Source organism: Neltuma alba, unplaced genomic scaffold (genome assembly GCF_004799145.2).
Source record: "Neltuma alba isolate B1F8T4 unplaced genomic scaffold, ASM479914v2 tig00004466_pilon, whole genome shotgun sequence".
NCBI classification, from domain to species: Eukaryota; Viridiplantae; Streptophyta; class Magnoliopsida; order Fabales; family Fabaceae; genus Neltuma; species Neltuma alba.
In genome coordinates, this window is record NW_021633719.1 from 2,751 (window position 1) to 53,307 (window position 50,557).

Genomic DNA, 50,557 nt, shown 5'->3' on the forward strand with positions numbered 1-50,557 from the left:
CAGATAAGGCGCCTCCGGCTTCCTTAAGCTCCCTATTAAGTTCTGCATTGCCCTTAGGTGATGCCTTATGGGAGTGTTAGGACCCAGCTTGAAATTATCAAGTTTGACGGTGAGTCTCCTAAGCCTCGCAGCAGAGGTACCGTCAAATTCGGATTTCAGTGCTACCCACATGGCAGAGGCTGAAGGGTGTGTTTCGAATTGCACCAACACATCGTCAGTCATGGCACTTAGCATGGTTATTCTGGCGATAGTGTCCCTTCTTTTCCAGGCCGCGTAGCCGTCCTGGTCCCTTCGCGATGCATTTGCCTCAGGCTCTGGAAGAAAAGTAGTCAACACATCAGTGACTTCTTGTTCTTCAAGGACATACGATATCTTACGACGCCACATGCTGTAATTGTCTCCGTTCAGCTTGTCACCTCCTACGAGGTCAGCTATAATGGACTTGATTCCTCTTTGAGACATCGTGCTATCACATAGACAACAATGCATTTTAGTATGGTATGCAATATATACACTTTGTTCAAGTAGGTCATAGGTCGCCTGGGTAAGAGTCTCACCATTTTCATGATCAGGAGACAACTAGGTTGGCTCCCATCCCATTACTCCTGGTTAGTCTCTTACCTTTCTTACCTTTGACTTTCCTTGAACATATCCCCAATTTGGAGTTTTCCTCATGAAACTCCCACTCAAATAAAAGCATTTGAAAATAAAAAAAACTTTATTTATTGAAGCATGAATGTTTACAAAAGAATTGGATAATTCCAAAAATGAAGTCTCAAGAGTAAACATTAAATGAAAAGAAATACAAATGTGAACAAAACTCATTCGTTCATGATATATTTTATCATTGGTTCTCTCAAACTCTCTTTAACACCTTTCCAGCATCTACAGAGACATTGTTTAAAAAATGCTTCACTAAATATGTGTCCCCTCCTTGCCAGTTCCTCTCTGTACTGGATTGCAATATTTGAGAAAAAGAGTGCGTCTTGCTCATTGACAATTTGTTTAGCATAATAATTCAATTTTGAAAATAGGCACTTTTGATGCTTGTATTCATCAGCATGCTTTTCTACTATCTTTTGTATTAAATTTATGTCCTTGGGTCTGCAGACTTCTTCCTCTTGTTGGTCAGGAACACATTTCCTTTTACCACTGCTCCCCTCAGGTACATTAGAGTTTACTTGTGATTGAGGCGCTTTTCTTTTATTTGTACTTTCGGCAGCATAATTATTTGAAGATTTCGGAGCATCAGAAAGTGGAGAATAAGTTGGATATTTTCCAAAAGAGGAGTTAGAATTTGAGTTTGAGTTGGCCATTTCCTAAACCCAAAAAGAACAAGTTAAGAAAAATATAAAAATAAATATTCAAAACATTTATTTGCTATTTTTCATACCCAAAAAGTCACAAAAAAACAGCACATAATGTATTAATTCATAGCTCATGATTTTAGAAATGTTTCAGGTCAAACAGGGCTCAAAAATAGTCCCTCACGCGCCCTCACGCGCCCCAACAAGCAAAAAAATTTTTTTTTTTTTTTTAAAGAGCTAGGATCGCCCACTCTCGGGACCGGCGCGTGTCATACACGCGCCGCCTTTCCGGCCTCTCACCGTCACGTGACCTGTCCTATTTGATTCCTCACGTCTCAAGGAGTCTATATATGTGCTTTTTATGACCAAAGGGTCCCTAGGTGGACCCCACGCGTCCACATGGCGCGTCCAAAAAAATTTCAGAAAAAAATATTTTTTTTTTTTTAAAAGGTCGGTCGGGTCGGTCTACCGACCCGACTTCCAGGGAGATCCGGGTCCACGGACCCGAAACGCAGCGTTTCACTTAAAGTGAAACGCTGCGTCCTGGCCAGCCCAAAACGACGCCGTTTTGGGCTGGTCAGGTCGTCCCTGACCTCCAGCCGGGTCGCCCCAGATCCGGCTGGAGCTCCGGCGGGTCCGTCGCGACCCGCCATTTTCGAACCGCCGTATCTTCCTCCTCCGAGCTCCGTTTTATGCATTTTAGGTGTCTATGGACTCGTATTTTCGTGCTCTACAACTCTATGGGTTTATTTTCTTTAAAAAACATCAATTTTAAAGACCCAAAAAAAATGTTCGAACGGCCGACGTTGGAAGCTTCAGAAAATAGACTTCGATCACGTTTTTAAATCTTACGGAGTAACAAGTAATGTTTTCGAACTTCACTTATATAAACGGAGTGTGTATTTGAGTTTAAAACACAAGCATATTCAGTTCGAATGGCATACGGCATATTCACGGTGCAGCGGAAAAAATGAGCGTGTAATATATATATGCACACATATATTGAGAGCCTCAAGAACATCTCGGCTCTGATGCCAATGTAAGAAAAATGGAGAATGGATCGAAAACATACCGGGTCGGATCTCGGGTCGGGTCGGTCGGATCTCCTTAGCTCACGCTTAAGCTAGACTATAAAAGTCTGAGCTTTTAAGTGCACAGCAGAGCACCACTTTTGCAAGAAAGAAAATTAAGAGAGAGAGAGATAGTAGGAAAGCTCTACTACTGGAGTGATTTAAACTGATGGGGGGAAGCCTCTATTTATAGCTTTTGTCAGGGATATTTTGGGTAGCATAAAAATATCCACTGAGCCCATCAGATAAAATCTGAGATAAGATATAATATATCCTTATCTCATAATATCATGATATTTTGAATTCAAATCCAGAATCAATCTTAATTAATTCTAAATATATATACTTAATATATATTTAATCTATACAATATAAATTAATTAGATTTATATCGTAACCGATTGGATATGATTCAGAATGTTTGACCAAGTCAAACATATCATGATATCGCTTGGATATTTGACTGATATATTCTCTTTATACCGGGTCAAATAATCCGGCCCATCAAGGGCGGATCCAAGCCCAAAAATCTAACATTGTCGATAGAGGCTGGCTTTATTTTTATAATTTTATTAGTTGATTATTAAGCCCTTTTGTTAGTACAATGATAATATTATTATAAATTATCATAAATATTTTGATATTCGTTTCAGGTTGAGAAGCTGCTTGTTTCTTGCACAGATAGCCAAGGAGAAATAGTTTTGTAATGCATGATGCAATTTTCTTGGCTTCTTCTTGGTCATTTCAATCCAATTAATTTAAAGTTATTAGTTACGCTAATGAAACTATCATCCCTGATAAAAGAAAGTTTAAATATTCTGAGATTGCGTCATAGTTGAAATTATGACTTATAATAAATCAATGCAATTTGGTAAATTAAAAAAATGAGTCGTGATTATCTCAACTGGTTAAATAAGATTAATCTTAAAATTTAAACTAATCAAAATAATCGTCAAACCTGAGAATTTGTGGTGCCTGGCTAGAAGCTACTAGTTTGTTCTTTAATTTATAGGAGAATGTTTGATAATAGGAGGGGCGATTGGAAGGAACAATTTAAAAATGAAAACAATTAATATTAATTGATAAATCATGAGAGCCTTCCAAACCTAACGATTGATGAGGATTAGAGATTTGGAATTCAATTTTTGGTTTTATACATCAAACTGAAAAAGAAAGAGGTTTGACTAAAATTTCGTGGACAATCTTATGCTACTTGGCACACAGGAAATAATCAAATGGCGTGCGCACCCACATATATATACTACTTTTCTGGTCCTAAATATAAAACCTTTATGTTAGTGTGTATAAGGATTTTATATTTTGAATCAGAGGAGTATTTTATTGATTGATGTGAGGTGATTTGTATTTATTCAATAACTATACTTAAATTTTACGACATCGATCCCCAAGAAATTTTTATTTACCTTGATTGGATCTATATATATCTTCTTTGTCAATATATGAATATAGTTATACAAATTATATGAGCCGGAAATTCATTTTAAATTTTGCGTAAATACACAAAATTAACTCTAACTACAGGAAAATAACAACTCAAGACCGTAAAAAAAAAGGAGCCGCCAACATAAAATGTATCACTTCGCATCTCTCTCTCTCTTCTTTCAACTTGGAAACTTCTCTCTTCTTAACATGTGTCTTTTTTGAGATTTAAACTTGTATTATCATCCTTATAATGGTAAGACTGCTTATCATCTCAATCAATAATTTATTGATAAAATACTATGACATATTTTTGGGTATCATCCTCCGTATGAATGCACACATAGTTACAAATTTAATTATTGTAAACTTTTAAAAGAAGAAGAAGAAGGCATGCCTGCCTCCAATTCGGGTCGAACCGGATTAATTGACACAAGGTAACACAAGTGGAAACTTATCTCCATTCCAGGGTGTACCATAACAGTGACGAACTCTGGATGCTCATCATTCTGCTTAGCAATGAAACTCATTACACAACATACATGATTTTAAAGTTAAAAATTAAAGTTCTCTAAATAAATATGTTTTCTAAAATTCGAATTTGTATTTTTATCTTTATGATAATAATACTGCTTACCATCCCAACTAACAACTTACTAGTAAAATACTATCACGTTTTTTTGGGCTATCATCCTCCATATGAATGCATAGATAGTTACAAATTTAATTGTTATGAACTAAAAAAAAATCAAAAAGAAGAAGAAGAAGGCATGCCTGCGTCCAATTTGGGTCGAACTCGACTTGAATCCAGATTAATTGACACTAGAGCTGGTAATGCAGGCTAATCTGCCGGTTACAAGCTAGCTCGTGATGACGAGTCAGTCTTTTTAGGACAGACTTCTGGCAGGCTGGAATTTCTCCAACCCAACCTGTCAAGGTGAGTTGGCAGGTTAGGCCCGTCCACCTGCCAATTTTTCAAAATTTTTTTAACTTTTTTTCTTTTAATAAAATCTACTTAAATTCCTAAATACTTAAAATGAAACATACAAATAAAAATTATTATAAATAAAACATGGAATCCAAAGTTTCAAATATCTCAAAATATTAAACATGCGATTATATGAGACATCTTAAATGATTTAACAAACATCCCAAATTAAAACATAAATTCAAATCAACAACATCACAAAGTCACAAACATAATGTGTCACTACACAAATCACTATCAAATACTCAATCATAAGTCATTACTCAATATTGATAGGGTTCAGATCAAAAAAAATATTGATAGGGTTGGAGGCATGATCTGAAGATATAAAATTATTTGGTTGAGCTAAAAAAAATTAAAATTTTTTTTTTAAAAAAGTAAAATGGACTGGCCCGTCAATCTTGCGGGTTAACCAACCGCTGGTTCGGTCTTAATAGTTACAGGCCCAAAAAATCCATTTTAAAACAGTTTCAATTTTTATCAACATAATCCGTCACTTCTTAACGGGTTGAGCCCTCCACCAGTTCTAATTGACACAAGGTAACACAAACGAGAGTGAGAGATGGCCCGGTTATCTAGACAGCGTGTTTGGCGGCCGAAAGATGGTGGTGGCTGAGCTTGCAGCACATGACAGGACAGACCTCTTCGGCTTGGGTGGTCCCTTCTCTTTTTTTTTTTTGACCAGAAGTGGTCCCTTCTCAATTCTTCATGTCTCCCTATTGCTTATTATTCATATAAACGCATCATATCACTGTTCCATCATTCCCTTCACCTCAACATTTCCACTTCCTTATATTATTGTTTCCCATTTCATATGTGTGTGCACTTGAATGTTCTTTATTCCGTATCCCGCACAAGTATTATATTGAACAAACGGCTCGGCTGTAAATTTATTTCGAAAATTTTTCCTTAGCCGAAAAGTATTCTTAGATTCAATATGGTTCCAAAAATTTCAAAATGTAGCAATGTTGTTTCATATCCCCTTAAAAAAAACTAACGTTGAAAGTTAAAATATCAATATTATAGTTAAAAGTTTTAACGGTAAAATGACGGCGTTGCTCCATTTTAGTATTTTCAGAATAATTTTGAACCCAAAAATTTTTTAAGACAACATTAATCTTGAGTGAAAACTTTTAAAGTAAATTTACCCATTAACCCTTAAACACAGACTCATCACAAACCAATATAAGAGTAGTAGGGATGCACGTGGAGAGGATTCTATTTCGGTTTGCATCCATCTGAGTTTTGGTTGGCTTCCGCCAGGTTTGATTTACCTGTGATTCTTTCTACCCATCATAATTGCACCATTCATATTCTATCTTATTTTACGTTTTTTTTAATTTAATAGGTTCAGAATATAAAATAAAGATACATTTAATTTGAACTGCCCGCTTAATTCTAGGCAATTAGATTGTCATACAGGTCAAATATTCATTCATTAACTATGTTGTTGAACAAAATATAATACTATCACCGGTCCTTTGCACTACAAATTAGCTCTTATATTAAGAACATGAGATAGTACTGATAGTTAACTACATCTTATCAGACTTAGGTCATGGGACACGTATTTGTTATTAATTAGTTAATTATGAATGTCGCTTTACTTAAATCACTTTTTTTTATTTCCGTACGCAATTAATTGGAACTGAAGGCTCTTCTTCGCCCACGTCTATTTGTTATTGGTATTGATTGGTAGCGATTTATATATAACAACAGAGTGGTACATTTCGATAATATAGTTAATTAATGATCTATTATAGTTAATTAATTCACATTCATACGTATGACTGATTGTTAATTTATGCAAATTATGGTCAATTATGTGATGATCCCTCTACGGACAACTTTGGATGTTACCATTAATTTATCCATTTTCTCTTTCAACGTCCCATTTGTCCACAACATTATCTTGTTTCCCCCCACTTGTCAATTCCATATTCTTAACATATTCCAGTGTGAAAGGAAAATTGGGTTCTAATCAATTCATCCATCATATAATATCCAATAGCCAACAAAGAGCTGTCAATCAAAACCATTTTTTAATATGCATTTAATTCATTTGATTATTTGGGTTTGAGTCGTCATCTCATTCACAAGCAAGGTAGACTAAAAAAATTTATCTTTGAAATTAAACAAGACATGTTGAGGGAAGAATTAATATTCAATTATTGCCAATAATTTTATAGCCTAATGGTATGAAAGCTTTTTTAAAAGTAAGAGATTATGAGTTTAATTCCACTTGTAATTTTAAGTCGTTAGCATTTATTTTTTCCATTAAAAATATTTAATTAGTGGATGAATTATGTGCTTTCGTTTCTTCATGAAAATTTTAACCTCTTCCCATTTAAATGAAATTATAAGGAACTGATCACATGTGAATGTTGGGATTAGAGATGTTGATTTGGATTAGAAAATTCTGAGTTATAGTTGATTATTTAGGAGGAAAAGTTAGACGCGCTCCACTCTTGTCCTCAGAGCATAACTTAAACTTATAAATGTCACTAATACGATAATTAAGTGAAAATAAATGATGCCACGAGATCACAAGTTGTTGTTTAGACCTTTTTTTTTTATTTAAAGGAAGGCCTAAATCTTAACAATGGCAATATGAGAGCTAAGATTTGGTTAGTTATAGTCATGTTGAGGTGGGCTTTATGGATTCTCATGCGTAAGCCCTTTTTTTAAAACACCAACTTGCTTAAAGCTAGGTAAGCAAATGACGCAATGTTTAGGTGTGGAGCCAGATATGTTAGGTAGACCCAAGTGCATCAAATGGCTTAGTGGTTAACCATGCATTTTTTATGTAAAAAATGGAATTAACTGGGCTCGTATGAGGAAATTATCATGCATATAATTAAAGAAAAGAATGAAATAAAGAAAATAAAACGTGTATGTATTTATATGACCAACTTTGTACTAAATAATATTTTGTTTAGGCAACTAGAATTATTTTTTTATGGGCAATAGTCAATTAACAAAATTGAGTAATGATGATAGTTCATTCTTTATTATACTTGAAATATATATATATATATATATATTAAATTGAACTTATTAGACATATAGAATTGTAATCTGAACTGGTAAACAAAATGTCAGGCTTATTCTACCATAAATTTTTTTAACATAACATTATAGGTATAAGAAGCACTACAATATACTTGATAGAAAGGCATGCATTTCCTTTTGGGCTTTGGAAAAGGTGCATTCAGCTGGTCCAAATTTGTGGGTCCTCCTCTAATATATATAATTGACGATGGACAAAATTAAAGAGTTATATATAAATTTCAATAAAAGTGAAATAAAGTGTGATAATATGAAAAGGACGTCCACAGGAATAGACTGCGCGGATAGATTATAGTATAGTAGTCGATGTAGAATGGAATTCAAGCATGTCTTCCACTATAAAAAGGTTCGTGACTTGTGAGGAGATGTATCTTCATCCAAAATCAACCTAAGATTGCATTATTAATTTATTATCATCATTACATATTAGAATATCTTTACAAAATCATTATCATACATAGAATATTTTCAAACAGAAAGAAAAAGGAAAGAAGTCAGAAATTTTTGGATGATGATTCCATGGGGTTGCAAGGAAATTTGAAGGTGATTGATTGTATTTTGCCCACTCTTTTCTGTCTCCCTCAGCCTTCTTTTTCTGCCTATCATCTTTCAACCTTGGAAGATTCTTAATTATATCTACATATATATGTGGACTTTATTAATAAATAAATAATTGATGTTTATTGGTATAGAAATGGGACTAGAAAGGAATGAATGTGGATGTGGAATGAGATATGATTTTTGAGGAAAGTGCAGAGCACATAACATCCACTTTTCTTTTTCCTGGTTCTGCCTGTCTTTATCAGTCAGATATTCCACTGGTTCGTTCTCTACGTCCTAATCTGATTGTTCATTCAATTCAACTTTAAGCATTCAATTCAATTATGCCGGAGTTAAAAAAACCAATGAGGATCATCTCTTTATCTTCAAACTCAACCAACCATTTAAGATTGTACACATGCTGGCTGCTTGTTTGAGTTTTATTCTAATTGAATTGTACTGCCCCTTCTGATTTTTGTTGTTGTTATTCTTAGCTTTTGTTATAATCTTCTTGTTTTCGCTCCTGAGTTGTTGGTTGTGCTCTTGGTTTGGGTTGTTTTAGTTGTTTTTTTTAATTGTCTTTTGGAAACACTCTCTTTCCATGGTACTACCTCCGGTCCTAAATATAAGAACTAATTGACTAATTTGTGTAGATTAAGAAAATAAGTTAAGTTAATTCATTATTTGTAATAAATAAGTGTTGTCTTTCCTAAAATATCCTTACTAATCAAGTTTATTATCTAAAACTACCATTATCAGAAGGACTATCTTAAAAAAAAAGATAAATATGAGAAACAAAGTAGATTGGGGTCTTATATTTATGCCCAAAATAAAAATTAAACAAAATCTTATACTAAAAACCGGAGGTAGCAGCATTTTTCCTGCGACAAAAAAGGAATAGAGTCATCATGTGCAAATGCATGTCATTAAAGAATCTTGATTCATATATATATATATATATATATCTTTTCATTTAATTATGCAGTTGAGAAATGTTATAAGATAAATGAATGTGAAGTAGGAATTAGAAAGAAGATGCCTTTTCATTCATAAATCATAATGAAGTTATTGACCGTTACAACGTAAGACTGCTCCATATAGGATTGGAGATTACCTTTAATGTCATGTTTGGATTGGAAATAAGTGGTTTTGGAGAGAAGATTTTCTTAAAAGCTGATCAATTCAGTTTTCCCTCAAACCATGGTTTTTATCCCTCCAAACTATAGTTTCTAGTTCATTAATCATTTTTTTAACATTTTTGAAATCACAGAAACCTTGGCTTTGCTTGAAAAAATGATTTTGGAGTGGTTAGCCAAACGTGTGTTAAACAATTAAAGTATTGATGGGGATTTATCTGCAATCTTGTTTTGGGCCTGAGGAAATTAAACTGCACTCTTTGATCATTAGGGTTTAGCTGAGTTCTCGAGGTCTGAGCTCTATACCATAATTTTGCAAATCAAATATGAATTGTCGAGACTCTCATGTTCTCACGAGGAAATTTGACAGCAGCAGCTAGTGAATGGACTAAGTTAAGAGGCTCTGAAAGAGAATAAATATGCTTAATACAATTACAAGTAACATTTTGAATAGTTATTTTTTAAAAAAAAAAATCTTGACACAAGGAAGTGAGGAACAATACGAAACACTTGTTATAGTTACTAATAATTTCACTAATAATGGATATAAAGCTATGTCATTATTATGAGTCAGACAGTTATGATTCACTAATGATAGGATAAAATTAATTGACTTCATGGTTCTTAAATGAATAGTAGTTGACATCCTTAAACATATAGAAAAAATATGCAATTTTTCAATTTTATCCTCCTCTAAAATTAATAATAAAAATATCCAGGAATCATTCTTGTAATTAAAGAGAGTTATTTGAGAGAAAAAAACAACTACTATAGTTTTTTGTCTATATTTAGGACTAATTATAACTTTAAAACTTTAGACTACAATAAGAACAGGAGCAAGTATCTCAATGTATAACAATAATAGAATCTTTTCACTGTTCTATTAGTCCCTTTGATTCTTATTATAAGATCTTTTTAGAAAAATATTTTTGACCCTTTTTATGAGACTCTATGATAGTTTTAATGAGTATTAAATATTTTGTTTCTTATATGCCCATATTAATAAGGTAATGAGAGAGTAGAAATTCATATGATTTAGAAATTCAGTGTAGTTAATGAGAATAATATCGAAAATCACTTAATTTTATGACAAATTTAATGCTTTGAACTGTTTTTATTAGTATGAGTAAATTATTTATTAGTCTCTCCTAATAAAAACCCGGGGGGGAGGGAGTATTAGATAAGCATGAGCATAACTAAAACACGCTCGCATCAATTAATTAAACTTCAAAACGGCAACCTCCGTTCAATTTATAGATCTTACATTCGTTGAAATTCTCAAAAAATTTGGGGGGGGCGTCTGTATATGAATTCAAGAAAATAATAGCCAACATCACTTATAATTCCTCATTTTCATTTCTCCTAATTCCATCCACATCATTTTCTTCACATTTAATCCCGAACACCAGCAAAAAATGAAACCAAAAAGGAAAGGGTATTTAATGCATATACATTTTGCAGAGTGAAATCCTTACATCACTGACAGAAAAGAGCTTTTCACTTAATCAGATGAGGTAATAGCACAAACCTTAGAATGTTCAATCTTGGGGTTTCATGGATGGGAAGAGGAGAACCTCCTGTTTATCGCAAAACATTTAAACACTGTAAGCAATCAGTGATTTCAAAGACAAAAGGGTTTGGGGGGGGGGGGGGAGAGAGAGACAAGAACCTTGATATTCTGTGAATCAGTCAGCAACATGATCAGCCTATCAATGCCCATACCCCAGCCACCAGTTGGAGGCAAACCGTACTCTAAAGCAGTACAAAATGTTTCATCCAAGCCCATTGCTTCATCATCACCTGATTGCCGATCCTGAAATCCAAAAGCATTCTAATAAACACACAATACTGATACAAACACATCAGTATATCACATATCATATGTCAAATACCTTGAGTTGTTCAGCAAATCACTGGCGTTGTACTACTGGGTCGTTCAATTCAGTGTATGCATCGCATATCTGAAAAGTAAGAGTCATGTGAAGCTTTAATTGTATTGCCGCCAACATGTTCGATTCAAAATTATTATCCAAAAGTTCAGAGACTAACTTCATGTTTATTAACAAACAATTCAAAACGTTCAGTCAGGCCAGGTTTTGATCTGTGCCACTTCGCCAAAGGACTCATTATCTCGGGACTGTTTATGATGAATGCAGGATTCACACACGTTTCCTCCACGAAATGACCCACAAGCTTCAATATGATAAACATAGCATCACATTAGAATTAAGACACAGTTCGATATTGATTAAGAATTCCAGAACAATATGTACAGGTAAAAAACATAAATAAGCAATAATAGAGTATACCTGTACAGTTTCCAATCTCACATGGTCCCATTGATGTCACAATTCTGACCTATGCCTATTGAGATGGTGGGGTTTAATAATTGAGAAACTGTGCAATAAAAGTGTTATACTTTGTCATGGCAACAACCACTTGTTTCCCGAACTAAAAAGTAAAAAGCACAAAGAGACTTTTTACCCCCTTATTGGTGGCAGGAAAGAATGTATTAACTACTTTTGGGAAAATATCTAGCCTATATCATCTTCGGATCCAAAATACAGTAGAAGGAATGTTCTTCCCACTATTTGAATTCTTATCATGTTCTTTAATTGTGGATTCAACAGCATCAAGACATAAATTATCCCCTGGCTAGGCACATGTAAAACACAACTGATATGCTTAATGTCAGTTTAAAAATTTCGCCGGAAAAGGGAATCGTGAAATCAAAATTCATGCAACAATGACAAGGTCATAAGGAGAGTACTTTATCCAATAAACGAGCCGTTGTTTCAGGTGGAGGGCATTTGATGTCAAACTTCAAACATGCATCCTTCAGATACTTATTAGCTTCCTCACTGGATAAGTCCTTGGGAATACTTAGGCCTGCCATCTTCTCCAACTCCTCTATCTTGTCGATCCTTCTGCAGACATCAGAACATCCAAATGAATCAATTAATGAAAATTACAGTTTATTGCCACAATTTCTTGACCATCAATATACAAGACTTACCTGAAAGGTGGAGTAAAATCAATCTCAATTGGATCCTTGTCTATCCCATTTGCATGGTATTTAATTTTATAGCTTCCCTTCGTCAGTTCCTTAACCATACCTATTTGAAGGTTTCACGTCAGGAGATCAACCAGGTGACTTGAAGAGAATGTGCCAGATAGACATGAACAAAATCTTACCGCTCAACATTTGCTCGGTAACCTCCATTAAGTCATTATAGTCTGCGTAAGCCATATAGAACTCACATGTAGTGAACTCAGGGTTATGCGTCAAATCTATGCCCTCATTTCTAAACTGCTTTCCAATTTCATAAACACGGTCCAAGCCACCAACAACTAGCTCCTTAAGATAGAGTTCGGGTGCAATTCGCATAAACAATCTCATGTTAAGTTCATTGTGATGTGTTACAAATGGACGGGCTGCTGCTCCACCAGCAATCATGTTCATCATTGGTGTTTCAACCTTGAAGAGGAAGGCAAAGTTGGTAAATGAAAGGGGGAAAACAGCAAAAAGGAAGTTGGTCTAAGCACACTAAGAGCGAGAACAAACCTCCAAGAAATCAAGGTCATTGAGGAACCTCCTAACGTAAGAAACAATTTTGCTCCTGGTCTTAAATATTTCTCGAACCTCATTATTCAGCATCAAATCCAAATGGCGGAGTCGATATCTTGTTTCCTACAGAAGAGATATATGAAATGTATTCAAGTTATATGCACCCACCTATACACACACAGAGACAAGGATGATTTCCTGACCACGAGTATGGTATATAAAAGGAGATGACAGAACAAATCAAGAGCTTCCAAAAGGGAAAAAAAAAAAAAAAACAATACCTGATCCTTTAAAATGTAGGCTTCAGGATTCCTGGGATTTCCAGGTGTCCACACATGTTTCTGCATATCATTAAAGAAATAACGATGTTAAAATATATGAACCTCAGCAGCATTAAAGATTTGAGGAGATTATATTCACCTTCAAATTTGCATTATCAGATTTTTGCCTTGGCATCATATGGAGACAAGGGGACAACGATATAAAAGTCTTGGGGAAAATACTAAGTTCGCCCTTCCTACTTTTCCCTAGAATACAGAAAAGGAAAAAATGAGAAGTTATCCAGAGTGCAATCAGATTACGTGAATTGTAATTTAAAAAAAACACAGACACACACAAAAATAAGGGCACTTTACCAAAATATTATGAACAGTAAAATAGTACTAGAATCCCATATGGTGAAAGGAATTTACCCAAATACTATATTTAAAATTATTCTCTGTGGGAACAAGTTTAAAATTGTGAAAAACTTGTTCTTGGTTAGAACGAATTTACTTCATCTTTCACTCTCACTTCACTCCCAGTCACATCATCCGATTAAATCTGACATTATTTTTTGCAATAAAAAAGTGACATCGTTCACAGCTTGCTTCAAGCATCCATTCCTCTTCGTTAAACACAAGTACAGATACCATGCCATTCCTTGCTTGCCAAATGGGAATTACTTTCAGAGAAATTGTTGCGCTTGACATGATTTTGAAGATGTCTTAACAGTAAGGCTCAAGCATAACTTTCTTATTCTCTGATTGATAAGATTTGCTTTAAACGCTATTTAACATGTAACTATGCAGATATCAAGGAATGTCAGGGATTACAAGGCATGGAATGAAACAAAACCATCTCATGTTAATGAAGAAAGAAAATTAATAGCAAATCATCCTCAGAATATTCCTTTGCTCTGTGTTTTGTTGCTCTGTGACGTACGTACTAAGACATTTTCAATAACAGCAAAAGCTTCTCTCCTCAGAGAAACTACATCTGCTGGTGGAGTGCAAACTATAAGGAGTAAGAGATAATTTTATGAGGAGGGAAAAAAAACCCACATTGACCCGGGGTTTTGGGGGGGGGGTGATGCAATGCACTGAATTTATACATCAAAATTAAGGAAAAACCAATAACCCAAAAAGAAAAACAAATTAGTCCCCCACCCCGACCCCAAAACGAAACGAGAAATAGTGGACCAAACTGAAAGACGTTGCCTCCCGAACCTGGAAAGCCAGTGACACCAACAATATCACCACGCTTCACATTGGAATGGAACTTGAAAAATTCAGCCTCACCCATTTCAGAGTTCCTGCACCACAGTAATATGGGCAGTTTTAGTCCTGTTAAGATACTAAAAAAGAATGGAGAGAATCATATAGAAAAAACATAATCCACACATAAGAAAATTGCCCACCAAACGAATTAAAAATGGAAACTCCGTCAACTAAAGATCATGCAGCAGCAGCAGCATGGAGAAGAAAATTGCAGGGGAATACAATTCTAACGTAGTTAAATTGTTAATAATGAATTAACATGTGCAGTGGTAGTAAAGAAGCTAGCTTGCTTGGGACAACAACATATCAAGGTCAAGAAACTGAAAAATTCCACATCAATGTTAAATAATTTTTCCTTTAGCTATAGGAAAAACATGAAGAACGCTTCAATTTTTATCTGTTGACGGCTCCGTTCAGTACGTTGCTCTCCCTTCATCCCAAGATGAGTCATTAACATGAGTTCAGAAATCAAGGAAAGGATGGCTCCCAAGATTCACTATCCTATAACATTTTCACGTCTCAAAATATTTGATCTTAAGTAAAGAGCAAAACGTTACATGCCTTGCATCAGCCATAACCTGGACCTTTGAACCCCCACCATGCAGATCATAAAAGACAAGCTTTGCACCTGAAGACCGTTTCTGCATGATTCGTCCTGGAAATGCAGAACATGTAGAATCAAACACATCATTACATAAAGCATTAAAGACGCATAAGAAAATAACAGAAAATAAAAATGTCATTACCAGCCAAAGACACAGATGTGTCCTCAATATGCTCTCCATTGCCCATCCCCCCATAGGTATCAATGTACTCACTAATACACATAGAGACAGCAAATCTGTGTGGATAAGGGTTTTTTCCTTCATCCTTCTCAGCTGCAAGATACTTCAGCCGATTCTCACGGTATTGCTGCCGGGAAAACAAATGAAGGTTTCATATGATAGTACATTCACAAATAGTAGTAACAAGAGGAGAACTTTACCGTTGGGTCTATATCTTCATCATCAGCAGATGCAGCTTTATTAGATTGGGCACTTTGCATTTCAGCTGACTGAAAACACAAACATAAATTTTATTTATGTTAAGATGTCCTAACTAGCTGATCCACTATCAAAAGGCAGAGGTATAATCACATAATATTCTGGCATGTCTGAGAGAGAAATAAAGCGCTTATATTAATCCCCACCAGGTAAAGGAAAAAGGATTATATGGCGTCAAATCACAAAGAAAACGGAAAATCCATATCTATTAGCGCTAATCAAAATCAAAATCAGTAGCATCTCGGTGAAGCAGCAGTCGAAGTTTATCATCCGGAAGCAGAGAAATGATTACAGCTTTTTCTGGCGTTCCACAAAATTGAGTAACTTCTTGGCCTCCTCCTCCTTGCGCTTTCTTTCCTCTTCCCTCTTGCTTGTTCTTGAGTTCCCGATTCAACTCATCACTGTAACGATGAAGTTGCCATAGTCAACGAGGAAGGAGAGAATATATTAACTGCAGAAGCAACTGCCTTCAACTGTTAAAGAATTAGGCACCTAACGCATTGCTAAAACAATTGTGAGCGCTAATAATAATGAATCAAATATAAATTGAATGCAAAACATGCGGAAAAACTTTTGAAGCTGTAACTCAGATACATGCAAAATAACAACTTTCGAAGTAATGTGGTTTACAAAATACACTCAGTTCTACATTGATATGTTTTAATGCAAATCATGGTCAATTATGTGGTGACTGCCATAGTCATAGTTAACCACAGGTTGCCCTGATGGTAGCGTTACCTATCACCCTTGGATGAAGTCTCAAACGCGAGCATGACATTAATACGAGTTTATGCGCGAGTGTGTTTGATTGTATGCAATTTAAAAAAAAAAAAAAAAGTGACAACTTTGCATTTTATTAATGTATCCATTTTTTCTTTCAACGACCCATTTTCCCACCACATCATCTTTTTCCCACTTGCTAATTCTATTCATAATATATTCCAATATCCATTATAGACCTACTACGTTTAATAATGTGAAAGGCAAATGAGGTTCTAATTTATTAATCCATATAATATGCATTAGCAAACAAGGTGATGCTGCCAATCAAAACCAATTTTTTTATATGTATTTGATAGATTATTTGGCTTTGACACGTCATTATCATTTCCAAGCAAGGTAGACTAAACAAAATATATAGAGAAAAATATTCAATTATTGGATGAATTATGAGAGTTTATTTCTTCATGAAACTTTCAAACTCTTACCATCTAAAATGAATTTAGGGACGAATTTGTTATCTCACTTGTGAATATTGGGAATTATAGATGTTAATTTAGATTAGGAAATTCTGAGGTATCACTCTTGTGTCCAATATATACCTTAGATTTCTAAAATACTAATATGACAATCAAATGAAAATAAATGATGCCACTAGATCATTAAGCCATATTTTTATACTCTATTTCATATATGAGTTAAATATTAGTGAAAATTTGAAGGGGAAAAAAAGTCTCGTGTAGGATAAAATTGGACAAGAGAAAATGCTGAGTTTGAAACTGAAATTTATTATTTTTCATCTAGATGTGTTGAATCAATAAATGACATCAAGTTTGCAAAGACCTAATGAACCATCTTGGCAACTAAGACTTCTTAATCCTAACAAAAATATCATAGGCTCATAGCTGAGGTTTAATTAATTTTTTTTTATAGCATAGGTTTAATTAATTATATCAATCATGTTGAGGCAGGCCTTATGGTTTCTCGTGGTTCAACCCTTTTTTTAAAAAAAAAAAATTATGACCAACATGCTCAAAGCTACTAAAATGAATATCAAGTTAGTCAAATTAAATGACTTAGGGATTAACCATGTTTATATCGAAAATGAAATTGGCTCCTATGAGGGCATTATCATATAAAGAAAAGAGTGAAATGAAAAAAAAAAAATTGTCTGTATTTGTGTGAGCAAGTTTATGTTAAATAATATTTTGTTTAGTGAACTAGAATAATTATTTTTCGGGGGCAACGGTCAATTAACATAGTAGAATAATATTAGATAGATGTAGAATTATCAAATAGAACTTATTAGACTATAGAATTAGAACATGAACTGGTAAATCAAATGTCAGCTTTGTTTTTCTTTAATTTTTTTAATGTAAAACATTATAGGTGTAAGATAACACTAACGTATAATATATATATACTCCTCCGGTCCTAATTATAAGACCCAATTGACTTATTTGAGGAGATTAAAGAAGTAAGTTAAGTTGGTTATTTATAATAAATAAGTGTTGTCATTCCTAAAATATCCTTACTAATTAAGTATATTGGCTAAAACTATCATTATTAGAAGGATTATCTTGGAAAAAAATGCATAAATATAAGAGACAAAATGGATTGGATTTTATAATTAGGACCAAATAAAAAGTCAAATTGGGTCTTATAATAAGGACCGGAGGAGTATATATATATATATTTACCAGACACTAACGTATAATATATGAAACAAAATAGAATGCATTTTCTTTTGGGCTTTGGACAAGGCTGAGCTGGTCCAAATTTGTGAGCGGTCCTCATATATTTGAAATTGGACAACATTAAAGAATTATATAAATTTCAATGAAAGCTGAATAAAGTCTGATGAATTTTTATGTTTCAATCAAAATACAAGTTTAATAACCAATAATGATTTGTAAGTATTTTTATAAGCAGTCCTTAAGCTCGGAGGTATATCTTGATTCTAGTGAGCCTTAAGAATCCAATTCACCTAAACTTTTTATAGCAAAAAACAAAAAAATTACAATAGCAATTTCTCACTACACGAAAACTCCTTGAAAGTAAGAAAGTATCGCGAAAGATTAGAATAGAAACGTGATCAAAACACTCTAGATATGAATAGATGTCATAAAAATGATAGTAGTTGATATTCTTAAACATAAAAAAATAATACTTCTGATCTTAATTATAAAACCTCATTTAAAAAAACATGATCAAAACACTCTAGATATGAACAAATGTCATAAAAATGAATAGTTGTTGATATTCTTAAACATAAAAAAAAAATACTTTTAGTTTTAATTATAAAACCTTGTTTTTATAAACGAAATCTTATAATTAGAAGCGTCGTATGAAAAAAGTTTTGGCCGTTCTCACACGATTTTAAATTTGAATTCTTGTAAATATAACAAATAATAATTTTTCAGTACCAAATTTTTTTCCAATTTTATCCTTCCCTAAGACTGATAATCACTTCAGTCCAAAAAAAACAAAAAAGATTGATAATCGCATTATCCAGGAATTCTTTCCTCCCCCCCCGGGGCAACAACATCCAGGAATTCATGGTTCGTCAACTACTGGCAGTTACCAGTAGTCTTAAAATTTAATACTTCCCCGATCCTTAATATAAGACCTATTTAACTAATTTGATTAGATTAAGAAATTTAATTAAGTTAGTTAATTATAAGAAAAGTGACACATTTTTTCTAAAACATCATAATCATCTTTCTTAATACCCCTCTCCCTCTTCTATTTAATTATAGTTGAAGGAGTATTCATAGGGGTAATTTAGAGAAAATTGATAAATATGAGAAATGAATCTTATATTTAAAACCAAAACCAACTCAACAATTGGTTCCTATATTAAAGACCGGAGGAGTAGCATGAAAACTTCTCTATAAGTGACATTAAATGGTCACTGGTTTTGGAGGTTAATAGCATAAGAACTCTACTTAAGTAGGATGTTGAATATTTAATCCTTTTAATTAAAAAATACTACCTCCAATCCTTAATTAATATAAAAATTAGTTAACTAATTTAAATAGATTAAAAAAAACTAATTAAGTTAGTTGTTTATAATAAATAGATATTATCTTTATTAAAATATCCTTACTCATCAAATGTATTTGTTAGAACCAATATTATTACAAAGACTATCTTTAAAAAAAGAATAAATATAAAAAAATAGATTAAAATCTTATATACAGGACCACGATAAAAATCAAACAGCCTCTGACATTAAAAAAAACCAGAAGTAATATCAAATTAAAAAAAATACCACACTTTGCCCCGTATTGGGATCTCTAAATATAGCTTTAAAACTTTATCATAGAAAAAGAACCAGAGCATCTCATTGCATAACAGAATTTTTCTCACTATCATATTAATAGACAAGTGTCGGCCAGCCTTGAAAGCTGGCTGCCATTACTTTCAGAACAACGTTTTTTCTGGCCCCTAAGAAAATGTGTGTGTCTGTGTGTAGCGAGCTTCGTAAAGATGGAAGTAAAACCATGCAAAATCTCGGGCGAAAAAAGGAAACCCACGCAATATATTCTACTCAAATATGACATCCATCCGCCGGAGGACTAAATTATAACGTTGACAAGCACAAGCATGACTTAAACACGCTTGTATCAATAAATTAAACTAAAAAGATACAAATTAAACTTCAAAATGGCAACGTCAAGTCATTTTACAGATCTTACACTCGTTGAAATTCTCAAACTGTGGATGGCCTGTGTCTGAATTTAAATAAATAATAGCCAGCATCACTTTTAATTTCTCATTTTCATTTCTCTCAATTCCGTCCCCATCATTTTCTTCACCTTCAAACACCAGCGAAAACTGAAACCAAAAAGAAAAAGGTATTCAGTTGATACACATTATGCAGCGTAAAATCCTTACTTCACTGGCAGAAAAAGCTCCAAATGCGGTAAAAACACATACTTCGCAGCCTGATTCTAGAAGCACGATACTTCTATAAAAGGGTTTTTCACTCAGATGAGATGAGAGAACAAACCTTAGAATGTTCAATCTTGAGGTTTCATGGCAGGAAAGAGGAGAACCTCCTGTATGCCCCAAAAACATTAAACATTGTCAGAAATAAGTGATTGCAAAGACAAAAGGGGGAAGAGAGGTAGGCCAAGAACCTTAATATTCTGTGAATCAGTCAGCAGCATGGTCAGCCGATCAATACCTAAACCCCAACCACCAGTTGGGGGCAAACCGTACTCCAAAGCCGTACAAAATGTTTCATCCAAGGCCATTGCTTCATCATCACCGGATTGCCGATCCTGAAATTCAAAGCACATATTTTGAAAATGTTTTTCAGTAGAATTCGGAAAAAAAAATTGCCATTCATTCTAAACAAACAATTCTGCACAACACATTACTATATCATATCTCAATACCTTGAGCTGTTCAGCGAATCGCTGGCGTTGTACTACTGGGTCATTCAATTCAGTGTATGCATTGCATAGCTGAAAAGAATCACGAGGCATCAGTTGTATTGCCGTTAACATGTTCAGTTCAAAATTATTCACCAAAAGTTAAGAGACTAACTTCATGTTTATTAACAAACAATTCGAAACGCTCGGTCAAGCCAGGTTTTGATCTGTGCCACTTTGCCAAAGGACTCATTATCTCTGGATGGTTTATGATGAATGCAGGATTCACACACGTTTCCTCCAAGAAGTGGCCCACAAGCTACAACATGATAGATATAGCATCACATAAAAAACTTGTACAGTCCAATATGCATTAAGGTACCCGGAACAATATGTGCATGTATAAAACACAAGCAAGCAATAATAGAGTAGACATGGAGCTTCCAATCTCACATGAACTCATTGGTGTCACAGTTCTAAACTACTGAGATGCTAGAGCTTAATAATTGAAAGAATATGTAATAAAATTATCACGTTGTATCATGGCAGCAACCACTTGTTCCACAGGCTAAAAAGTAAAATGCAGACATACACTTTTATCCCACTATTTTTTTTCCATTTCTTTTTCATGGTGGAAGGAAAGAATGTTAATGAGTATGAACTACTTATTGGGCAAATATCTAGCCTATATCATTTTCAGATCCAAAATACATTAGAAGAAATATTCTTTCCACTATTTGAATTCTTATCAAGTTCTTTTAATTGTCGATTCATCAGCATCAAGACTTAAAACCATCCCTAGGACACATTTAAAATGCAACCGATGCTTAGTGTCAGTATAAAAATTTTGCCAGAAAATCGTGGAATCATAATTCATGCAACAATGACAAGGTCACAAGCAGATTACTTTATCCAACAAACGAGCTGTTGTTTCAGGTGGAGGGCATTTGATGTCAAACTTCAAACATGCATCCTTCAGATATTTATTAGCTTCTTCACTGGATAAGTCCTTGGGAATACTTAGGCCTGCCATTTTCTCCAACTCCTCTATCATGTCGATCCTTCTGTTAAAAACAAAATATCCAAATGAATCGATTAACAAAAAAAATTAATTGCCAAAATTGTTGACCATCAATATACAAGATTTACCTGAAAGGTGGAGTAAAGTCAATCTCAATTGGATCCTTGTCTATCCCATTTGCATGGTATTTAATTTTATAGCTTCCCTTCGTCAGTTCCTTAACCATACCTATTTGAAGGTTTCACGTCAGGAGATCAACCAGGTGACTTGAAGAGAATGTGCCAAGATAGAGATGAACAAAATCTTACCGCTCAACATTTGCTCGGTAACCTCCATTAAGTCATTATAGTCTGCGTAAGCCATATAGAACTCACATGTAGTGAACTCAGGGTTATGCGTCAAATCTATGCCCTCATTTCTAAACTGCTTTCCAATTTCATAAACACGGTCCAAGCCACCAACAACTAGCTCCTTGAGATAGAGTTCGGGTGCAATTCGCATAAACAATCTCATGTTAAGTTCATTGTGATGTGTTACAAATGGACGGGCTGCTGCTCCGCCAGCAATCATGTTCATCATTGGTGTTTCAACCTTGAAGAGGAAGGCAAAGTTGGTAAATGAACGGGGGGTAAACAGCAAAAAGGAAGTTGGCCTAAGCACACTAAGAGTGAGAACAAACCTCCAAGAAATCAAGGTCATCGAGGAACCTCCTAATGTAAGAGATAACTTTGCTCCTGGTCTTAAATATTTCTCGAACCTCATTATTCAGCATCAAATCCAAATGGCGTAGTCGATATCTTGTTTCCTACAAGATAGATATATAAAAATATATCAAATTACTATACAGCCACCTATATACACTTTGGATTTTTGATATTTCTTTGGGGGACCACACACAGAGAGACAAGGATGATTTCCTGACCACAGGTATGACACATGAAGGAGATAAAAGAACAAAGCAAGAGCTTAAAACAGAAATACCTGATCCTTCAAAATGTAGGCCTCGGGATTCCTGGAACTTCCAGGTGTCCATACATGTTTCTGCATATCATTAAAGAAATAATGACGTTAACATATATGAACCTCAGCACTCAGCAGCATCAAGGATCTAAGGAAATTATATTCACCTTCAAATTTGCATTATCAGCAGCAGCTGCAGATTTTTGCCTTGGCATCATATGGAGACAATGGGACAACAATATAAAAGTCTTGGGGAAAATACTGAGTTCTCCCTTCTTACTTTTCCCTGGAATACGAAAATGGAAATAACGAGGTTTATTCAGAGTGCAATCATATAACGAGAATTGCAATTTATTGAGAGAGAGAGAGAGAGAAGAAGCCTTGCTTGAAGCATCTATTCCTCTTTGTTAAGCACAAGTACAGATATCTTGCCATTCCATGTTTGCTAAATAGGAAATACTTTCAGAGAAAATGTTGCAATCGACAGATTTAGAAGAATTAAGGCTCAAGCATAACTTTCCTTATCCTTTGATTGACACCATTTACCTCGTTTTAAAAAAAAAAATGCTATTTAATATGCAATTATGCATATTGCTGAGAAGAAATGTTCAAGGACCTACACGACATGAAATGAAACAAAACCATCTCATGTTAATGAAGAAAGGAAACTAATAGGAAACCACCCTCAATATTCCTTCGCTATACCTATGTGACGCACTAGGACATTTTCAGTGACAGCAAAAGCTTCTCTACTTAAGCAAGTATATTTGCTAGGGGAGGATAAAGAGTGAGAGAATTTTATGAGAAAACAAAAAACCACTACTTAAAAAAGAAAAAAAAGGAAATTCACTGAATTTATACCTAAAAATTAAGGAAATCAATAGCCCCACCCCAGCCCCAACTCAAAACGAGAAATACTGGAGCAAATTGAAAGACGTTGTATCTCGAACCTGGAAAGCCAGTGATACCAACAATATCACCACGCTTCACATTGGAATGGAACTTGGAAAATTCAGCCTCATCCATGTCAGAGTTCCTGCACCACAGTAATATGGACTGTTTTAGTCCTGTGAAGACATAAAAAGAGAATAAAACAGTAACGTAATTAAATAGGCAATTTTTTTCTAAATTTAGAAAAATAGTTACCATTATTAGACAGCACCATACTGCCACCAAGTTGCTTTATTGATCTATTGTCTATTGTCTAATTTAGCAGAGAAACAAATGCTAAGAACAATCACATTGAAGTGAAAAATATAGCATGAAATTAAAGTATGATAGTCCTAGTTGGTCCTAGTTGAAACACTACTACTCAAACTAACAAGAGGCTTCATGCAATTTACGTCCTAATGATTGAGAAACATACGACCGAACTTCCATGACATATGATCTTATATTTTCCCCCCAATATATCATTTAACATGTGAGTAGAGAATCCAGCTCGTATGGCATGGTCCAACAACATATCAAGCAACTGAAAATTACACATCAATATTAAATAGTTTTTCTTTCAGTGATGGGCAAGGCAAATGAAGGACGCTTCAATTTGTTACTGGTGCCAGGCATGCTCTGTTGACTATATTATTCTCCCTTCATCCCAAGATAAGTCAGCAACATATGCGTTCAGAGATCAAGGATGCCTATCAAGATTTCACTATCTTACGCCCTTTTAACTTCTCAAAATATTTGATCTTAAGTACAGGGGAAAACGTGACATGCCTTGCATCAGCCATAACCTGGACCTTTGAACCACCACCATGCAGATCATAAAAGACTAGCTTTGCACCAGAAGATCGTTTCTGCATGATTCGTCCTGAAAATGCAGAACATGTTGAATCAATACATCAATAAATAAAGCATAAAAGATCCATAAGAAAATGACAATGAAAATAAAAATGTCATTACCAGCCAAAGATACAGAGATGTCCTCAAGATGCTCCCCATTGCCCATCCCCCCATATTTATCAATGTACTCGCTAATACACATAGAGACAGCAAATTTGTGTGGATAAGGATTTTTTCCTTCAGCCTTCTCAGCTGCAAGATACTTCAGTCGATTCTCAAGGTATTGCTGCCGGGAAAACAAATGAAGGTTTCATATGATAGTACATTTGGAAATACCGTAGTGCCAAGAGCAGAACTTTACCGTTGGGTCCATATCCTCGTCATCAGCAGAAGCAGCTTTATTAGATTGGGCACTTTGCATTTCAGCTGCCTGAAAATACAATATAAATTTTATTCATGTTAAGATGTCCTAATTAGCTCATCCACTATTAAAATGCAGAGGCATAATCACAAAAATATTCTGGCATGTCTAAGAGAAAAAAGCCTTTTTAATCAATACCCACCCCGTAAAGGAAAAACTTTTTAAAAGGGAAAGGGGTTACATAGCGTTAAATCACAAAGAAAACGGAGAATCCATATCTAATGCAAGAAGTCAAAGAATACAGTCGGAGAAACTATCCAACAAAGCATCTACTGAGACTCGTGCTATAGGCCCATCTCGCAGAAGCAGTAATCAAAATTATCCAGAAGCACAGAAATAATTACAGATTCCTGGAGTTTCAGAGAAATGAGTACCTTCTTGGCCTTCTCCTCCTCCTTGCGCTTTCTTTCCTCTTCCCTCTGTTTGTTCTTGAGTTCCCGCTTCAATGCACTGTAAGGAAAACCACGAAACCACATCAAGCAAGACGATAAACCCAAATTACGAGCGGACCGAGTTCAGTAGCACTCACTTTTTGCTGATGGTTTCACCGGAGGTGGGAACCGGCTGCTCCGATGAAGTTGCCATAGTCGAGTCCGAGGCGGCGAAACGATTCTGTGACCACGAGGAACAAGGGAGCGTTGCGCAGCAATATCAGCTTACCCGTTACAACTAACAAATAAGGGTTTAAGTTGAAACTGGCTTCACCAGTTCATTGTCAGGCTCATATATAAACGAGGCCCCTACTGTTTTTAAAATTAAGGTTAATTCCTATTGCTGATACTCTAACTGACTGGACGGATATGTTTCTACTCTGTGTGTATATGTATTTTTTTTTTAAAAAATCAAAACGTAATTTCTTTAAATTAAAAATATCTTTTTTTGGTAAGTATAAGTATCTTCTTATTGAAAACAATCATATTGGAGATATTTCCGGCACTTAATGTGAGCACCTCTCCCAGCAATAATTCAAATTTTGGTTCACCACGAGGGCACTAGCCGCTTTCACTAAACCTAACCCCGTTGGTAAAAATATTCTTTTGACATAACTCTTCGAATTACATCCTTGTATTTTAAAAAATGTGTAAATGTGCAATTTTATCTTTAATCTTATTTTTCATTCGCATCTAGGGAAAAAAAAAATTATACCGAACTGGTTGGTTCAACCGAAAAATTGGTGAATCGGGAGGTAGGAGTTAAACTAATATTAAACCGGTCTAATCGAGAGAAGACCAATGAAAACCCATAAAAACCAGTGTGAACTGATGATAAATTGGTTTGAATGATTATACTACTATTAGTCTTATTTTTACTCTTTCAATTCTTAATATCTTAATCACTATAGATTTGAAATAATTTTAATTATCTTTTCGGTATCAATGATTATTAATTTCAGTAATTAGTGAATGATAAAGATTAAAATTCTAAATATTGTTGTACTTTGTTATTGTTATACTCAAACTATTGTTATATTTCCTTGTAATATTTTGTTATTAGTGATTATTAATGTTATTATATTATGTTATTTTTAATTAAATTAAATTATTTTAATATGACCAATTTGATTCTAAATTGATCGTGATCCAACCAATTGACTATTTAATGTCCAATGCGATTTTTTATTCCTTGAATGCACCCAACAAACCAATTTTTTTAGTTATGCAATTTAAGCAAGGGTAAGATTACACAAAAAATCATAAATAAAATTACACTACTAAAAAAAGCAGATATTGAGTATACCGTAAAAATAAGATAGGATAAAATTGCATTTGTACCCTTAAAAATTTCTTTTAAAATTCATTTAGTGTTAGTTGGATTGCAAAGTCCGCTAATTAGAAAGCATTTAAACTTTTGATGCGCGTTTGATATTTTTAAAATCAAAATCAATCCCTATAGCCCGTGCTAGGAGATTTTTTATTATAAATTAAAATAATTTTAAATATGTATTTCATTTACTTAACAATAAGTATTATATTATATTGGGTTAATTAATCCGCAAGTCCTTATAGTTTCAACGAATTTTGAATCAGGTCCCTATAGTTTTTTTTCTTTTTATTAGATCCTTATACTTTTACCTTTTTTTAATTAGGTCCTTGTATTTATTTTTCTTTTAATTAAATCCTTATAATTTCATTAAATTTTTAATCAGGTCCATGTAGTTTTAATTTTTATTTATTAATTAAATATAAGCTTAATTAAATAGATTAATAATGAAATATAAAATATTAATAAGTAAATTAAATTAATAATTATGTAATAAAAAGTAATTCAGGAAAAATTTTTAGAACAATTAATTTTTTTGCTGAAAAAATTAAAATCATTATAATAATTCAATATCGTTAGAATATTATTGTTTATAAACTAATATTAAATAATATATACTATTTTATGTTTATATAATAGTACTATTAGAATTCATAAAATAAAGAATAAAAAATTCAGGGACTTAATTAAAAATAAAATGAACTTATAAGGACTTGATAAAAAGAAAAATAAATATAAGAACCTAATTAAAAACAAGTGAAAGTATAAGGATCTGATAAAAAGAAAAAAACTATAAGGACCTAATTCAAATTCGTTGAAACTATAAGGACTTGCGGATTAATTATCCCTATTATATTTTACTACCTCCGGTTCTAATTATAAGACCTCGCTTATAATTTACAAACGAGATCTTATAATTAGGATCAGATGCAGTATTACATTTATCATCAATCTTCTTATATATTTCTTGGGAAAAAAATTCTTATACATGTGATGTTCTTTTTGAGTCAGATTTAGCCACATTATACATTAGCCTAAAAGAAATGGGCTGATAATTTATTGGATGAAGAATTTTAAAAATTTTGTTAAATGTCAGTATATCAATATTGTTAGTAAAGAATATTGATTTAAGAATAATAGTAAATCAAAATATGTGGAAAAATTCTTGAAGTCGCATCCAAAATACACACAAGATAACTACCCTTAAAATACTCAAAACCATGGTTTATACTTTATAAATTATACTTTTATTGCTACGTTTGTTTATAGGAATTGTGTATTACTACGTTGAGGGTGTGATAAATGGCTCTTTGAAGTCGAAAGGAAATCACTGACCAACCTAATTTACCTGATGACCAAGTAACCAAAACTTGATGGCTGCACTTCCTTTTTTCTTGTGATATGGCTAAAAAGTACTACTTGGGGCCAAGGTAAATTAATACTGTATTGATGATGTGAGGAAAAGGAATGGGTTTTTGAAATCAAAAAATAACAATCATAATGGTCAGCACAATTTACTTGATGACCAAGGCTAAAAGCACCTGGGCACGTGAAGCAAAAAAAATTTTTATGCATCTTTTTACTTGTGTTTGAAAAATATTGCCCTTTTATTTTTAAAAAAAGTGATGATTTTTGAATCAAAGGAGTACCAACGCATATTTTTAATTAGAAAAAATTAATTTTTAAAATTAATTTTTAATACGTATGCAACATTTAAAGATTAATTCCCATAGCCTATACTTTGGAGGGTTCTTATTATAAATTAAAATATATGAAAATGTGTATTACACTTTATTATCAGCGAATATTATATTACTATTTATTATATTTGTCAATATTTACTTATTTTTTTAATCTTATTCAATATTTACTTATGAATAAAACAAACAAGCTAAATCCTGAAAGAGCAATAGACTTGATTTACGTTCATATCAATTTGTAACTTCTGGGTTAATAAGGTAAACAAATGCCAATAATAAAGAAATACTCCTCTGATCCTAAATATAAAACCTTTATACTAATGTGTATAAAGTTCTTATATTTAGAACCGGAAGAGTATTAAAATATGGGACATTGGAGGGATTCATGGGATGATATTTATACTATTGGAGGGATTCATGTGACTTGATTTACATTCCATGTTCATTTCTCAAAAATATTTTTCAATCATAAGCTTCATCTTTTTAAATTTTGCTTTTGTGATCCGGCTTTATTTTCTCTCCACCTAGGCCTTTCAGTGAGGAAGAACAAATAATAGCCAAGCATGAATTAAGAAAATCTAGATCTCATCATCGGGTCAGTTGTATTAGCCTTTTGATTTCAAATTGTGATGCCTGGCCTCTTCCTTGCCATTGCAGGGTTTGTTCAAAAAGGCATAACTATGCAAATTTCCCACATTCTACATCTACAATTATGCATCTTAACCAACACAATCAATACTGGTCAGTGACAATCACAAATGGCAGACCCTACTTTAACTAATCCTTTAATCAATAATGTTGCTGGGTTCTCATCTAACCAGAGGAATGAGAATGTATTCTGCATAAAATAACTGCAACAATAAAAACAGCATTAGAAAGGGTACTTCACACAAAAACACACACACACACACACTCTCTCTCTCTAAGGACCAGAGCAAAATTCTGAATAATAGCTTTGCAGCTAATGAATAATTTTCTCTTTCAATGTAGAGCGTCCTATATTGAGCAGAAAATTTAATAATTGGAGCAGATTCTTGTGATTCACAAATGAGGGTTGTAACATCACCCCATCCAATAATGGGGTGCGATCCCAAGAACTGAATTTTCTGAAATTGCTTGCCCCCAAAGTTCTGTGAAGTCTTTCACGTGCAGTGATTTGTCTTTTTAAAAAAATTATTGTAAAAAGAAATGCTAAAGCCTTAACAGAACTTCAGAGACAAAAACTTCAGACCATCTAGATTGATGGTCCCTACACCCCACCCATTTCAAGAGGTATCGCTCAGCCATCAGAATTGGTGGTCAGTACAGGATTGAATTGATTCCTACTAGCTCTATAACAAACAATAAGCTATGATCGCAACTACAAATATGATCTAATTAAATATCACTAGATTCACTACTTCAGTTAATGAGTTCTACTTTGGCAAAATGTACCTTTTGTTTTGTTTGGCATACATAAATTTAAAATTCAGAAAATTATATAATAGTTAATTCTTAAAAAAATCATTTTATAGTATAAAGTGGAAAATTGCGATTACCTGTAATACCAAACAAATATTCAAAAGAAACATGTATCAGGGGATTCTCAAACAAAAGGCAAATTTTACCTTCCAGATAAACATATAGAACGACGTTATGGCAGCTTTGCTCTTAAGATCTGAGGATTTGGCCTGATACCAGAGGATTGAAGCTAGAATGGCATGCCCGAGACCCTAACCCGTTGAAAGTGAATTTCAGGCTTCAGTGAAATGTTCAATCCAGTCCACTTTCACTTCAAAGTTATTAATTGGTATAAAGACGTAAAAGACAATTTGTAAATTTATTGAGCATCCTAAGCTTTCTCCGATCTCCAGAATTAATGCCTCCTAGCCTAGGAAGACTCATTTTGCATTTGATAAAATTAATATTGTAAAACGGTAAAGTGTGAGGTTGAGATTTTATGAAACAGAATTGCTTTCTTATGGAGATGTTTCCAGACTTCTATATAAATCTTCCACAATAAAAGTTTCCTAAGACGACATAAATCTGGTGTCTCTGTCATCAGTGAAACTTTTGATTAGTCCACATAGGTGCTGGGATGTTTTATTAAAAAAAGTTAGTAACAGAAGGTTTTATCAAGGGGAAAATAAGAGAATTAAAAATATGGGGGGGCTGACATAAAAATTAGAGAGAAAAATTATAAAAATATAAAGCTCAAAACGAAAAAGCCAGTGCAAGCATAATAAATTCTAAAAGGCAGGAGATAAACATTATAAGATCGAATTCCTTGCAAATAGATTTTCCAAGGCGTGTTTATCAAAATCCTACTTCCAATTCCCGAGACATAAATATCACGACTGCTTTACCGTAATAATTTTGCTCCAGAGACAAGGAGATGCAGCTCCCACCAAGAGGGCAACTCCATAAGCCATTTCAAGAAGAGAAACACAAATCCAGAACACCTGGGAAATATTAAATGGAGCACATCATGGAATACACGAGCTGAAACAAGCATGTCTGATGAGCTGTTGAAGTTTAGGCACATACCCGCTTCTGACCCAAACGTACCGAAAAAGATCGGATGCCAAATACTCTATCTCCTTCAATGTCTGGTATGTCCTATAGAACTCAGCGCAAGGTTAAACATCAGATGCACATCTCCAATCATAAATTCAATGAGAAGGAACAATTAGTTAGGAGGTAAAGAGCTTTTACCTTGAATAACGCTATAACAACAGAGAAGAAGCTCATGAAGCCGGTAGCAAAAATCAGTGGTCTTGAAAATAGAGCTGGCCTCTTGAACACATGAGTCTAGACATTCTTAAACGTATTAGTTAATCTTAAAAATTATTTTGATTCAAAAACTTGACTTGTTAGGGGAAAACCAGAATAACTTTGTTACAATATTTTAGTAGACAATGTTAATAATAATGCTACTACTGAGAACTTTGGAAACCCTTGCTTATTTCTTTCCAGTTCATATGGGATTATGAGTATAATTAAGCACGCTCCCAAGAGCTTGGGATTTTCTTTTAAATGATTTGGGGAGTATGGTTTTTTGTTCCTGTTGAAAAAGCAAAGGCATTCGCATCCACAATTTGACTTTGAAGTGCAGAATTAATTAGGTAGGACAAAACCTGTATGTGGAGAAAAAATGCAAGTTGAACAATTACTGCCCGAACAGCCAGGATGCACATTGCCGCTATCACTGCAAATCTCTTCCATCTCAACAAGGGCAACTGAAATTTTCCAAGAGCTATGAAGTTATAAAACCAATGCAATCAACACCATCTGATAATTTGGCCAAAAACAAAACACCATCCAGCATCACAAAAATCGAGTGTTTTCAAATGCAAATAATTCATTTGTTTGCCCACAGATTTTAAAATGAGTTGACTTAAAGCAATAGAACTACTTGCCATCTGTTGAGTCCCCGTCCTCTATCATAAAATAGAGCCATCACATAATTCTAACCCTCACATTTCACCCAAAACTCTCGTAGATTTTATCTCAAAAGGGGGGGAAAAAAGGAAAAATGATTAGTTACAAAAGCCATGAACTTTGGAGGAAAAAGCAATGGATTCAACTCTGATCAAATGCACAGAAATTAAGAGCATTCTGACATGATTGGTCCCCCAGTTACCACAGAAAATAAATTAAACAAAAAAAAAAAATCAAACAATCTGAGTGAACTCACATTGATTGAATAAGCAGTCCCTAGAACAAAACTGATAGAAAGAGCCCAGAACAAAGGCCATGAGCCTACAACCCACCCTAGCCAGAAACTCTGCAAATAATGAATTACAAGCCACTTAACAGTCAGTCAGTAGAGCATATTCAGAACAATATATTCAGGAAAAGGCAAAAAGAACAAGCAATTAAGGAAAAAGAAGAAGAAGATATGGAATAAAATACTGAACTTCTGTTTTATCAAAGACTGAATTGTCTAATCCTAGCTAGCTAGTGCTTTATATAGGGCCCAAAGGTCTACAATTGATGTTAATAATGGGGAATTTAAATATAAGATGACAATGAAATCCTCACAAATGCAAGATTTCACAGAAATCATATCAAATAATCAAAAAAAAGAATTTCTACATAAGAGAACAAAAAAGTGGCTAAAGAGCAAGGCCATAAACAGGAGGATAAAGACATACAAATCCAAGAGCTGATTAAACAAAGAGAACAGATCAAAAATTATCTCTAATACGCAGGACATTGGGCATGAGACATGTTAAGCAACAGGTCATATTTATCAGGTAGGAAATTTGTTTCCATTTTTCCAAACAAGAACAAAACTTAATTCAGATACCAAAAAAATATGCAATATATATACTTATGTCCGAGTTTAAAAATATAGTTGACATGGAACGAAGATAAGTGTTCATTAACCCTATGAGATATAGAGAGAAAATCCCACGGCTGACCAAACATATATGCCAGATATTAGGCATGATTAAAAAAAAAAAAGCAATAGGTTACATTAACCATGAAGGGAATTTGTTTTAATTTTCAATCCAGAACATATTAAGGATAGGTACCAGAAAAATATGTAAACAAAATGTGTTTTAAAAAGTAATTACATGACCAGGAGCAAAGATAATTGTTCATTAACCCTAAAATTAGTTTCTATGAATAAGGAGGAAGATAAAGCGGGACAAATAAAATGCATCCAAGTAACAATAAAGAACTATTCTATATCTGGTACCAGAACTGAAAAAGATGCAACAATCGCAACACCAGTTGTGAAGGAATACTCCCCAGATGCCAATGGAAGATATGGCTTGTTAATCTACAACAAACATATAAAAGTCAATAAACTTGAACTTCCCAAACGAAAATTTCCATTATCCAAATTATTTCTATTTGTAACCTTTCATACCTTGTCTATTTCAATATCAGATAACTGATTTAAACCAACAATGTAAATATTCATAAAGAGGGCAGCCACCACAGCCTGGCACGTAAAAACTAATGTATTAATTGACTCATGTAAAATAGCAATTCATCATTTTAAATCAATAAACTCATTAGTTTCCTTGCCTGCAATACTCCAGTGAAAAATAATGGAGATAAATCTGATACCTTCTCCACTGCAAGGAGGGATACAGAGAGTATGCTCAATGCCTGTTAAAACACAGAATGTGATCACCTCTAAACATTCAGCAGAGCAACTTTGCCATTAATTACGGAATAGGCTCATACAATTCAATTGGATTAATCACGTATTTAAGTATATATGTTTCAAAGATTATATTAAAAAAGTTTCAACTTAACTGTTCCAATAACTGTGTGTGGCCTGGAAAACCGGTAAAAAGCATCTAAGACTCCAGTGACAGAGTGCCAAATGTTTTTTTGATCATAAGCTCCGGGTTCAGATTCAAAAGATTGTTCAGAGGCTGCATTCGCAACATATTTTCTGTCACTTTCTGGACATGTATATCCTCCTCCCATGCCTTTGTTATTATTATGATGGAACCTTGTGATCTGATTATCATCTTGGATCTTCCAAGCCTTTTGCCATGAAGTTATTCTAACATAAGAACCTAGAATACCAGCTATTATTAGTTAGAACACAGAAGTAGTGTCCTTCGAAGGACTAAATATAGAAATTTTTCTCAATTTAAAGTGACGTCCAAGCTTTTGGTAAGGTCACAATTTTGCGATTCCACAAATGCATGTAATTCTCAATATGACCATAAGAGAATCAATTAGTGCAGTTGGTAGAGTAAGTTCCTAAAATTCCTTGCCAAGTTCTATATAAAGTCTCACACACACACACAAGAAAAAGGAAAAGAAAGAAAGAATGACAAGCCACAAGTTAATTATAAACTCTCCTGCCACAGTTCAGGTCCTTCTCAATTTCTTGTTATTGCAATGATTGGGGTGGGCCCCCCCGAGGACAGTTTTTATTCCCATGCTTATGGGTGAAATGTAATCTGAGCACCGTAAAAGGGAAGCTTTATTATCACAAATGTGGCCTCCCTAACATCCATTATGCAAAATGACAAGGAATTGCTTTGACAGCAACGCTTAATATTCAAAACTTCAAGTATATCAGTTTAATTTTTGGAAGTGACAGACCACCATCTTCCATATAACTTAGACAAATTTCACTTTTAGTGATCCCACTGGAGAACTGGCGTCCCTCCCCTGCCAATGTACAGTAACACAACAACCATGTTTCTAGTGATGAGGAGTTTTCAACATTTCTAATTGTTCCTACTTCTGTTCCTTTTATTTTACTACAATCTCAAACTTCTTACATGGGTAATTAATTCCCGATGCTTTGTATGGCTAAGCATCTATTATTTCGCCAACGTAGGAAGAAATTTCCTTTTGACTAAGCGTGAAATGGTACCATTAATTACAATGTAGGAGGGATGAGAAATACAAGTAGAAAACTTTAAGAATGCAAATTAACGGGAATGGAGAAATGGGAGGACAGGGATTGAAATGAGAAAGAGATAGACATACAGGTTTTTATGCAAATGTGTATTCTCTTAAACCTCCCCCCCCCCCCCCCAAAAAAACCACCACTAACACTACACGTCAAACGGATACAAATGAGAAATACTCTCCCACATATCGAACATAATGCAGCAAAAAAGACGAACGATGTATAAGCATACTTGCATAGCAGCTCTTCGTGTAACCTTTACTCCTCCAGCCACTTCCACCTATCAAGAGTTGCCTTGAGTTAGTAAGTAGGTGCCCAAAAAAACAAAAACAAGAGCAAGCAGAATAATCGAAAATTTAAATTAATAATAATCTTCCTCTCCCAAACGGGGATTTAAGAAATAGGCCGAACGAAAACCAGGAAATGATAAATCAGTACTCTTTCGTTAACAAATTCGGATGTCCTAGAAGTTCCAGAGGGCCATCGTTCCAATTCAATATATCCAGATGGGTTTCCCCCTTGAAACAAGCCTTAGTCAATGAAAAGCAGACATACCAGAGCTAATCGCACAAGCTTTAGGAAAAGACCCAAGGAGCAACGAATCCATCAAGTTGATTTTTATTCTTCAGCCAGCGAAGCTATTATTATGTTATAGCATGCAACGCATTGGGATTTGAACTTCACATCCGTTTTGGCATTTGAATGGAGACAGCAAGAGGCAGTTCTCTAATTGAAATCATTACGGCACTATTCGCACACTGGGGACAAACGTTGGAGAAGGGTCCTCTGTCGATTGCGTGCGTGTGTACTCGCTCACTTCAAACTGACCCGCCCTCAAGCGCCTGTGGGCCACGTGCCGACCTGTGAAGTGTGTAGAGTGCGGACTTTTCGTCCAGAAGAAAAATGTGACCCCAGGAGTCCTGCTCCTGCCTAACATCCTATATTTTCTTAGTTATATTTAATACCTAATTTTTAAGATTTTAAATACATTAAAAATAAGATTTAAAAAAATCTGCTCAAAACATGAAAAATTGGGAACGCTGATGTGCCTTCGCCCAAAAGACATACTCCTTCCTCCATTCTTTAATATAATAATTAATTTGATTTTTAATTTAATTTTAAATATAAAATATTAATTTATTTTATCTCTTATATTTATTTATTTATTTAAGCAATTTATATAGTAGTTGTGTAATATACATGATTAGCAATTACTCCTTCAATCTTAAATATAAGACCTTTATACACACTAGTATAAGGGTATTATATTTAGGATCAGAAGAATAATTTATTTATTATAAATAATTAATTTAACAAATTTTTTTGAATTTATCTTAACTAATGATCAGTCTGGAAGCGTCCAACTCTGAAGTCCCGTCAGACGCATTGCCATCATCCATCACACGCACTTAAAAGGCTAGCGGCATTTTTCCCTCGTTGTTCAAATGTATTTTTATCCGATTGTTAAGCAACTAAGGAGGTGTTTGGGTTTCTTTAAAAGTGCTTTGAAAAAATAGTTTTCTGTAAATCGAGATAAATTTTTTTATAAATTTACTTCGTATACTGTAAAATTATTTTTAAAATTATAGTTTAGTTTCCATCTAAACACTCCCAAATTAGTTGATTCGATGGTTTTGACATTTCTACATGATTTTGAAAATTCTATATGCTACCTCAGATCTATAATACTCTATAATTTATATTTGGATTATGGTACATTCAGTATCCTAAGTATTTTTTTATATATATTTAACATTCTAAAATATTTTGTGATATATCTAGCATTTTAAATTTATGTGCGTTCAGCATTGTAAAATATTTTTTGATGCATCCAGCAACTCAAAATGTTTTCTTAGATGCGTCTAATACCCAAAAATGTTTTTTTAGTACATCCAGCACCAAGACAAAAAAAAATTACAAAGTTTTGAATGCACCTAAAAAATACTTCAAAATGCTGAATGCATCTTAATCCTTTATACTTCGTCCAAGATATAAATTATTTAAAAAATAATTAATACTATTTTTTGTCCTAATTATAAGATCATATTTAATTTTATAATTAGGGCCAGAACTGCTACGTCCTTGTCAATTTTTCCCCGTACATTACTTTTTTGAAAAAAAATTTCTCCTTCACAACCTCATTTAACACAAGTAAAAAAAGTTAATTTGAAACAAACGTAATGAGTTTTTTCCGGCTAAAAATTATTTTATTAATATAAAAAAAAATCAATACAAACACTAATGACCAAGAGGTCAAAGAAACACAAAACAAGCTATTAGTACAAACTAACCCACACTCGCCCCTAAAAAAGCTAAACAAAAACTAAAATAGGAAACAACCAAAAAGCCACTAGATAAAACCATTAACTAACAAGCAAAAAAACAACAGCCTATTAACCAGTACCAAATTTGTTGAAGTCCGTACAAACCTCTTTCGTGGATTCCTTTCCATCATATAATGAGTTAACCAATACAAATGTAATGATTAACTACTACTTTTGTTTCTTATTATAAGAAACAATTATTAAAATCATACAGTTCAAAATATCATTTAAATAAAAATAATAAATATATAAAGTATATACATATATTTTTAATTATATCTTTATTTGTTTTAAAAAAAAGTATATTAGAGTAACAAGTGAAAAATTAATGTAGATAGAAAATAAATAGCATATATTTAATAAGACAAAAGTAAAAAACACCATTTTCCAAAAAAAAATTTGTTTTTTATATTGATGGATATACCATAAAGGAAATTATTTCTTATAAAAAAAAGATAGAAATAGTCCTTTTTTATAAATGAGTTAAAGTGAGTTATAATGGAAGAAATATATGAAAAATGAAATTTCTCATGCCTTAAGTTTTTTGGTCCCATTATGAATTTAAAATATGAAAACTACTGACAGACGTGTTAATGACATCTTTCTCAATGCAAATGTCTTATCCTGATTGGACAAGTCACTATTTAAATTAATATTCTTGATATTTTGTTTTCCTATTGAGCATGAGAGCGTCGTTTGGAAAAATTAGGAATAAATCCTTCAATTAAAAATTTAATCAATAAATAGGATTTAAAATGATTGATTGTATAAAAAAGATAAATTGCATAGAAGGAAGATGATTTGAATAAAATATTTGGATATAAAGAATTAGTTTACACATAAAAAAAATAATTTACACATAATAGATTTTTATTTTAAAAAAATTGAGTTACATATTGTACAAAAAAAATTATTGCATATAAGAAAAAATAAATTACACAAAAAAAATAAGCTGTACATGATAAAAATTAAGTTACACAGAATCTTTAAAGGGAAAATTGCAAAAAAAGACCTTGGAATTGTAAAAACGCAGATAGGGACCCTTGACAACTTCACTTTGGGTTTGACAAGAATAATATGCCCTGAAATTGTCAAAACCCAATTGAAGTTGTCAAGGGTCCCTATCTGCGTTTTTGTAATTCCAAGGTCTTTTTTTGCAATTTTCCCATCTTTAAACCTCATTTATCAATTAAATTTTTAATAAGAAATTTATGTCAATTTTCCCTTATCGTTTCAGGACCGTCCTAAGTCAACTCAATACGCTTTTGTACAGCCGGTTCCGCCGTCACCGTCCATCCCTTTCTACGGTTGTCGCACGGCGTGAGAGCCCATAAATTCCTTTTTCATATATATATATATATATATATATATGTATATGTATATGTAAACCATAAATTGAGTCCAAAAAAAAAAAAAACCCATAAATTCCTTCAAAATTTGAAACCATATTCGATTCTAAAAATAAAAAATATACAAGATACATATTTATTATAAATAAACTATATTAATTAATTTTTTAAAATATTTATAAATTAGTTATATAATTTTTATATTAAAAATTGAAAAGAATAACAAAGATATCCTTACAATTTTGTGAGTAATGATTTCTTTTGTCAATCCGAGTAATTATTTTAAAATTTATTTTATATTTTTTATATATTAATATCAAAATTAATATATATGGTATGACTTTTTCATATTTTTTGTCATTGATCTTTCTCAGTAATTTCATAAATTTGTAGTTCTTCCGTGTTTTCTTCTACTGTGGTCCTTCTCCATTATTATTATTAACCCTAAAATTCATAATGATTTACATTATTAATTTTACATGATGAACAAAAACAGAAACGTTCGATTCTTGAAAAATCACACAACGAAAATTTTAAAGTTTTTTTTTTGTCAAGATACTACTTCTGGTTCTAATTATAAGAGCTAATTGATTAATTTGAAGAGATTAAGAAAAGAAGTTAAGTTAGTTATTTGTAATAAATATGTGTTGTCTTTCCTAAATTATCCTTGCTAATCAAGTGTACTAGTTAGAGTTACCATTATTAGAAGAACTATCTTAAAAAAATGTATAAATATGAAAGATAAAGTGGATTAGAATCTTATATTTAGAATCAAAATAAAGTCAAACAAGATTTATATTAAAAATCAGAAATAGCATCTTATTAGAAGTAATTTTACTTGAAATATGTCAAGTAAACAACTATAGGGGTGTTCGCATAGAAACTAAACCCTAATTTCAGAAGTGCTTTTACGGATTACGAAGTAAATATGTGGAAGAGATTATCTCGTTTTACTGAAAAGTACTTTTAAAACTGTAGTTTTGAGAATAGCAAACAGAAAGCCTAGCTTGTTTTCCGAGACGCAATCTCATTAGTATTTTAGAATTGATGATATTCACACACAACAAAAAAAAAAAAAGGACCATTTGCCTAAACCCCGTACTTTTGAAATGACATGGGTGACGGAAGAATTATGAGAGCTTTTTTTTTTTGACTCAATATGAGAGGATTTAAACTAACAATGATTGTCGGTCATCAGTCAATCAATTGTCAATATCTTAAAACATGTACATTTTGACTGTTTGTTTCCAGCCGCCCGCGATAAGCTCGTTTTCTTAAAATAAAACCAAACTTTTCTTAAATTTTGATTAAAAAGTTACTGATAACAAAAATTATGATTGAAGAGTTAGTTTAAAGGCTCCAATCACGATTCTTAATAAGGCCCACGCAATTGAAGATTAAAAAAGAGGGGAAATTGGTAAAAAGTGTCGGTTTGAAAAATTTTTTGAATGAAAAAACTTAAATTTAAATAGATACAACTATTTTCAGCACGTACACCCTTTCTTTAGTTATGTGCAAAACATCTTCAACCATACGCAGATGACTTCTGTTTTGACAACTATTACACATAATTAAAAATAAGTTACACACAACTAAAAAAAATTACACCATAAAGATAGTTGCACTTGCTAAGTCTAGGTCCTTTTGACGAATAAAATTTAGAGTTAATAAAATATTTGATCCTTTAAATCTGTTTTTATTTTAGTTTTAGTCTTTTAAATTTCAAATTATAAGTTTTAGTCTCTTAAGTTTTTTCATTTAAAATATTAATTTCTATAATTTAATAAAAGTTTGAATTATTTTGTTTCAGAAACTAAATTTTATGATTTGAAGCTTGAAGAATTAAAACTAAAATGAGAATAATTTGGGGTTAGAAATTATGTTCACTCTAAAATTTATGAACAGGTGCTTTTTGCCAAATTTTTCTTGGAGAAAAGATGGTAATTACTAATTAAAGTAAACAGATAGTGATGTGAAAAGAAAGATGAAAAACAGGGCGATGTTCAATGGCTTGTCCCCAACAGCAACCCGTGAGCACCCCCACCACGGCGTTTCCAGTTACATCAGAGAGGGGGCACGTGTTGCAAAAGTTACCACGGCGTTCAAGTTTCAAGAGAGTTGGCCCATCGACCTACAATTTAGGTAAGCAACGAGGTTTTAGTATAGCCACATGTCGAGGAATTCTTGGATACTCCGAGAGTACCAACTAATCTAAACACTGCCTGATAGAAACGCTACAGCTCATGAAAGTTTATTATACTGTTACGTATTTGGATGGAGAAAAAATTAAAAAAAAAAAAAGAAAGAAAAATAAAGGGAGAAGTGATTTTTTTTCCTGTTTGGACGAGGAAAGAAAAATGAAAAGAAAAAAATTAGAGAGAAAAAAACACGTCCCACGTTTCATTTTCCTTCCAACTTTTCTTTCTATATGGGGAGAGAAAATAAGAAGAAAATATATTTTTCTTCTCTATCCTTACATATGTTTTTTCAGTAAAATAATACCTATTTTTTTTTCATTTTTCACTTTATTTATTATTATCAAGTCTTTCTTCTGTATTTGCTTTATTGAAAAATAAAATAACTAAAATTATAAAATTCTTCTAAAATGAACTGAAAAAGAAAAATAAGTAGAGTTGTTGTTTTAGTTTTTTTAGCATTCATTACACAAAATGTTTTCTTTTTTTCTTTTTTTACAAAATTATTTGATATTAAAATATAATAACATGATAATATATCTTTATCAAATAATTTGATTTTAAATTATATGATTATGTTAATGTAAATATTTTTTTCATTATGATATCAAATTTGATTTTAATCAAGATATATTTTGATATAACAAAACGGTATTTTAATCATTTATATATTTACTTATTTTCTTTCTTTTATGTTTTCTCTTATCCATCCAAATATGAGAAGTTATGATATTTTCTCTTCAATTTTTTTTTCCCTCTATTTCTCTCTTCTGATTTTCTTTCCCCTCAACTTTTCTTCCATCCAAAAAATAAAATTGCCTTAGAATGGTGATTTCCACTACTGCCCTCTTTTTCTCTCTTTCCCAATCCCTCTCCATTCATCCTGAGACTGTCCCTTCTCCCATCTGCTTCCCCACCCTTTTTTCTTTTGCAGATATTGTCGTTGGAGATTTTGAAACTGAGGAGAGCAAGGAAGAAAATCATCAAGTTCGAGCTTGATCTGTCTAGGAAGATTTGAGATCTGCAGCTGGGATACTTTGGCTATCATCCATCTGGATGGGACAAGAACATAGACCATTAGCAATGGCGAGCAAAATCTTCTTCATCTCCGACTTGAACCTATCCCTGTTAACAGTGCTGTTGCCGCCACCGACGAACTTCTCGAAGACGGAGTTGTATAGCTGAGATGGGTTTTAATTTGGGAAACCGAGACTGTGATTCCTCTTGTATTATTTCTACCCGATTTATATATTGTTTCTTCCTACCATGCCTGAGAACTTCTTCTGTTTCGTGAAGAATGGAAGGAGATGGGTTTTGTTCAACGCCATATCTTGCCTTGTACTATTGAAGAATGAACATGGAAGCAGAAAAAAAAAATCTATCGACGGGTTTAGATATGTAACTTGCCGTCGTCGCTGGTGGAGAATCACCGGCGGCAGCGTGGTCTGACAAGAAAATGAGAGGAGGAAGGGAGAGAGTTTGAGACGGAAGGAAGGGGAAAAGGATAGGGATGAGAGAGAAGGGGCAGTAAGGGAAACCAATAGAGCAAAGGCAGTTTTATTTTTTAAAACAAGAAATAATGGAAATAAGTGGGATGACATGTAGATTAAACTTATATGAGTTGGCTCATTTTCGTTGGACAGAGTTTAGATTAGCTGGAACTCTCAGAGTAACTATAATAGAGAATTAATGTAGTATTATTGAAAAAATAGAGCATTAATGGATATATAAAAAGAATTCACGAAAATAAAAACGTGGGCAATGAGTCTTACAAATAAAATTTGGAGGGGGGGATTGGTGGGAAAAAAGTGAAAATTAATTCTTTAATTTTTAGAATTTGTTTGAAATGACTCATAAATAATTTTTCAGTTATAATTTACAAAATACAAAATAAATATATCAAAAAAAATTTTCATTTTGACTTATACATAACATGTTTATAAACACTTAACCAAGTGATGTCTTACGCCGGCCTATAAAGTGACTTAAGTTTGAAACCATTGGAAGTAATTTTTGTTGTTGCTAAACATGGGTATCCTTTTATCAGAAATAATCTTATTCAAAATACTATATCGGGTATTAAATATGAGTATTTTTTCCAACTGATATAAGCAATTTAATGCTAATGTAATGCCAAAAACTTTTTTTTCCCCCTCAAGAGCTCAAAGTTATTTTTTGGAACGTTGGGACTTAAGTTTTGAGCCCACATAGCAACGACGTCTTTCCCATGCAAAGTCCAGAATGCTATACTTGACTGAGAGAATGATGCTTCCATTTTATTAAAGAATCTGATTTAACAAAAGAAGTTACTCATTCATAACATGTCAACTTAAAGTTTAGATCTCTGTTAAAACAGATACCCATATTTAATGCTTCATGACTCATACTCTTTAACAGTATAGTGCAAAATATTATGTAAAAATAATTACCAAATTTTAAAATAATATTAATATTAATAACTTCTGTCTTAAGTAGGCTTCATAAAGAAACTTAGAACTAAATACAATATATATTACAAGGAATCACAAATTTGCTATCAATTATGAACAACTACAAGTTAGAAATTAACAATTACTTTCTACGAAAGCAATTTCCAAATTTGTGTAAGAAGACCTAAAATTGACTAACAAATATACTGCGAGAAATAATAAACTTGCTTTCACTTATTAACAACTACACGATAAAATAGAGATATATAAAAAATGATACTATAAAACAATTACTTCCTCCATTTGATATCAGCAGGTTATTTTTGTAAAATGTTATATTTCAATTTGAAAGACTACTGACGGATTTTTATGTCCAATGAAGATCCTCTCACCAAAACGCACGCTTTAAAAAATCTATATCAAAATTACTTGCTAAAAAAGTAATTATTAGAAACAAATAAGACTACACTTGATTTTCAAATAACAATATATTTTTGCAAAAAAAATTTATTTGAGATTTAGTAATTTTCATGTTCTTTTTGTGAGGTTTTCCCAAAATAAAGTTGCAAATGTTTTTATTTAACGCAAAATTGGGATTTGTCTTATCTTCAGCAAACGACCATGCGTTTGCAATTGCAAGGAATGAAATGCACAAATTGGCTATAACGTGGCATGGCATGTCTAGAATTTTTTGACAGATTTTATTCTTTCTTTCACAATGGATACATTTTCGTTGATTCATTTTATAAAGATTCAATAGGGTTTTACGTTAGTTGTTGGAAGCCTAACGCAACTCTCCTCTCCCTCCCCTACTACCCAGAACAAATGCACCTAACAACCAAAAATTCTAAGGGCACATTCTTCAAGCTCATGTCACAAGGTTTAGTTGACGGGATCATCCAAGAAGAGTAAAGATGTCAAAGCCTTTAAGTTGGAGTCTCAACTTTTACTTTAAACGAGAGCTTGTTGTCACTGGTGGGAGCCTTCAGCATCAATAGGATAGCATTCCTGGTGTTATGCAGAAGACCGAAAGCAGTATTTTATGACTAAGCTGATACTACTCCAAAGAATTAAAAACATAAAAATAAATTTGATATTATGCATATATAGGACAATAGAATTGCCAAAAGACTACCAAGAATTGCAATGGCTGATGTATATTTGTATCAGCCATATCATGACTCTAAATTCTCCCTAATGCGAGAAGCTAGCCGTTTCACAGGTTTATCATCAAAGGAGCTATCGATCTCCTTGATCTTAAACACAAAGTCCATGGCTTCTTTATATTTCTTAGCTTTACAATAACCATCAACAGCAATCTTGTAAGTTAGCTCATTGGGCCTGCAATTGTGCTCAATCATATATCTAATAACTTCATCTACATCTGCAAACGATCCCTGGCCTGCAAAGCCTGCCAGGAAAGTGTTGTAAGTGAAGATGCATGGCCGAATTCCGCTAGAGGTCATCTCTGAGAGAAGTCTAATAGCCTCCTGCATGAGTCCTTGCCGGCAGAATCCCTTGATGACAGTGTTATAAGACACAAGATCTGGCTTCTGACCAGACTTTTGTATTCCCCTGAGCATTTCTTCTGCTTTCCAACACTCACCTTCTCGTGCATACAGGTCCAATAAGCTATTATAGGTAACGAGATTTGGCTGTAAGCCACTTTGATGAATAAGATTAAGCATCTCATGGGCCCTTATGTACATCTTGTTTCGGACAAACATAGAGAGCATTGAGTTGATTAGAACCAAATCAGGTTTGTATCCATTCTTCTGCAATTGCTTAAATGCCCTCTCCATTCCTTTAAGCTCTCTGCACTTGAAGTTTGCAATTACAAGGGTCCTCAAAAGCATCCAACTAGGGAAAACATGACCCTCGTAAATTTGATGCTCAATCTTCTCTATACCTTTAACATTCCCACCCTTGGAGTAACAATGAAGCATTAATGAGAATGAGGTTTCATTAGGCTTGAAACCCTTACTCCCCATATCGAGAATGACAGATTCTGCTGCTCTCCAATCACCTCGACGAGCTAGAGCATTCAGAAGAGCATTATAAGTTGTCACACATGGAGTAAATCCTGCTTTAACCATTTCCCCATACATTTTGGCAGCATGAATTTCAGACCCACACCGACCATATGCACTGATTAATGTATTGAACGTATCTCTGTCAGGCTCAAATCCACAGCTTTTCATTTCCCTCAGAACCTGGTTAACATATTCTTGCTTACCTTTCTCACCACATACAGCAAGCAGGGTGTTCCATGTAATTCGATTAGGAGGGCATACATTCAATTTCATATCACACAGAATATTTATCATATCTTCTGATCTTGACTTCTTGCCTAAAATGGCAAGAACTGAATTGTAAGTACATACATTGGGAACACAGCCTAACTCCTTCATCTGGTTGAACAACTTTAGGGCCTTATCCTCCTTTCCTGCCTTACCATAGGCATTAATTACAGTTGTGTAAGTAACAGCATTCGGCATAACTCCTTTATGGGTCATTGTATCTATAACAGCAGCCCCTTCATCATAAAATCCAGCTCTCACATATGCTGCCACAAGCTCATTGTAGGTAACAGAATCAGGTGGGCAATTATTATCCTCCATTTCTTTTAAGATGCTCAGGGCTTCTGAGTAAATCCCAGCCTTTCCAAATACTTGCAGCAAAGAATTATATGTAACAGTTCCCGGAGTATATCCATTCAATTTTAAGTCAGCAAAAAATTTTCTTGCTTCATCAAGCATACCCTCTCTGCCACAACCCGAAATAACCGTGCTGCAGGTAAATTCATCATACTCGAGTCCTTTACTTTTCATCTCATCCAAGAGGTCCAAGATTGCGTTCCAGGAACGACCCATCTTGCCGTAAACATCAAGCATGACGTTGTAAGTAACCAAAGTCGGAGAAATACCAGCCTCCTTCATCTTCTCAAAGACACCAATAGCTCGTTTATACTTGCCAGTTCGAGCATATGCATGAAGAATTGTTGTATAGGCCCGGACATCAAGTGAGTATTCTTCAAGAGGAATAATATCAAACAACTTAGATGCAATTGAATGCTGTGATTCCCTCCCCAGAATTCTAACCATGATTTCAACAGCCTGATTGTCCACCCTCATATTTTCAGAGTTCAATTGCAACGAAAACCATTCAAACAACAAAAGCGCTCGTTCCCAGCTACCAGAAAGGTCTAACGCTTTCAAGAGGCTCGATAAATCAACTTCGAGCAGCTCAAGCTTCGCAGAGTTAAAGAAATCATTTAAACTATTCAAGGGCTTCTCAACAATCGAATTGAGCATCAACTTACCCCTAGGAGACAAAAATTCAAGAGTACCCTCACCTTCAGTGGGAAACTCGGTTTCATTGCCATCAATGCGCCTCACGGAAGCCGAAGTCGGTTCCTTTTTCTGGGTCTGTTGAGATATTTCAGATGAATGGAGGGGAATCTGAAGAGAAGCAGAGTGGGCATTACTTTCCTGTGCAGAACTTGAAAGCTTGAGCTTGTTAGTGGTTATGGGATTTGCGGAGAGGTGCTGAAGGTGTTGGAGAAGCGAATCCAGATGAAAAGACGAAGGAGAAGGAGATTGAGGAGGTGGCGGTGGAGGCGGAAGAAGCGTTGAATTGAATTTCAAAGCGGAATTTGGGTTTGTTGGTCTGTTTGGTTGTACAGGGAGTACAGGTCTATTAGGGAAGAGAGTACCCTCCATTATTACAAGAGAAAGAGATAGCAGCAGAAGAAGAAGACCAGTGGGCTAGCTGGGAATACGCACGAGAAAGAAAGCGATGGAAAAGAGAGTATTTTTGAAGGAGCAAGGTGGAAAGAAGGGGTAATCTGGTGTGAATGGTGATTGCTCAGGATGATATCTGGATGAAGAAGATGGGGTCTCCAACGATCAGCTGTTGATCATATTTCCCGTTCTGGCCTCAGCTTTAGATGCCCAAGCGCCACGCTTGCAAACTTGTCATTTTTATTTTATTTTATTTTCCTTTGCGACCCTTTTTTTTTTGTTAATGTTAAAAATAAGTGAAACAATAATTCTTTTGTGGCCTGAACTGAAACCATAATTCATTGCATCCATTATACAATAATATGATATAAAATTTATAAAAAGTTTATTTTAGAAAGATTACTGTTAAAGTCCATCTAAACAAAATCACTAAAAAGCCATACAACAAATCTTTACAAGGAAAATAAAAAAGGAAAAAAATGACAGAAAATAGTTATTAAATTTTAAAAAATAAATACTACATCCGGTTCTAATTATAAGAGCTAGTTAACTGATTTGATGAGATTAAAAAAAGTTAAGTTAGTTATTTGTAATAAATAGGTGTTATCTTTCATAAAATATCCTTGCTAATCAAGTATATTGATTAGAACTACCATTATTAAAAGGGCTATCTTGAAAAAAAATACATAAATATTAGAGATAAAATGGATAAGGATCTTATATTTAGGATCAAAATAAAAATTAAACGAAATCCTATATCAAAGACAAGAAGTAGTATGTCATACTAACTACTTTTATAATATGATTTTGGCTAGTCAAAATTTTTCAAAAAAAAAAGTTATGTAACAAATAAGCAGACAAGTTTTAGTATGGAAAATAACAATACGTTTATATTGCTCACTTATAATGCGATTTTTAATGATTAGATTACTTTTATGTGACATCATGAATCTTTTTTTTTTTTTTTTGCCTCCTTCAAATACAACTCATGAAGGTACAAATACCAAATTTTTATTCTAATTCTATGCAACTTCTTCTTACAACTTTATTTGCAAATTAGATTCTTCTTCTTCTTTGTTTTTTTTTTTACCAATTGAAAATTAGATTCCAAAACCTATGTTTTAGGTTAACCCTATGTTTGGTACGGGGTTTTCGAAGGGGAGGGGAGGGGAGTTGCTCCCCTCTAGCCAACTCCCCTCTCCTTATTTGGTTAAGATATTTTTTAAAGAGGAAAGGGGCTCTTTTTCTCTCCTCTTCCCTTCTAGCCTTCCCTCTAAAAGTAGGGTTTTTTTGGATAGGAGATGAGAGATAATATTTTAATTTCTTATATATCCTTTTGATTTATTAACCTCTAATCAGCCGTAAATATTTCTACATAAGAGAGTTGTTTTGAATATTTAGCAAGAGTTTGTTGAGATAATTGTCTCCAAAATTAGTGAGCATTTGTAAACCCCTTCTTTTTTTTTTCCTCTCTTCTTCTAATTCTAAGAGGCTGTTAGTATTTTTGTTCACCTTCAAAGTCTTTTCTTTGATTAAAATTTATCACTCACAACTTTTTTATCTTAATATCCTATAAGTGTGTGATTGTGTCTTGTAAATCAAAATTGGAGAATTGCATTATATATATAATTATATCTTAACAAAATGAAAAAGTGAGAAAATTCATTTAAATTTTATGAAGTTAAAATAGTCAATTTTTTATTAGAGCAAAATAAGGTATTATTAAAACTACTCCCACCCCTTCATTCCAATCAACCCAAACATGAGATCATTAAAATCCCTTCCCTCCTTTCCCCTCCCTCCCTCCCTTTGTAGCTACCCTTTCCTTTCCTCCTCTTCCCTTCCCTTGATTAAAATCCCCCCTCCTCTTCCCTCTGTTGAGCCAAACATAACGTAAATATAAAGCAAGTTATGGTTTAAGAACATGATATAAATTTTCTGGCAAAAAAAAAAAAAGAACATGATGCAAGTCCTAGAATTTTCTAAAAATATTTTTAACAGTTTTAGTGAATTGGAAATTGTATGATTTTAAAATGGAAAATATACATGTACTTAAGAAAAAAAATGGAGGTAAGAGTATTTTGCTCTAATTGATTTTTTTGTTGTTGCGTGAGTTCTAGTTCTATTATGATCAAAGCAAAGCATACTTCTAATTAATAGTACTGGAATAGTTAGAAATGAACATAAAAATTATAGTAAGGAACTGTTTTGATTCAACAGTAAATTATCTAAATTTTAATAAATAAATTGTTTAAAATTAAAGCTTAAAAATTGAATGTGTAACCAAGGATTCCTTTTTTTTTTTAATAACAAATAAATAAATAACAATAATAACGGTATAATAAACCCCTGTTTTAAAGAAGGGGGGCATCAGAGTTTGACAATAATAAGATGTTATCTGAAGTATTCAATTCAAAACCAGAAAAGAAAAAGAAAAAAACAAAACAAAACCAAACCTAATCAGAGCATTGATATCTTCTGCAATGACACTTGAGAGTACAAGTGATTGGAAACTTGTGCTCCAAACAAGGGAAGAAGTTTTCTTTCTTTTAATCTCTGTGATCCAAACAGTCCAACCTTGCAGAAATTCATTTGAAAGAGAACAAGCATTTAGCACATAGCTTAATTACACATATTTCTCTTTTATTTTAAAAACTCAAATAAACCTTTCTTACTGTTAAAATATATGTTATATAAGTCTCTTTTACACATTTAAGATTCCGTTTCGATTTGATTCATTCAACCATGGGTAAATTTGACTTTTAAACTTTTTCTTGACCAAAATACACCTCTTCGACATAAGAATTATTTAAACATTTATATTTGCAAAAAAATCTATGCAACCAACAATAATTCTAATATATATTTTCAGATTTTATAATATGTTATAAAATTTATTACTCTTGGTTATATTACAAAATTTTATAATTTAATAAACACATTTTTTCGCTACAAACGTTTATAAAAAAAAAAAAAAGTAGCCTCTGGCTCCTGTAAGCAACTCTTTTCCTCTCTAATACAATAAGAATGTGTGAAAGGGAAAAAAGGGTTGATACTAATTTATTGTATGTAAATTAGTAAATATACTTATGCTTACTTCCACTGATGCACTGGGCTTATCTCGTTCGAAGCAAGCTCAGAGCTTAGAAAAGAAAACAAAAAAACAAAACAAATGCCACTTTGACTATTTCTGCAAGGATAAGATAAAGCGAGTGAGGGCTGGTTGGGGATCACCTTTATTAAGGTGGTATTTGGATAAGAACAAAACTATGGTTTCAAAAATGCTTTTATGGTATACGAAAAAAATATACAGAAGAATTTGTCTTGATTTATAGAAAAGTGCTTCTAAAAAATAATTATGGGGTGTTTCAAACACCCCCTAAGTGTTTATGAGAACCTTCACATAGACTGAAATAGAACATGCTGGTCCAAAAAAAAAGAGAGACTGAAATAGAACATATTTATAGCAATTTCGATGGTTTAGTTTTAAGAATACAAAAATCGATATGTTGAACAAGCATTTAAATGGAAAAACAAATTTTTGTGCCTCTCTGTTATTATTATATTTTTTTCGTGGTAGACATAAGTATCTTTTTATCTATTGGATGCAATTTTATTTAAGATAATGTTAAGTATTAAAGGTATGTGCCTCTTTGAGTAAAAATTTGAATTTTGACTTATTATGTTGT

General features: G+C 33.2%; 2 protein-coding genes and 1 pseudogene across 2 annotated transcripts; all 3 read right to left on the reverse strand.

Annotated features, from left to right (window-relative positions):
• Window positions 1-11,073: 11,073 nt before the first annotated feature.
• On the reverse strand, window positions 11,074-25,677 carry LOC114744873 (lysine--tRNA ligase, cytoplasmic-like; annotated as a pseudogene).
• A 3,336-nt stretch (window positions 25,678-29,013) lies between these two features.
• LOC114744874 (homogentisate phytyltransferase 1, chloroplastic) lies at window positions 29,014-35,461 on the reverse strand. Its single transcript, XM_028933014.1, has 13 exons — window positions 35,384-35,461; window positions 35,061-35,108; window positions 33,706-33,974; window positions 33,472-33,555; window positions 33,311-33,385; window positions 33,137-33,220; window positions 32,126-32,215; window positions 31,566-31,667; window positions 31,144-31,239; window positions 30,976-31,047; window positions 30,795-30,890; window positions 30,057-30,161; window positions 29,014-29,300 (listed from the first exon to the last, which is right to left on the reverse strand). Exons 1-13 carry the CDS (start codon window positions 35,433-35,435, stop codon window positions 29,259-29,261), a joined length of 1,215 nt encoding a protein of 404 aa, XP_028788847.1. The 5' UTR covers window positions 35,436-35,461; the 3' UTR covers window positions 29,014-29,258.
• An 8,734-nt stretch (window positions 35,462-44,195) lies between these two features.
• LOC114744860 (pentatricopeptide repeat-containing protein At2g18940, chloroplastic-like) lies at window positions 44,196-46,987 on the reverse strand. Its single transcript, XM_028932996.1, has one exon. The coding sequence runs from the start codon at window positions 46,845-46,847 to the stop codon at window positions 44,301-44,303; it is 2,547 nt and encodes an 848-aa protein (XP_028788829.1). The 5' UTR covers window positions 46,848-46,987; the 3' UTR covers window positions 44,196-44,300.
• Between the last annotated feature and the right edge of the window lie 3,570 nt (window positions 46,988-50,557).

Coding starts and splice junctions, on each gene's coding strand:
- LOC114744860 (XM_028932996.1), bottom strand. CDS start 46,847: ATGGAGGGTACTCTCTTCCCTAATAGACCTGTACTCCCTGTACAACCA.
- LOC114744874 (XM_028933014.1), bottom strand. CDS start 35,435: ATGGATTCGTTGCTCCTTGGGTCTTTTCCTAAAGCTTGTGCGATTAGC. Junction 33,386..33,471: donor TTTTCACTGGAGTATTGCAG/GCAAGGAAACTA, acceptor TTTACGTGCCAG/GCTGTGGTGGCTGCCCTCTT. Junction 33,221..33,310: donor CTGATATTGAAATAGACAAG/GTATGAAAGGTT, acceptor TGTTTGTTGTAG/ATTAACAAGCCATATCTTCC.